Source organism: Aegilops tauschii, chromosome 7, assembly GCF_002575655.3.
Source record: "Aegilops tauschii subsp. strangulata cultivar AL8/78 chromosome 7, Aet v6.0, whole genome shotgun sequence".
Taxonomy (NCBI): Eukaryota; Viridiplantae; Streptophyta; class Magnoliopsida; order Poales; family Poaceae; genus Aegilops; species Aegilops tauschii.
This window is the reverse complement of record NC_053041.3, coordinates 620,079,720-620,151,808: the sequence shown is the minus strand read 5'-3', so window position 1 is coordinate 620,151,808 and position 72,089 is coordinate 620,079,720. Positions and strand designations below refer to the sequence as shown.

The following is a 72,089-nucleotide window of genomic DNA, read 5'->3' as shown; positions in this document are numbered from 1 at the left end:
CTCTCTATTAGCTACCTATACCAACCTAAATTACCCCCCAAAACCCCCAACCCCCCCTTTAAAAAACAAAAAACAAAAACCCCGGGCCCTGAAATGCTGACGCGTGGATGCCTATTGGTCCCGGTTGGTGCTACCAACCGGGACCAAAGGCCCTCCTGCCGGGGCTTGCCGGAGCGGCCACGTGGAGGCCCATCTGTCCCGGTTTGCATAAGAACCGGGACTAAAGGCCTAGGGCATTAGTAATGACCCTTTAGTCCCGGTTCAACAACCGGGACAGATGGCCCTTACCAACCGGGACAGATGACCCTTTTTCCACTAGTGTCAGTACAAGCACGGTTGTGGAGGTACGGGTATACTAAGAGACGCGTCTGTGCAGCACCAAAGTTGCATTGGCGATCACGCGTGCGGAGCACGTAGAGTTACTATGCGTTTCATGTGAGGCACATTGATCAAGCAAATAGAGGCACGGAAGTGCAGTCAGTACAAGCACGGTTATGTGGAGGCACGGTTTTGAACCCTCTTGCTGCTGTCAAGATTCTAGAGGCACAGATGTACGGCAGTAGAGGCATCGGTCCGAATATCTGGTTAGAGGGGCTCGGTTGTGGATGCATAGGTGTGAAGTCTCTAGGGTCACGGGTGCGTGACACCACAGGCATGGATTGAGTAGACACTTAGTGAGCCACGCTTGTACATAGGTCAGTTGCACACAGTAGTGTAGTTTTGTGGCATCGTGCAGAACTGGTGTACGGAGAGGAACCTGTGTGCAATAGCAAGGATGTTCTGAATGGACGGAGCGGTGTTTGATGTGAAATGGAGGCAAGGATTTTTTTTCAACGTGGTTAAAGTAACAAAGTTCTCGTCGCTTGTGACTGTGTACCAAATGATCTTCTGCAATATTTATGAATTGTTCACGCCAATGTTTAATAAGCATTGTACTGAAAGTTTACAACGATATCATCACATATTCTTGTAAATGCACGATGCATCTTGTAAAGGTTGAGTATGAAAATTATAATACAATATCGTGCGAGATATCTCTCGTTCTATAATCATGGATACAATATATGCTTGCTCAGTACTGGAACATAACTTACTAATTGCATTTAGACATGCAAAACGTAGTATGCATTTGTACATGAGCACACCACTGTGTTCAAAGTTCAAACGTAAAATAGTAATACAATACACACAGCATCTTTGAGCAACAACAAACATATTTACAACATAGGTTCATACAATCCAAATTATGATAATAGTAGTTCCTACTAGTTTAATGTAGACATCCATTTTCTCGCAATTTACCAACCACTGTTTCCCTTCCGGCGCTTCCAGCCGCTGGAAGATCCCTCGTCATTGCTCTTACGTGGGCGGAGTCTTTCTTTCATTGGTTGTTGGTGGAGGTGACGTAGCCCGTTCTTGATGGTTAGGATTCTATGGTACAACTCGTAGCTAACATACCCGTCCTTTGCCGCATACTCAAGGTGTATCGGGGAAAGTGGCTTCCAGTCCCAGAACTGGTGCTTCTCCTTTGGGAATGATTTCTTCATGTTCTTGTATGAGGGGTCGATGATGGCCGCTGAAAGGTCACCCATGGAGTCCCTTTCTCCACCACCCTTGATGCAGAATAGCCTCTGGAGGTCGACGTGGTGCTCGTCTAGAATTTTGATCCATGCGCGGGCAAGCATGGTCTTGTCGTTCCTGGTATCGACGCTAGTGAAAGTTACCGCTTTCCGTTGCAGGAAGTCAACTAACGCCTGGGAGCGCTCGGATCTGCAGTAGTGGTATACAAGGACATGCTCGCGCATGGCAAGTTGGACGATGGCGATCCCTTGTCGTATGTAACTGCTCTTACGTGTGTACTCGAGGTCGAGGCCGACGAACTTGTTCTTCTCCTCCTTTAGCCATTCTTCGTACTTTTTGATGATCCGCTCCACGGTCCTTGGGTCGTTGGTGTACACCACCTCGAGCACGGTTGTACCATGGGCAGTGATGTGTTCGGTGAGTGTTGTTAGTTTCCCGTCGTCCATGGCTGGAGGTGTGCGGTGGTGAACTGCGGCCGGCGAGAAACTTTCGAGGAAGAGGATGAAATGGAGTCGGAAAAGTGAAAGGGTTCTTTTGTTGTGCAAAAAAGGAAACCGCCAAAGAGCAGTTGCTAGTCACGCGGCGGTTCCAGGCGTAGAATTTCGGAAACAGGGGTTTGCTTTATCTGTTTTTTTAAGATTTTCACTTCTCTTGTTCATTATATTTTTTTATTCGTTTCGTGCTGCCTGCGTGATCCATCTTTGGCTGTGAAAGTAGTTGTGTAAACGGTAGAACACTCAGCAGATGCATGGTCGTGCCTTTTTGTGAAAACGGTTTTTTCAATTGATAATCTTCCTTGGTTAGGGAGGCACGGTTTTTATGTTAATCGGTGCACAAGTGTGTGTTTAGGTAAATTTGAAGTAAATATAGTTTGGACTTGAAAACGGAGTCCTGTTTGGTTTTTAATTGAGATATGTTTCACTAGAATAAGTTTGATAACATGGCATTGATAGAGGTTTTGAATCACAAACTGATTCTTGTTTCGATTGATTTTTGAAAATGAATCCTTTTGTTTTTTGATTTTTTGAATTGTGAACTTTTGAAAGGGTAAGAACTACATTTTTTTGAATGAATCATTTCGATAGTTCAAACAGGATTTGTTTCAAAGGATCATTCCGATGGTTGAAACAGCAAGCTGAGTGTCCGTAAGAGCTACATAAGTTGCAAAAGATCATTCTGATAGTTCAAGCAAGCTCATGGTCCATAATAATTACAGTACTCTACCATCCTAACTAGCAAACTTATAGTAATCAGTGTTTTGCTCCTGGAGGCATCATCATGAAACGAGCATTGAACATTCTAGGAGATACACTGTTTGCTTCCATTTTACGTGCTGGTTCCGACGGAATCTACATAATGCGCTGAATGATGATGGACACAGAACGGTCATGGCGCTCTTTGAAAGTGATTAGAACAACGTTCTTTTGAATGAAGGATGCAGCCGATATGAAGTCTCTGAAAGAAGACTTTTCTATTACCATCCTGCCGTCATTTTTGGAGATGTAGTACGATGAAGGAGTGATGACATGTGTAGGTTCATTAGGAGCTTCAAGGGTTACCCTGTCATTGGTTGGCATGTCCACCCATCTCTTCAGTGTTGAGACAACGCTCCTCAGAATTTTCTAGAAGAAAATGGAAATTAAATAGAAATTAAAACCGCTGATTTGTCACTTGGACAATAAATAAAAGAATGTCTGAATATGGTGAGTGCACAAACATTAAGAAATTTCATATTGGAAGTAATATAATTCCTGGCATGTTCAGGTTTGTGTGTAAACAGATAAAACAACATATTAAGAGAACAACAAAAGTTTTGTTGTTTTAGGTTTGAATAAACAGGTTCTTTATAATTTTACATATAAGCAATATTATGTCAGTATTGTTTATATTACATATTAGCAAAATACGTTTGGTATTTTGACAAGGACAGTTGTAACCAACCATGACATAGTCTTTGGTGTTAGTGGGAGTCAAGACATGGACAAATGGACGACAACGGATGAAAGTATCTCCGAAAAGGCGTTGTAGAAAGAATCGTGTCTGGTCGTAGGTAAGCTCAATATCCTTAGAGTAGACACAGCAGTGAACATGGTCGAAATCGTCAGAAGAAAGATCGTCGAGAGCTAGAAAAAGAAAAAAATTTAAAGTTAGATAAAGCTATATCCAACACGGGGTTAATATTATTCAGTTCGATTCCTGCATATAAAATTACAGCGAAAGAAGATAAGTTTGTAATATAAAAATATAACGAAAGATGATAAGTTTGTAATGTTTGTAATATTAAATACCTACCAACGTGGGGTAATGGAAGCAGCTTTTTGTCATCCCGATATGTTTGTATTTCGAGATTGAGACCCTCGTCTGGTTCAAATTCTATGCGGTCTCCAGCACGAAGTTCATAATCAGCCGCAAAGATGTTCCACTCACCACCGCAGAACTTTGTGTAGTTCGCCCTATGTTTAACAAAGCATTGTAAGACCTTCCTTCATGTGTAAGAAGGGCTGGCTCTACCTGCTGTTTACGCAATTTTCTTGCTTCTTTCTTCCTCTCTTCAATGTATTCAGCGAGAAAAGCTCTGACATTACAAGGTACATACTGGAAAAAATAGTGCAAATAACAACCTGTAAGTATAAATTTGAACTCGCGTGCTATTAATGTTAAAAGTTTTCTTAAATTGGATATGAATTTTTGATAAGAATTACAGGTAACAACATAATTGTATTATAAATTAATGGATACAGATTTTTGGCATATGTTGACTAATTTTAATTAGAACTGAAGATGCATTATAGTAATCAACGCATAGGCATGCAAAACTAATGGACTATATTAATCAGGGCATAGGCAGGCAAACTAATGGAAAATGAAAACACAAGGCAGGTGCGAAGAAGTGGCAGCAGGGGAACCTAGTGTAGGTGCAAGGGGGTATGAGTGACAGTGACGATTTCTACTGTGTTGTAAGCAACTAATGTGTTAGTGATGCTTACTAACCATGCGGTTGCAGCAATTTTCATCAAGAATAACCTCAAACTCCTGGAGAACTTCAGGGTGTGGTTCGCAAGGGCCGCCTGGTTGGCGGCAGGTAGGGCAAATCATACCTAAATAATTCAGAAAAACTATGTTAAGAACACAAGAATATCATAACAATTTAAAAACAAGTTTCAACGTTGAAGGTAGACAACGAATAGCTTCAAATATGTTAGCCATATTGAAGGCAGGCAACAACTACAAATTTACCAGAAATCTTCTCATCTACTCCTTCGAGAAAAGTAGTATGACAGAGTTTATAACACTTGTTTAGATTTTCAAATTGTTTTTATATTCCTTTAGAGAATGAAGTCGTTGTACCGGATCTGATGCTTCAATAACTATCAAATGAAAAACCTAAATGTAAAACGTTAATACGGATCGGAGCATGCTGCTTACGCATGTGCTTTTTACCTGGGACAGAAGAAGAACGAGGGTTGACGAACGGAGATTGGGGTAGGGGAAGCTTAGGGCAAGCGCACACGGTTAGCAAATGTGCGAGAGAAGCACGGCTTAGAAGTTAATCAAGAGACCCAATAAAAACTCTACAATAACTGTTTTGAGATTTGGAGATGATGATATTAGAGTAATGATAGTTGAGTAGTTGTGAATTTGAGAAATACTTATGTTAAAGTTTGTGATTCCCGTAGCATGCACGTATGGTGAACCGTTATGTGATGAAGTCGGAGCATGATTTATTTATTGATTGTCTTCCTTATGAGTGGCGGTCGGGGACGAGCGATGGTCTTTTCCTACCAAACTATCCCCCCTAGGAGCATGCGCGTAATACTTTGCTTTGATAACTTGTAGATTTTTGCAATAAGTATATGAGTTCTTTATGACTAATGTTGAGTCCATGGATTATACGCACTTTTCTTCCTTCCATCATTGCTAGCCTCTCTAATACCGCACACTTTTCGCCGTTATCATACACCCACCATATACCTTCCTCAAAACAGCCACCATACCTTCCTATCATGGCATTTCCATAGCCATTCCGAGATATATTGCCATGCAACTTACCACCGTTTCGTTTACTATGACACACTCCATTATTGTCATATTGCTTCTCATGATCATGTAGTTGACATCGTATTTGTGGCAAAGCCACCGTTCATAATTCTTTCATACATGTCACTCTTGATTCATTGCATATCCCGGTACACCGCCGGAGGCATTCACATAGAGTCATATTTTGTTCTAAGTATTGAGTTGTAATTGTTGAGTTGTAAGTAAATAAAAGTGCGATGATCATAATTTTTAGAGCATTGTCCCAAGTGAGGAAAGGATGATGGAGACTATGATTCCCCCACAAGTCGGGATGAGACTCCGGACTAAAAAAAAGAGGCCATAAAAAAAGAGAAAAGGCGCAAATAAAAAAATGATGAGAGAAAAAGAGAGACGGGACAATGTTACTATCCTTTTACCACACTTGTGCTTCAAAGTAGCACCATGATCTTCATGATAGAGAGTCTCCTATGATATCACTTTCATATACTAGTGGGAATTTTCATTATAGAACTTGGCTTGTATATTCCAATGACGGGCTTCCTCAAAATGCCCTAGGTCTTCATGAGCAAGCGAGTTGGATGCACACCCACTTAGTTCCTTTTGTTGAGCTTTCATATACTTATAGCTCTAGTGCATCCGTTGCATGGAAATCCCTACTCACTCACATTGATATCTATTAATGGGCATCTCCATAGCCCGTTGACACGCCTAGTTGATGTGAGACTATCTTCTCCTTTTTTTGTCTTCTCCACAACCACCCTTCTATTCCACATATAGTGCTATATCCATGGCTCACGCTCATGTATTGCGTGAAGATTGAAAAAGTTTGAGAACATCAAAAGTATGAAACAATTGCTTGGCTTGTCATCGGGGTTGTGCATGATTTAAATACTTTGTGTGGTGAAGATAGAGCATAGCTAGACTATATGATTTTGTAGGTATAACTTTCTTTCACCATGTTATTTTGAGAAGACATAATTGCTTAGTTAGTATGCTTGACGTATTATTATTTTTATGTCAATATTAAACTTTTGTCTTGAATCTTTCGGATCTGAATATTCATACCACAATTAAGAGAATTACATTGAAATTATGCCAAGTAGCATTCCAACATATCTATAATTTTTGATTGTTCCATGCTATATTATATTCTGTTTTGGACATTAATGGGCTTTATTATACACTTTTATATTATTTTTGGGACTAACCTATTAACCGGAGGCCCAGCCCAGAATTGCTATTTTTTGCCTATTTCAGAGTTTCGCAGAAAAAGAATATCAAACGGAGTCCAAACGGAATGAAACCTTTGGGAACGTGATTTTTGGAACGAACGTGATCCAGAGGACTTGGACCCTACATCAAGACATCAACCAGGAAGGCACGAGGTAGGGGGCGTGCCTACCCCCTGGGCGCGCCCTCCACCCTCGTGGGCCCCACGTTGCTCCACCGACGTACTTCTTCCTCCTATATATACCTACGTACCCCCAAACTACCACATACGGAGCCAAAAACCTAATTCCACCGCCGCAACCTTCTATACCCGTGAGATCCCATTTTGGGCCTTTTCCGGAGCTCCGCCGGAGGGGGCATCGATCACGGAGGGCTTCTACATCAACACCATAGCCTCTCCGATGATGTGTGAGTAGTTTACCTCAGACCTTCGGGTCCGTAGTTATTAGCTAGATGGCTTCTTCTCTCTTTTTGGATCTCAATACAATGTTCTCCCCTCTCTTGTGGAGATCTATTCGATGTAATCTTCTTTTGCGGTGTGTTTGTTGAGACCGATGAATTGTGGGTTTATGATCAAGTTTATCTATGAACAATATTTGAATCTTCTCTGAATTCTTTTATGTATGATTGGTTATCTTTGCAAGTCTCTTCGAATTATCAGTTTGGTTTGGCCTACTAAATTGATCTTTCTTGCAATGGGAGAAGTGCTTAGCTTTGGGTTCAATCTTGCGGTGTCCTTTCCCAGTGACAATTGGGCAGCAAGGCATGTATTGTATTGTTGCCATCGAGGATAACAAGATGGGGTTTATATCATATTGCATGAGTTTATCCCTCTACATCATGTCATCTTACTTAAAGCGTTACTCTGTTCTTTTGAACTTAATACTCTAGATGCGTGCTGGATAGCGGTTGATGTGTGGAGTAATAGTAGTAGATGCAGGCAGGAGTCGGTGTACTTGTCGCGGACGTGATGCCTATATACATGATCATACCTAGATATTCTCATAACTATGCTCAATTTTGTCAATTGCTCAACAGTAATTTGTTTACCCACCGTAATACTTATGCTCTCGAGAGAAGCCACTAGTGAAACCTATGGCCCCCGGGTCTATTTTCCGTCATATTTAATCTCCCGACAACAAGTTATTTCTCGCGCCGTTTTTATTTTGCTTTCTTTACTTTGCATCTTTATCATAAAAATACCAAAAATATTATCTTATCATATCTATCAGATCTCACTCTTGTAAGTGACCGTGAAGGGATTGACAACCCCTTTATTCCGTTGGTTGCGAGGATTTATTTGTTTGTGTAGGTGCGAGGGACTCGTGCGTGGCCTCCTACTGAATTGATACCTTGGTTCTCAAAAACTGAGGGAAATACTTAAGCTGCTTTACTGCATCACCCTTTCCTCTTCAAGGGAAAACCAACGCAGTGCTCAAGAGGTAGCAGTCCCCAGCCCAGGGGTCCAGCCAAAACAGCGTGGATGACCCAGTTCCGATCGAGATGGAGGTCCCAATGCGGAGGACCGGTAGTAGCTGAATGACAGATTGCCAGAACTGGGACCCTCCGGTCCGGACGCAGAAGGCGAGGGGTTGCCCACGCAGGTATTTCTGGTGCACAATCTGCAACCACAGGCCTCCATCGCCATTCGCAATGAGCTAGAGCCAACGAGTGAGGAGCGCCAGGTCCCGGGGCTTGCAGATTTCGGACCAGCGCACCATATGGTACTTCTGCTTGTCACCCTCGCCCGCCCAATAGAACCGGGCCTGGACCGAACCAATCTCGTGGTGGAGAGTCTCAGGGAAGCTGTAGAAGCTCATGGTGAATAGGAGGAGGCTGGAGAGGGACGAGTTGATGAGGATCGTATGGGCTACCTTAGAGAGCCATCAGCCCTGCCACAGCTCGATGCGGTGTTGAAGCTTGAGCACTGAGGGCCGAAGGTCGGCCATGGACAGGCGAGAGTCACTAAGGGGAACCCCAAGGTAGGTACTAGGGAATGTCCCCAACCGATAGTTAAGTCGGTTAGCGATGCTCTGGCTCTCAGCGGGCGAATAACCCAGAATCATCACCTCGCTTTTATCAAAATTTATTTTGAGGCTCGACAGGTGTTGAAAACAGAGTAGGAGAAATTTGAGGTTTGACATCTCAGGCGCCGAGCCTTGAACCATGATGATGGTGTCATCGGCGTATTGGAGAAGGGAAACGCCTCCTCCCTCCACCAAGTGCGGGGCGATGCCTAGAATGTGGCCGGCGGCCTTGGCCTTATCCAGGATCGAGGCCAGGGCATCAACCACCATATTGAACAAAAACGGGGAAAAGGGGTCACCCTGTCTAACCCCACAGGAGGTGGGGAAGTAGGGCCCGATTTCCCCATTGATGTTCACCGCGGTGCGACCTGACGACACCATCTGCGTGACCCAGGATACCCAGCGATCATCGAACCCTTTTCTAAGCAGCACTTCCCGAAGGAAGGGCCAACTAACCGTGTCGTACGCCTTATGGAAGTCGATCTTCAGGAAAACCGCCTTGAGGTTTTTGGAGCGCACCTCATGTAGGAGTTCGTGGAAGTCTAGGACCCCATCCAAGATATATCGACCCTGAATGAAGGCGGATTGATCCGGGTGGTTTATTCGGTCAGCTAAAGGGGCCACCCTATTGGCGTACCCCTTGGCAAGAATGCGGAAGATCACATTGATCATCGTGATAGGACGGAACTGGTGGATGTTAGAGGTGCCTGGGACCTTGGGAATCAGAGTGATAATCCTGTAGTTAAGGCGCTTGAGATCTATGGAACCGACATAGAACTCCTCGAAGATGGCCATGACCTCCTGTTTGATGGCGGGCCAGAAGGTCTAAAAGAACTCAACCGGCAAGCCGCCAGGTCCCGGGGCGGATGATGGGTTCATCCCTTTAATCGCCAGCCACACTTCCTCCTCAGAGAACGGGCCGTGAGGGCCGCATTGTCTGCGGCCGAGACACACTGCGGTCCGACCCAGAAGTGTGGCGCAAGAGCTAGGGGGGCTGCAAACAGGGCTTGATAGAAGCCGTCAACGTGGGCACGACTGTCAGCAGGCCGCTGGAGATGCGTCTCGCCATCCCACAGCAGGGGGATGGTATTCCGCCGCCGCCGACCATTGGCGATCGCCTGGAAGTAGGCGGTATTCGCGTCACCCTGGAGAACCCACTTTTGGGTACCTCAAAGGTGCCAATACACCTCCTCGTCGGTGTATATGACCATAAGATGGTCTTCAAGGTCATACCGCTGCATACATTCGTCAGGAGAGAGGCCCACCGAGTCGGCCCGAAGGTCCAGGGCCTGAATGGAGTCAAGGAGGGCTTTCTTGCGAAGACGGAGGTCCCTCCCGAGATTCGCGCCCCAGCCCTTCATGAACTGACGGGCGCGCTTGGCACAGAAGTGCCAGTCATCCACCGCCGAGATGGATCGGTGGGAAGCAAGGCGGGCTTCCAGCCAGCGGCTGCGCACGGCCTCAGCGAAACCGTTCTGGTTAAGCCAGAACGTCTCGAAGCGGAATCTAGGGGCAGAGGGGGGGGCGTTCATCCTGAGAGGATAGAAGAAGAGGAACGTGGTCCGATCCAATACGCGTGATGGCGCGGAGGGAGGCAAGGGGGTACCTCAACTCCCACTCAGGAGATACCAAGACCCGATCCAGCACGGAGCGCGTTGGGTCGGCCTGGCGATTGGTCCAGGTGAACCTGGCACCAATCCTATCCAATTCCCGCAAACCGAGATCTGCAATACAGTCGTTGAACAACTTCATGCGTGGGAAGTTAACTAAGCCGCTATTCTTGTCCTCTGCAGATCAGAGAAGGTTGAAGTCGCCACCGATGACGACGGGAAGCGGGCCGCGGATACCTTACTCGAGAGCTCGTCGAGGAAGGACACCGAGCGACTGTGGTCGGCGGGGCCATAGACTATAATGATCTCCCACTTAAAGTTCAGTGCGCGCTCGAAGATTTCCATGCTCACAAAGAACTCACCCCTATCCATGCTCCCAACCTCAAAGGTGGCATCCTTGACACCTAATAGGATGCCACCAGAGTGCCCGGCGATCCCACTAGAAGGGAGCCAATGCCAGGCGAACAAGTGGGTGCTCAGGTGCTCAAGCTCGGCCAGGGTGAAATCGGTTTGCATGGTCTCTTGGATTGCAACTATGTCAATGTGTTCGTCACGCATGTATTCGATGAGTTGGCAGCGTCGGCCATCCTGGCCGAACCCGCAGATGTTCAAGAAGAGAGTCCGCATCAGACCGCCATGGAGGGGCTGCTTGACCCCAGGACACGGGAGGCGCTTTGCGCGCGGAGGGCGGCGGTGCGGGATCGGGTGCGGCCCCGAATCTCCAGGGGGGCGGGGGCCGCCAGACGGGACGACTGGGGGTCCGGGGGAGGGCCGCTAGCCTCCGAGGAGGAGGAGGCCAGGCGGGCACGGGTCTCGGCCAGCCGGCCATCCAGGACTTCCCGGGCGCGGATGGCCTCGATCTGGACTCTGGGGGAGCAACTTCCCCCTAAACACTATATCAGAGTCGGCCGTGACCTTGGCAAGATGTCCAAGTGGGACCGACTCCAACACAGAGGAACATGTAGCAGAAGAAGCGGGGATGACCGGGGTACCTGGCTCGAGGTTACGCGCCGCAGCCCGGAGCTCAGCCCGCTCCGAGATGGGAAGGGCGGGGCTGCCAACCGGGCGAGCAGCGTCAATCCGGGCACTGCCCCGCGAGGATGTCACCGGAGTCGACGTCGACCGGCCGCGTCTGGTGTAGGCCGTGGACCGCGGTGGGTGTGGGGGCGCCGCCAGGGGAGTAGTCAGGGCGGAGGCACCCGCACATCCAGCGGTAGTCGTCGGCGGGGGGGAGGGGGGAGACCGCAGGCAGGCGAGGCGAGGAAGGCGGGGGAGCGGCCGCCAGCGCCACGTCTGGCCCGGCCTGCACCTGCAGCACCAGAGGTAGTGGGGGAGAAGCCATCTGGACTGGCGGTGGAGGGGTCGGCACCCCGTCGAGGGCCACAGCAGGAGACTCAGGCGAGGGCACCAGGGCGGGTGCATCGGGAGTCGCGAGAGATGGGACGGGTCCCGAGGGGCGGGGGGAGGCCGGCGGGGACGAATCTGGCTGGACAGGGAGGGAGCCCAGGGCGGGGGAAGAGGCTGTCGGACCAGACGGAGGAGGCGCAGCCAGCGCATCAGGAGAGCGAGGCGAGGACGCCGGGATGACGACGAGCCCGACGCTGGAGGTGTCGCTGGACTGCTGCTCCGCGAACGGTGTCGAGGGTAGGAGCGAAAGGAGCCCCTCAGGCAGAGTCGCAAAGGGACCGGCCGGCCGGCCGCCCACCCTGGGTCGAGGTAGAGGGCGGGGGCGCCGGCGGAGGGGAGTGGGAGGGGCTATACTCCGAACCATCCTCGTCGTCAGAGCGGTGGGAGCGGGGGTGGTGGCGACCGTGATAGTCATCGTGAGGGTCCGAGCGACCACCGGGAGGAACGTCGTCAGTGAAGCGAGGGCGCCCCACATGGTTGGGCGGCTTGGGAGCAATGCGGAGGTCGAATCCTTGGTCGTTGAAGAAGACCCGAATGGTGGCCCGCAGCTTGTCGGAGTCGAGGCACTTGACCTTGACTCGCACCTCCTCCTCCTTGCGGAGGGAAAGCTCATCGACGACGACCACCTTGCCCAGAATCCGTGACATTTGACGGATGACACGCTCAGAGCGCGCGATGTCGGGGAGACTAGCAATAAGGATCCAGGCCGTGTCGAGAACGGCCACCGCCTTCGGGTCGAGAATCGGCTCGGAAATGTCGACGATGAGTTTGTTGAGGGCAAGTGTGATCTGGTCGCTGCGGGTGGCGTATCCGTGGCTGACGGAGTCGGGGAAGACCACAGAGAACTCGGTGCCAGAGATGGGAGTGACCGCCCAATCCAACTGACGGCGGTACAGGTGGTTGAGCTCCGCCTCGATCATCTCGGGGGAGGCCACACCGTCTATCACTATGACCACCGCCTGGAGGGATGGGGTGGGTGGCGAGATGTCGGGGACCTCAATGTGGAAGAACCCCAACCCCTCGATCCCATGTCCATACATCCTTAGCTTGTCCGGGATCGGCCGATCCGGGCATAAGAGGGCAGGGTGTCCGAGGTCCTTGCAGATGTAGCAGCAGGCGGGGTTGGCGCAGTTGACTTGAGTGTGGCCCTCAATACCACAGTTGAAGCAGGGCGGACCGGGGGGGCCGGACACCGGACACGGGAGCGGAGTTGAGCCGGGGATGCAGCTGGCCGGGTTTTGCACAGCCCGGCCCTGGCCACGCCTCTTCTTCTTCTTGGAATGCCCTTGGAGGCCACGGGGCTGCCCCCCACCCATGACACCCGAAGCGAGGGGTGTGGCCGAGGAGGAGGCATGGGGCGGGACATATTTCCGGGTGGGGGCAGCCGGAGCCGGTGCGGGAGGGCGCGGGGATGGAGGGCGCTGTTGCCGGGGCAGGGAGGGTGAACGGTCGTGACGGTGCACCGGGGAGGGGGAGCGGCGGCGAGCCGGCCGGCCACCCGCGACAGGGGGGAGCGCGACCGGCCACGCCATGCGGAGCGGTCGGGTGACCAGCGCGCGTCCTGGCGATCCTCCCGGGCAGACGGGCGAGAGGAGTCGCGATCGCGGCCGCGGAGCTCCCGGCGCAAGTCTTCCTCGCGGCGGAGAGAGTCCGGAGAGGGGCGAGGCGGGTCCCGGAGATCCTCGTACCGGCGCTTGCGCCGCGCCTCACCGTCATCCCAAGCGCGGGACATGGCCGGAGGAGGGGGCCGGGGGAGGGGGCCGAGGGAAGGGGCGGCAGGCGCGGTCGAGGTAGGGAGAGGCAGACCGACAGGATGGGGGGGAGGCGGCTGAGTGCCGGGGGGGAGGGGCGGAGGGGGAACCCGTAAGGGAGCCAAATGGCAGGCACGGCGGAGGTGGGCCTAGGGCAAGCAACCGGCCCAGAGGCAGTAGGCCGGCCCAACGGGCCCACCCCCTCGGGCGCATGGACCAGGGAACGGCACACCGGACCAGTCCGCACCACCTGGCGGCCCACTAGGCCACGGCCCAAGACCCTAGGGCCCAGGGAGCAGGGGGAGGGGTACCAGCGCGGAGGGTTTCCCCTCGATGCACCAGCGCCGCTGCCGCCGTCCCGGAGGCCGAGGAGGGGAGCGGCAGGGCCACCTGGAGCTGACGAAGCAGGCCGGTCGCCTGGACTTGGAGGTGAACCTTCGCCAATACTCCAGTAAGAAAAGATATCTGATCAAGGGGTGCCGCTGGAAGGGGTATCAGGCAACGATTGGCTTTATGGAGCGCGCTCCTGCGATTCCGCCTTCGGGCGACTCGCCGGCGCCCTTGCCCTCGGTCGTCCCCGCTGCCTGCTCCTCGCCGGCGCCCCCGCCTCCGCCGCCTCCCGCGCCCTGCCCGTCCCCCCCTGCCGCTCCGCTTGGCGCTGCACCGGTAAGGATCCGGTGGGCCGACCTCGCAGATGACGACCCCGTCTCCGCCGGTGCTAGAGCCCCCATCCCCGCTTATCCCTCCCCCCCCGACGCCTGGCTCTCGCCGCGCCATCTAGCGTGGCCCCCATCTCAACCTCCCAGGAGCGAGGTTCGGGCACGGGCTCGCGGAGGCTGCCGCCGACGCAGGTGACGACCGGTGCAAAGGGCGGTGCTTTGCCGCGGGATGGGTCGCGCCTGCGTCGCCGCCGTTCATGGGGCGTTGCAGGCCGCTCTGAGCTGGGGTCCGCCCGAACTGCGTGGCACCCGTCCGCCTCAGCTTCGTCCTCCCGTCCGGCGACCCTTGGCCCGCTCCTCCTGCCCCTCGGCCCCGCGGCTGCTCGCATTTCTTGACCCTCGCTGTTCCGCCCGTTTATCGCCTGCCAGTTATTTCAATAACGACACATACTCGTGTGGTAGGTCGTCGATTTAGGTCCATATCTTCAGAGAATCGAGCTTGGTCGACGAGGGTTTTGTAAACCCTTCATATGGCGCCAACACCACGACATTACCACGGAAATTCTAGGGCCCTTCTTCCAACCTGTTTCGAATCGTCAAGGCAATAGAACTGCAAGGTGTAAAGGTTGTCGTTCAGGGGCGAAGGTTCACCTCCTTGGCCAAATTCCACCCCGCTCTCATGTTCTTCTAAAACCAATATTGGTTGTTGGGCTTGTCCATATGGACTCGGGCAATGGCTATCCATCATGTCAAATTAGTCGTCAGTGCTTCATCCTGTTGCACAGGAACATCATGGAGGTCGTCCTCTCTAAGCCCAAGTCGCCATCGCCTCTGAGGAAAAAGCTAACCCTAGCATGAGGGGGAAAAGAGGTCTTGGTGATGTCCAATAGGTTTTTTAGACAATGGTGGTGTCCAATACGTGATCCGCATTGGAGTTATCCTAAGGCTTGGTTTCGTGCGTGTGATGTTATTTCATGTAAATGAAGCAGTACGGGTACGCCTCAACCAACACACATATTCGATCCCCGAGCTCCTCTCATCCTTGTCTCATGGCCTCCTCAGCTTCCTCCTCCCTCTCCCTAGCAGCCCTCCCAGCTACCACTCCACCTCCACCCCTCGCTCCCTCCGCCCTCCTAATCCAGATCCAGATCCCTCGCTTGCTGCCGCCGTTGGAGGGCTGGAGGCTCCCGTCCCTTGCTCCCTAGGGTGCTCTGAGCTCCTGCTGCCACCTCCTCCACCTCGCCTTCCCGCGAACTCTACCCCAAAGCTAGTCGCCGAGGCACCTGTGCAGCCTTGGGTGGAGGGTGGGGGACAGCGTCGTTCGCGGATGGAGAAGGCGCCTGCTCCATCTCCCGGGAAAGGGGTCGGTCTCTCCCTCGCCTTCAAGAGGAGAATGTATGGCCGCTGCTTCCGTTGCCTCGCGTCGGAGCACTTCGTGGCTAACTGCCGCGACCCTATAAGGTGCCTGGGTTGTGGCATCTCTGGCCACCGCGAGCGGGAGTGCCTGACGCGCCTTCCGTCCAGACAAGCTTCAACCCGCCACTCCCCTCGCCTGCGGCCTCTCCACGTCGGCCACCGGATGCGCTACCCTGCCACGCGCCTCCGCCATATCCGCGACATTGCTCGTGGGCCTCCGTTGCTGCCTCTCCGGCTGTGCTCGTTCAGGAGGCGCCTTGTAGCAACTCCGGCTCCCCCTGCTCAGGTCTTGCCGACCTCGTCAAGTCTTCCATTGATGCTGAATTGGGGCTGCTGCAACCCCACTTTGCAGCTCAGATCGAGGCGCTGCGCATCGAGGTGCAAGCCCTGGCTGCCGCTCGTACAGAGGAGGTCATTCAGCCTCTCCGCGACATGGCGTTCACTCTGCAGGGTTGGGCAGTTCAGGTTTCGATCCTCTTAGAGCGGCTGGAGGTTATCAGTGGAAGTGTTGTTTCTTCGCCGGCCATCAATGGGTCTCCTGAGGTGCGAGAGGGAGGGACTACGAGGATCGGTGGGGGACCTTTCTCTTCCTCGGCGCCGATGGGTCTGCCTCCCCCCTGGTGTGAGCATGAGGAACCGGCGCCTCTCGTTGTTGCTTGTGCTAAGGGTGTTAGTGAGACTAGTGTGGCTGCTTGCTCGTCTGAGGTACTGGCTACTATGGTGCAGATGTTCTTCCTACTTTGGATGTAGTTTTGCACTAGATGGTGATTCAACATGAGGAGGAGCAAGGAACGTTTGAGGAGATAGTCAAAGTGAGCAAGGACATGGAGCAGATTGAGGTGGTTTTGCTCGCTGGCTTGGCTGTAGAGGTACCTCCCTTGGTCTCCTCTCCAGTGATGCTTTCTTCAGGGGGCACGACCACTATGATGTCTTCGGGGTCCGGGAAGCTACTTGATGACATTGGCATGCCTCAAGGTCCGGCTTGAACCACCTTGCTGGATGAGTTCCTAAGTAGTTTCAGTTGCACAGCGCCACGGTCCTTGCTCGAAGCACCAATTCATGTGCAGATTGAAGGGGCATCTACTTGTTCCGAGAGGCCTAGTGGACGTTTGGATAATAAGAACAAAAGTTCCAACATCCCGGCTGCCAAGCATGCTGAATATAGGTTGGCGGAGGCTTTTGGGGAGCTACCGAAGGGAACGACATCTAAAAAAGTCACCGAGGAGGATGTGCAAGAGAAGATGAAGTCTTATTTGCGGATGTACAAGAAACCGCTACGTCGACGGCGATCCAGGCAATTCGTGCCTTGGTGGAGGTTAATGTGTGATAGCATTTTTCTGAAGGTTAGGCGTGAGTGCACATCTGGTTGCAGGCGTGTTCTTGAGGTTGCAGAGGTTGATTTGGTTGGGTATGTTGTGTTGTCGATGGTCTTGGGCCTAGGCACTCTTGTATCCGGCTCGGACGATGTTCCTTGAGTGCTAGTCGGGTGTGTGTGGTCTTCGCCGGTTTTCCTTGATTAACCGTGCCATGTACGGTTTTTAGGTCCGGTTTCCCTTATTAACTGGACCAATTCTCTTCTTCTTAATGCAATGCGGGAGCTCCCCGCCCTTTGACGAGGTTCCGTCAAAAAAAGAAATTTCAGTGGTGTTGCCGATGAATTGACCCAAATAAGTGTGTGTGCGTGCGCGCGTGCGCACAAGGTCCCGCTGTTATTGGGAGTATAATGTTCTAACCTATGTTGATAGCCAGATTCAAAAAAATGTTGATAGCCTTATAATCGTATATTTGCCAACTATTATTCCGTAATAAAGCTTATGATTTTCCTTAAAAGAAATCGTCATTTCTTAATTTCCGGATGACCAAAAGGTCGAGTTCTATTAAAATCTCAGCAAATGAAGTAACATAGGAATAGCAGAGGCTGAAAAATGAAGGCTCTCAGTGAGCCGTTCTGACAACGATATAGTGATCGTTTGGTGGCCCAATGACATTCATATAATTTTTAATATGTTTGAAATAGCTTGTACTTCAAACTTTTATAATAGATGTTGGTATAAGAAAAGCGAAGGCTCAGAAGAAAAGAGAAGATTGACGTGAATCCGTACTTTTAGCCCCCCTCATGCTGAGTTAAAGGCAACTTCAGGTGACAGGCCCGTGGCCTGGCCCGGCCAGAAGTACGTCATGACTGCTTTTTGCTTCGGCAGACCCTGGACCAGCAAGCTGGTGTATATGCTTGCGTCGTCGGCAATAGGTTGGTCACTACCAGGCTATTTAGACCGTGACGTAGGATTCGTGGCGAGCGGTGTGGTACTAATGTTTCTTTCGGCACGGTGTGGTTTGTACACGCCCGACCGAGCGGTGTACTCGTTCACGGCCCAGCGAGCCACCTCGATCGTCTTCCGTCCAGCTAAGCTGTGCCTTTCCCAGGGAAGAAAAAAAAAAGCTAAACTGTGCCTTGTCCTCGGGGGTCATCAGCACCATGCAAATCGTCACCCATGCTTCATCTCGCTGACGACTCAGCACGATGCCGACCTCATGCATCTCTGATTAGTTTCAAAGCTACCTACTATTGTATAATACACATGCAAAATTTTATACTAGCCTGTTGTAACAAGATGCAATCAATCGTCTAAAAAATGTTTCATGATGCAATTAACAATCGCAATCCTGACGCATCTGGTTGGCTACAAAACTGAGCTAGCCAAGTCTGCATTTGCCATTGGATCCATTAAGTAATCTCGTTTCCATGGACTGTTCGATCAACGCTCGCCGGTTCTCCTCACCTGCTCCGGCCCCAACGATCACGACAGCACGTGCTTAGCTAAGCTTCAACTTCAGCAAAATCACCACACACGCATGTCATTATATACGCAACATGTACACGCATGTCCAGTCCAGTCCAGGTCACTACGGCTTTACATCCACACAATATCAAGAGGAGCGCTAGGTCCGGCCATGGCACCGGCGGTGGTGGAGAGGTGGGCGGGGCTCGGATCGGCGGTGGCGACCGTCATCTTCCTCTGGTCCGTGGTGCAGAACTACGTGCCCCCCACCTTCCGCCTCTACCTCACCACGTGGGCCGCCAAGCTCGCTGCCTTCTTCAATCCCTACCTCCAGATCACCATTTCCGAGTACGGCGCCGAGCGCTTCCAGCGCAGCGACTTCTTCCTTGCCGTCGAGGCCTACCTCAGCGATGCCTGCGCCCGCCGCGCGCGCAAGCTCAAGGCTGAGCTCGGCAAGGACAGCAAGAACCTCCGGGTCTCCGTGGACGACCACGAGGAGGTCACTGACGACTTCTCCGGGATCACCATCTGGTGGTACGCCTCCAAGAGGCAGTCCAAGGCCAACGTCATCAGCTTATACCCCGGCGGGGACGAGAGGCGCTTCTACCGAGTCGTCTTCCATCAGCGGCACCGCGACCTTGTCGTTGATTCCTACCTTCCTTTCGTACTCGGCGAGGGCCGCGCTGTCACTGTGAAGAACCGCCAACGCCGCCTCTTCACCAACAATGCTAGTGGTAGTTGGAACCCCTACAAGGGCAAAAGCGTCTGGAGCCATGTCCCCTTCGAGCACCCCGCCACCTTTGACACGCTCGCCATGCACCCCGATGAGAAGGAAGCTGTCATCGACGACCTCATGGCCTTCCAGGAGAGCAAGGAATACTATGCCAAGGTCGGCAAGGCATGGAAGCGTGGGTACCTTCTTTACGGACCGCCTGGCACCGGCAAGTCTACCATGATCGCCGCCATGGCCAACTTCCTCGACTATGACGTCTACGACCTCGAGCTCACGGCGGTCAAGAACAACACCGAGTTACGGAAGCTCTTCATCGAGACAACGGGCAAGTCCATCATCGTCATAGAGGACATCGACTGCTCCGTCGACTTCACAGGAAAACGCCGCAAGGACAAGAAGGCCTCAAGCAACAAGGACTCCGACAACGATGACAAGCCCAAGCTACCGATAGAGCCAGAGAAGGACGATGCCACCAAGGTGACGCTCTCGGGCCTGCTTAACTTCATCGACGGGCTGTGGTCTGCTTGCGGAGGTGAGCGGATCATCATCTTCACCACCAACCACAAGGAGAAGCTGGACCCGGCGCTGATCCGGCGGGGCAGGATGGACAAGCACATCGAGATGTCCTACTGCCGCTTTGAGGGCTTCAAGGTGCTCGCCAAGAACTACCTAGATGTCATTGAGCACGAGCTGTTTGGGGAAGTCCAGCGCCTGCTCGAGGAGACCGACATGTCGCCCGCTGACGTTGCAGAGAACCTGATGCCCATGTCGAAGAAGAAAAAGAGGGACCCGGATGTGTGCTTGATAGGCCTAATCGAGGCGCTCAAGCAGGCCAAGGAGGAAGCGGCGGCGGCCAAGGTGAAGGAGGCAGAGGAGGCTCAAGCGAAGAAAGCCAAGGAGAAAGAGGAGACAGAGGTGAAGAAAGGCAAAGACAAAGACAAAGCACCCGAGGCAGCCAATGGGGATATTAAGCAAGGTGACAAGTGAAGTGACATCACAACAGGAAGCCAAGGAAAAAGAATGAGCTTGTTCACTAGTGCTCCCTTACAAAACAAAAATGCAGTGTTTGGTGAGAGAAAAATAATGCACCTCTCAACTGAAACAATATTTCTTTCTTCTCTCACTTGTAATGCTGCTGCATATAAAGCGTGCAACAATACAAAATGCTACAGTAACAAGAACCACACGCTTTTCATACACCAAAAGGCTAACAAGTTTTTTTCAGGGAATTAAAAAATAAACATGGTATCATGCAGGCTTCATTACCATTTCACCAACACAATGTCGCCACTACGCATGACAGTGACAATACGCAATTAGCAATCGAATTTCTCCTGCTCCTAGAGTTAATTAAGCAACCCAAATCTGAATTGGCCCGTTCATTAATTAATTAACTAATTAAGCAACCCAATTCTGCATTCCTTCAGCCCTGACCAAATGTAACATGATATTGTTGTAAGAACAGAACAAAAACAGAGCGTCGTTTACAAAACAAAAAGACAGCAGTCTAGCGTATATAACTCGCCTATAAAACTTCCTTGCTCTGATAAAGTATACAAATGCTACAGCAGACCCGAAGACACAGACACATGCCAATGATCAGGAAAGAGAATGCGAAGCATTGCTTACCAGCGCACGCAAGCTCACCTTGTGGTCACCATGTTGAAGGTGGTGAAAAATGGTTCAGCCCGAACACCTCTGACGTTATGATGAGCATGTTTTGATGGATACTAGACCATGAAGGCGCGCGTTGCCGCGCCCGTCTATTTTAGAAATAATAAATTTCAATCATGTATATATTTTGAACAGTTCAAATTTACAATGCTTACGCCACATGACTGCTTGAATACTTAACATTGGTTATGTTCTAACACAAATATATTACCAGCAAAAAGACAATACACAGTTCCAAAGTAGACATTCATTAATGCATTTGTCTGCGTTAGCACTTGAACAGGGAGGAGTATGCACAAACACATGCCCTCGCCGAGATAGGACATGTGTATGAGCTTCAGGTCTAGTTAGGCTGACCGTTCACTGAACAAACACTAACCATGTAATACCTATATAATAAAACGAAAGATGAGCTATAGAATATCAGAAGAGCTTCTATAACCTACAGTTTCAGGGCAAAAAATGGCATGTACTAATCTGAAAAGGTACATTATTCATAAGCTACGCTATGACACACTTGTTCGAACTTAGGCTACATTTCATCAGTATGCAAATGCTATGTTTGGAGATGGTATTATTATTAGCAAGCATGTAATATAGTCACAATATATATTATTATTATCAGTTGTACTACGACCTTACATAAATAACAAAAGTCAATATACATTTCATTTTCTTAAGTACGTAGATGATTGTCTACCAAATAGCAAACCTACAATAGGAGAATGCTAAACATAAAGAATGCTGAAAAGGCGACGATCAAATTTTGTAGTTCATTTCAGCAATCCTTCACATAAATATATGGGACTAACCAAAGTGTGACCTTAAAACACATTACGCTAGAAGTAAAGAAAATAAAGGTCCAACGCTAGCACACAAATATCCATACGCAAGAACAAACAATGGAAATCACATGATAGTATCATAACACGAAGCTTGAGCATTACATCAATCACTTTCCCATGTCATACAAATAATGTCACAGAAAAAGCGTACCTAGAACATGCCATAGGGAAGCGTCATGGAAATAACCATATTGCCATGCTATGCGATTTGTCGGTATCCTTCCACTGCAAGTTTATGACCACCACATGGTGGTACATCAAACTCTACCTTATCATGGCCCATGACCTCTGAAACATTATATTGCCCAATGTAACGGCAAACAAAATACTCATACAATCAAAGACAACACTATGAATTGCATAAGCTATCTTCCGTGCACTCACAACACTCGCAACAATGAGAATGAGAACTAAAGAGCATCTTCATTTGGATGGCTATCTGAGTACATTTCTTTGAAACATGGTTTATATCTGATGTGATTTAAATCTTCATGGAGTCCATAGAATATGCAGGGAAGCAAGTTCTAAAAACAACTTGGGTCCATTTATTCTGAAAAAGTTATTTGTTTGATCAAGTGTCTAACACACCACCAACCATATTGCAAGATATTCATATCATTATTAAATAACTTGGTCCGGCAAGAAAACAAATGTAACTATAATAATTGTGTACTCCGCTCCATCTAAAATGACCATTTCTAAGTCGGGATTTGGAATACATATCAGCTAGGAAATGTTTTTTTAGATCCTTTCATAAATGATTGAAGAATGGTGACTGCTACTGAACCTCAGTAAGAAAAACGTCACACTCTCATATGCCAAATCCATTATTGGGATAAAAAAAATTAGGGTCATCCTACTTACATTCTATTTCTTTGATGCCCACAGGAGAATAATGATCAACACTGGGAGCAGGAACCATAGGAAGATGATGGGAGATGATCACACTGTACACATTTCATAGTTTTAAATAGCGCGCTAAGCATCTTAGCGGCGGACCTCTTCCAAATGCTATAGCGGAGCTATAGCGCGCTATTTAAAATATTTGTTCATTTGTTTGGACCAAAGTCTCTTAGCGCAAGACCTTTTGTAAACGCTATAGCGGAGCTATATCGGGCTATTTAAAACAGTGACACATTTGCGCCAATATAATAGCAATAGTTTATTAACATTAGCAGGTGCTTTACTAATGAATGGGAAGATGGGGAGTGTGTGAACATGGCTCTGCAAAGAATCAAAATAGCGACATGAAGTCAGCATTAAGAAAAAGGGTTCAATCTTGACAACAACCCCCCCCCCCCCCCCCTTGCGACATAAAAGGTCGAACAAGTTACCTATAAAACAAACTCGAGCTGATCAATGAAACTCAGTAAACAAGTTACCTTCACAAAACCAAAGAGAGACTGTAATCTAGTAACCACCACTTAGGAAAAACACGCACATCCCCATGATTAACCGAGAGGAAGCAGAAGGAAAAGAGACTTCTGCACGTGTCTGTGTCCCGTAGTCAGCACGGTGAGGAGAATGGAAGCTGGGCAGAAAGCTAAACGGCTGCGGCAACGTCGGCACACTGTCTCTCCTTCACGGCCGCTTCCCCTGCAGCTAGCAACCCGGCTGGTGCCCGCAGAAGGGGTGGGTCGATATTATGCGGGCGCAGGATGGAAGATGCATGGGAGGACAAGACGATGGAGCGGACTTGGTCATCGTATCTATGCTTTTGGTAGGGTGTGCGGTGGTGAGAGAAGGCTGCCGCCATCACCGCTAGGGTTCGCCCAAATCGGCGGCGAGCAACAACCCCACCCCACGCGCGCTCCCATAGCCATGTGCTGATCGCAACCGTCTGTTCACGATCAGGCATTACGATGCATCAGTGAATGAGCGGGCGCCCAGATCGCTGTCCGGAGCAGCAGCCCATTAACGTTGGGCCGACCGGGAAGCCCGAGTTGGAGCGGTACAAAAGGCCATGGGGTGAGGTGGGATGACAGGACGATCAGGAGCGTTGAGTGACGCGATCGAACGGTTTTTAGCGTTAAATTGATGTGGAGAGCCGTAGCTCACCCCATTATACTGTTTTCTCAATATAGATGCGCAAGAGATATTAATAATTTGTAAGATGAGCATGTGCAGAAGAGCCATGATTTTGCACCAAATTTAAGCATAACTACATTATGATCAATGATGAGACGGATTGAGGAAACTAAAATAAGGTTAGATGTAAGCCATCAATACTAATGCTTAATTAATCATCACTGGACAATTTCTAAACTCTTTAGTTTTAGATATACACTAATGACCAAATAAGAAGGAATAAAGACAAACAAGTCAAACTGTGCAAATTTTGACCGAATTTCTAGAAAAAATTATCCAGAAATTGAACGCCAAATTAGTATCAGTAAATACATAATACTATATTTTTAATATCACTATTTCAGGGTAAATATTTTTCAAATTTTTAAATAGCCCGCTATAGCACGCTATAGCGTTTAGATGAGGTCCCGCGCTAAGAGTCTTCCGTTCAAACACTTGAGCAAACATTTTAAATAGCTCGCTATATCACCGCTATAGCACGCTATAGCATTTAGAAGAGGTCCGCCGCTAAGAGACTTAGCGCGCTATTTAAAACTTTGATATTTTTTAAGTATTATAGTTATTGATAGTTTTTCCTACAAAGGTGGTCCACTTTATGGGCCTTCTTCTTTTGGAGTCGGAGGGAGTACAATAATTTCGCCACCAGGTATGTTAGCTATATTTAATTATTTTATTTTGATGGTATAGAACATGGGCTATAAAAAATTAATCAGATAAAACTTAGTGCGCAGGAGAATAATTGGCTTAGGTCAAGGAACACTAAAAAATCATTCTAGGTCGCTAAATAGTTTCTTTTGCTATAAACTTTTCTGTAACCTATGTGAATATAATGGTATCTGAACATATTAACTTTTTTAACAGTAAAACTAATCTAGCCGCACAAATGCGCGAGTTACCCTTAGGGATGTAAATGGTGCAGATAATTCCTGTTCCGGATCAGTATTCGCATCCGTTACTAAGGATATGGTCTGCACTTGCACGAATCCGTCAGATGTCGGATATGGATACATATACGGATTTTGGTCAACTGGGTATCCAGCGGCTATGGTATCGACAATATCGGCCAGATGTGGATTATCTGGTACATTTCATGGATTATCTGAAGTTGTGAAATATGATTAACTGATAAGTTCAGCCCTATCGGCAAGCCTGATATACAATTAACCCACCAATTAGAATCACTGGATATAAAATTGTTGATGTATTAACATGAGTTTTTTTTCGAAAATATCATATCTATTATAAAGATTTATCAAAAATACAAAACACCCCAAACATAATAAAAATTACATCAAAAGTACAAGTCCTAACCTACTCTGGCCCCAACGATGACCAGAACAAGTGCTTAGATAAGCTTCAACCTCAGCAAAATCACCACAGGAACCATTGGCATTATATACGCAACACATACACGCATGTCATTAAGGCTGGCATATGGAAGCATCGTCAATTTGCTCAAGCTAACGTGATTAGGAACTTGAAGTTCAACCATTTGAAAAGGAAGGAAAGGCTTACATAAGAGAGGGGTAGTTGGCGTTTCAGTGGGTCGTTCTCGCGATGTTTGGTGATGTTTGGTGATTCGGTGGTCCAAATACCTTGATGTAATACTTATTACATTTGAGATACATTGTACTTTCGATGAATTTTTATAGGAAAACATTTGTATACGGCCCATCGGCCCAACTTTGCGCCGGCCGCTCGATCCAAACTAATCATGCGTCTGACAACTACTATCTTATCTCCATAACTGATTAACTTTATCTCTCTCACCCACATCTCTATCTTTCCCGCGCCGACGACCGCCTCCTACTCCCCTGCGTCGAGCGTCGGCGACCGCCCACCTCCTGCTCCCCTGCGTCGAATCCACGGAGCCACCACCGCGCATTGGATTTGCTGCGACCAACCCCGCGCTCGCCGCATGCTCCCCCGGACTTGCCGCAAGCACAACAAGCACCAACGAGCTCGAGGACACAGGTTACGAGCTACACCCCCCGACGCGGTGCTGCGTGCTACAACCCCGGCAGCCGCCGTTATTGGAGATGGTGGTCTCATGAGCTGCAACCGGCAGCAGCCGACGCTAGAGCGAGGCGTGCTTCTGGTGGCGTGGAGTCGACATGCTACAACTAACATGATTTTGAGCCACAACCGGATTTTCCTTTTGTTGGAACCGACGAGTTTCTTTTGTTGTGGCCGGTGACGGCGAGGCAATTTTGCTGGAATTGGCATCATTTTTTTGCCAAACCGACGGAACCTTTTGCTTCAACCCGGCAACGCCGGCGGAATTTTTTGCTTCAACCCGGCGATGGCAAGACAATTTTTGTTGGAATTGGCTTTTTTTGTTGCAGCCGGCTACTATTTTTGTTACTACCTCGACCAGCAGGCACAACCGAGTGGAACAAGTGACCGTGGCGAGCTGCGTCAGGCCACCGCGGAGAGCTGGAACCGTGGCAATGAGGTGCTGCAATCGTGAATCGACTTTGATGGAACCGTTGCGGCGACGACAATGTCACCATAGCGAGCTGGCGAGCTTCGAGGCCTGCAGTGAGATGTTGCAACCATGCACGCCATTGCTGGAACCCGTGCAAATGTAGCCTGCGAGTCTCGGTGCGGCAGGATCCATGAATGCTGCAATTGAGTGTGGTGGCGCCCGCGAGGCCCAGTGCTTTGGACCGGTGTGGCGCGGTTCCGCGACCGACGGTGGTGGGAGCCATGGTACTGGGCGAGATGCGGGATGGGAAAGGGTGCTAGGGACCTGAGAGAAACCATTTAGGCAAATCAAACAACCGAAATTTGGGTTGGCCGACCGACGCTTAGCATCGGCCATTTTTATAATAGATCTTGGTATTTTGAAAAATGAAAAGTGAACACTTAGGAAAAAAAAGACTAACGCCAATTCATACTTCTGCCCCCCCTCATGCATGACTTAACAACAACTTAAGGTGAAAGGCCCCCGACCTTGCCGCAAGCACAACAAGCACCAACGAGCTCGAGGACACAGGTTACGAGCTACACCCCCTGACGCGGTGCTGCATGCTACAACCCCGGCAGCTGCCGTTATTGGAGATGCTGGTATCATGAGCTGCAACCGGCAGCAGCCGACGCTAGAGCGAGGTGTGCTTCTGGTGGCGTGGAGTCGACATGCTACAACTAACATGATTTTGAGCCACAACCGGATTTTCCTTTTGTTGGAACCGACGAGTTTTTTTGTTGTGGCCGGTGACGGCGAGGCAATTTTGCTGGAATTGGCATCTTTTTTTTGCTCAAACCGACCAAACCTTTTGCTTCAACCCGGCAACGCCCGCGGAATTTTTTGCTTCAACCCGGTGACGGCAAGACAATTTTTGTTGGAATTGGCTTTTTTTGTTGCAACCGGCTACTATTTTTTTTTTACTACCTCGACCAGCAGGCACAACCGAGTAGAACAAGTGACCGTGGCGAGCTGCGTCAGGCCACCGCGGAGAGCTGGAACCGTACCAATGAGGTGCTGCAACCGTGAATCAACTTTGATGGAACCGTTGCGGCGATGACAATGTCACCATAGCGAGCTGGCGAGCTTCGAGGCCTACAGTGAGATGTTGCAACCATGCACGCCATTGCTGGAACCCGTGCAAATGTAGCCTACGAGTCTCGGTGCGGCAGGATCCATGAATGCTGCAACTGAGCATGGTGGCGCCCGCGAGGCCCAGTGCTTTGGACCGGCATGGCGCAGTTCCGCGACCGAGGGTGTTGGGAGAGATGGTACTGGGCGAGATGCGGGATGGGAAATGGTGTTGTGGAGCTGAGCGAAACCATTTAGGCAAATCAAACAACCGAAATTTGGGTTGGCCGACCGACGCTTAGCATCGGCCATTTTTATAATAGATCTTGGTATTTTGAAAAATGAAAAGTGAACACTTAGGAAAAGAAAAGACTAGCGGCAATTCATACTTCTGGCCCCCCTCATGCATGACTTAACAGCAACTTAAGGTGACAGGCCCCCGGCCTTGCCGCAAGCACAACAAGCACCAACGAGCTCGAGGACACAGGTTACGAGCTACACCCCCCGGACGCGGTGCTGCATGCTACAACCCCGGTAGCCGCCGTTATTGGAGATGGTGGTCTCATGAGCTGCAACCGGCAGCAGCCGACGCTAGAGCGAGGTGTGCTTCTGGTGGCGTGGAGTCGACATGCTACAACTAACATGATTTTGAGCCACAACCGGATTTTCCTTTTGTTGGAACCGACGAGTTTTTTTGTTGTGGCCGGCGACGGCGAGGCAATTTTGCTGGAATTTGCATCTTTTTTTTGCTCAAACCGACCAAACCTTTTGCTTCAACCCGGCAACGCCCGCGGAATTTTTTGCTTCAACCCAGCGACGGCAAGACAATTTTTGTTGGAATTGGCTTTTTTTGTTGCAACCGGCTACTATTTTTGTTACTACCTCGACCAGCAGGCACAACCGAGTGGAACAAGTGACCGTGGCGAGCTGCGTCAGGCCACCGCGGAGAGCTGGAACCGTACCAATGAGGTGCTGCAACCGTGAATCGACTTTGATGGAACCGTTGCGGTGACGACAATGTCACCATAGCGAGCTGGCGAGCTTCGAGGCCTGCAGTGAGATGTTGCAACCATGCACGCCATTGCTGGAACCCGTGCAAATGTTGCATGCAAGTCTCGGTGCGGCAGGATCCATGAATGCTGCAATTGAGTGTGGTGGCGCCCGCGAGGCCCAGTGCTTTGGACCGGCATGGCGCGGTTCCGCGACCGAGGGTGGTGGGAGCCATGGTACTGGGCGAGATGCGGGATGGGAAAGGGTGCTGGGGAGCTGAGCGAAACCATTTAGGCAAATCAAACAACCGAAATTTGGGTTGGCCGACCGACGCTTAGCATCGGCCATTTTTATAATAGATCTTGGTATTTTGAAAAATAAAAAGTGAACACTTAGGAAAAAAAGACTAGCGCCAATTCATACTTCTGGCCCCCCTCATGCATGACTTAACAGCAACTTAAGGTGACAGGCCCCCGGCCTTGCCGCAAGCACAACAAGCACCAACGAGCTCGAGGAGACAGGTTACGAGCTACACCCCCCCCCCCCCCCGACGCGGTGCTGCGTGCTACAACCCCGGCAGCCGCCGTTATTGGAGATGGTGGTCTCATGAGCTGCAACCGGCAGCAACCGACGCTAGAGCGAGGCGTGCTTCTGGTGGCGTGGAGTCGACATGCTACAACTAACATGATTTTGAGCCACAACCGGATTTTCCTTTTGTTGGAACCGACGAGTTTCTTTTGTTGTGGCCGGCGACGGCGAGGCAATTTTGCTGGAATTGGCATCATTTTTTTGCCCAAACCGACGGAACCTTTTGCTTCAACCCGGCAACGCCGGCGGAATTTTTTGCTTCAACCCGGCGACGGCAAGACAATTTTTGTTGGAATTGGCTTTTTTTGTTGCAACCGGCTACTATTTTTGTTACTACCTCGACCAGCAGGCACAACCGAGTGGAACAAGTGACCGTGGCGAGCTGCGTCAGGCCACCGCGGAGAGCTGGAACCGTGGCAATGAGGTGCTGCAACCGTGAATCGACTTTGATGGAACCGTTGCGGCGACGACAATGTCACCATAGCGAGCTGGCGAGCTTCGAGGCCTGCAGTGAGATGTTGCAACCATGCACGCCATTGCTGGAACCCGTGCAAATGTAGCCTGCGAGTCTCGGTGCGGCAGGATCCATGAATGCTGCAATTTAGTGTGGTGGCGCCCACGAGGCGCAGTGCTTTGGACCGGCATGGCGCGGTTCCGCGACCGAGGGTGGTGGGAGCCATGGTACTGGGCGAGATGCGGGATGGGAAAGGGTGCTAGGGAGATGAGCGAAACCATTTAGGCAAATCAAACAACCGAAATTTGGGTTGGCCGACCGACGCTTAGCATCGGCCATTTTTATAATAGATCTTGGTATTTTGAAAAATAAAAAGTGAACACTTAGGAAAAAAAGACTAGCGCCAATTCATACTTCTGGCCCCCCTCATGCATGACTTAACAGCAACTTAAGGTGACAGGCCCCCGGCCTTGCCGCAAGCACAACAAGCACCAACGAGCTCGAGGAGACAGGTTACGAGCTACACCCCCCCCCCCCCCCCCGACGCGGTGCTGCGTGCTACAACCCCGGCAGCCGCCGTTATTGGAGATGGTGGTCTCATGAGCTGCAACCGGCAGCAACCGACGCTAGAGCGAGGCGTGCTTCTGGTGGCGTGGAGTCGACATGCTACAACTAACATGATTTTGAGCCACAACCGGATTTTCCTTTTGTTGGAACCGACGAGTTTCTTTTGTTGTGGCCGGCGACGGCGAGGCAATTTTGCTGGAATTGGCATCATTTTTTTGCCCAAACCGACGGAACCTTTTGCTTCAACCCGGCAACGCCGACGGAATTTTTTGCTTCAACCCGGCGACGGCAAGACAATTTTTGTTGGAATTGGCTTTTTTTGTTGCAACCGGCTACTATTTTTGTTACTACCTCGACCAGCAGGCACAACCGAGTGGAACAAGTGACCGTGGCGAGCTGCGTCAGGCCACCGCGGAGAGCTGGAACCGTGGCAATGAGGTGCTGCAACCGTGAATCGACTTTGATGGAACCGTTGCGGCGACGACAATGTCACCATAGCGAGCTGGCGAGCTTCGAGGCCTGCAGTGAGATGTTGCAACCATGCACGCCATTGCTGGAACCCGTGCAAATGTAGCCTGCGAGTCTCGGTGCGGCAGGATCCATGAATGCTGCAATTTAGTGTGGTGGCGCCCACGAGGCGCAGTGCTTTGGACCGGCATGGCGCGGTTCCGCGACCGAGGGTGGTTGGAGCCATGGTACTGGGCGAGATGCGGGATGGGAAAGGGTGCTAGGGAGATGAGCGAAACCATTTAGGCAAATCAAACAACCGAAATTTGGGTTAGCCGACCGACGCTTAGAATTGGCCATTTTTATAATAGATCTTGGTATTTTGAAAAATGAAAAGTGAACACTTAGAAAAAAAAGACTAGCGCCAATTCATACTTCTGGCCCCTCTCATGCAGGACTTAACAGCAAGTTAAGGTGCTTTTTGCCTCGACAGAACCTGGACCAGCAAGCTGGTGTATATGCTTTGCGTCATCGGCGATACGTGTGTCAGTACCAGGTTATTTAGACCGCGAAGTACGCCCCAATGCGAGCGGTGTGGTACTAATTTTTGTTTAGGCACGGTACGGTACTAAAAAGCACACGGCGAACCGAGCGGTTTGCTCGTCCCCGGCCCAGCGGCAGCTAAACGCTCGCTGGGCCACCTCCTCTTCCGCCCTCAACTCCTCCATCGCTCCCCTCAAAAGAAAAAAGAAAAAAAAAATCCTCCATCGCGTCGCCTGACCAAACCACTCCAAGCAAATCCTACGCCCCGCAAACCTGAAACTCCTCCGCCGTCGCCGTCGTCGTGCCATCAAGTCATCTCTGCCTCTGCATGTCGTCTTCTATATATCTAGACAATAAACATACACGAAGAAAAGTATTGCATGCTTCGTCTCGCCGACGACTGAGCACCATGCATGTCACCTGCCGACCACATGTATCGATCCCTGCTCACTTTCAAAGCTAGTACTGTACTATCGTAGTATTATACACATGCAGATTAATTATACTACCTGTTGTGACAAGATGCAGTCAATCGTCTAATAAAGTGACAAGATGCAATTAACAATCCGAATCCTGACGCATCTGGTTGCATACAAACTGAGCTAGCCAACTCTGCATTTGCCATTGCATCCATGCCCGGCGGTTCTCTCCTCACCTGCTCCGGCGCCAACAACGACGACTACACGTGCTTAGCTAAGCTTCAACCTAAGCAAATCACCACACGAATCGCAGTCACTGCCATTATATACGCAACACTTACACACATGTACAGTCCAGTCCAGGTCACTACGGCTTTCCGTCAACACACGATATCAAGAGGAGCTCCACGACCGGCCATGGCGGTGGCGGTGATGGAGAGGTGGGCGGGCTCCGATCGGCGCTGCCGACCGTCATCTTCCTCTGGTCTACGTCCCCCGACCTTCTGCCTCTACCTCTCCACCTGGGCCGCCAAGCTCGCCGCCTGATTCAACCCCTACCTCCGTCGTATCACCATCTCCGAGTATGGCGCAGAGCGCTTTCAGCGCAACGACTTCTTTCTCGCCGTCGAGGCCTACCTCAGTGACGGATGCGGCTGCAACGCGCAAGCTCAAGGCCGAGCTCAGCAAGAAAGCAAGAACCTCCATGTCTCCATCGACGACCATGAGGAGGTCACCAACAGTTCTCAGGGACCACCGTCTGGTGGTATGCCTCCAACAGGCCAACGTCATTAGCTTCTACCACGGCGAGGACGAGAGGCTCTAATCAGGGGCAAATTTCTGATCTAGTTCTTCAGCAGGCCAGCAGCAGTAGTATTCTCCCTGCTCAAGGCCATACTATCAGATCTGATCTTCTTATTTCAGGAGCCAAAGTTTATCTGGATGCTGCTTTCAGTTGTGCAAAGATCCCAGGATTACTTCATGGTGCAACAGCTACAGGAGTTGGGGTGTTCCTTAACTTTTTGCAAGATCAAGTTGAAGTGAATGTTCGAATTCAAGCTTCGGCTAAGAAAACCAGCTCGCCACTTCAAGCGGAAGCTCTTGCTTTGCTTCTCGCAGCTCAAATCATTCATAGGTTACAGATTTCTAAGCCTACTTTTCTTACAGATTGCCTCTCTTTGGCAAAAGCAGCGGCCAACAGAAATGTACTAGCGATTTCTACCACTTGGTTGCTGAAATTTTCTCCTCTACTAAGGAACTCCAACCACAGGTATATCACATTTCAAGAGACATCAATGGTATTGCTCATAATCTGGCTCATCAGGTTCTTAGATCCTCTACAGAGCCTGACATTTGCTGCTTTGCTTCATCTCATAGGAATTTGTCCTGCCCTGTAGTTTCTCTTCTCTCTGGTTTTAATTTTCAGTGTTTTGTTCTCCATGCTGTAAGATGCTACTGAGTTCAAATTGCAGGTTCTTGGATTCCCTCTGGCGCGTTTAAGACTACAGGAAAATCACATTTGCATCATACTAGACTTGAAGCTTTAGGTCATTTGGTGGAAGGCGCATCAACAAGCAGTTTACATACCACAGGACCCTTACCCTATTCTTGATGAAACTGCAGCTCTCCAGCTTGTGGTGGCAAATCATCACGGTGTGATCTTGATGGCTGATCACACATCATCTTGCTCATTACTTCAGCTACTAAGTGCACATTTCTGTAGTTATTTTTGGTGTAGCCTGCTATGGTGCTCATCAGGTTCTTACTTTCAATGTGGAACCTGTCTGTAGATATTTCAGTCAAGCTCATAGGTGCAGTTTAGCTGTTCTTCTTCCAACATTTGTTACTACTTGTTTGCTGAGGAGTTATAATCTTTGTTGTATCATGTACTTGAGCTTGATTTGAAATGAAATTGGCGCCTTCTGCGCCTCTCCTTTTTTCATAAAAAGAAAAAAACCGGGTTGTCTTCCATCGGTGGCACCGCGACCTCGTCGTCGACTCATTCCTGCCCTTTGTCATTCGCAAGGGTCACGCAAAAACGACCAACGCCGTCTCTTCACGAACAATGCCAACGACAGCCAGGGCCCCTACCAGGGGAGTGAATTGCAAAAACCATCAGCAATGAAAGCAATGAAGGTTAGGTTTGCAGGAAACCCAAGTTTACATATTCATGCCAAAAACAAAATTCTGCACCTACTTTTTTTTATTTTGCAGAAAACACTGGTTGGTGGCTTACACCATTGTGATTTTTTCTTTTGCAGAGAACACTGGTTGGTGGCACTAGTAGAAAAAGGGTCATCTGTCCCGGTTGGTAAGGGCCTTTTGTCCCGGTTGTTGAACCGGGACTAAAGGGTCGTTACTAATGCCCTAGCCCTTTAGTCCCGGTTCTTACACGAACCGGGACAGATGGGTCTCCACGTGGCCGCTGCGGCCAGCCCAGGCAGGAGGGCCTTTGGTCGCGGTTGGTGACACCAACCAGGACCAAAAGGCCTCCACGCGTCAGCATTTCAGTGGCTGGGGTTTTTGTTTTTTTGAAAGGGGGAGGGTTTAGGGGGTAATTTAGGGTGTGTAAGCTAGCTAACAGAGAGAACTGTCCTCTCTTATTTCCATGCTTGATTTACCAACGCTACTGCTATGCCTAAACATGGCTTAGATTAAAGTGAAGGCAACATGTGGTGCATGTCGAAAGTAATATTAATCCTAACTTGATCAAGTTTGGATTAGTACTACTTTTGACATGCACCACATGCTTGTTGCCTTGACTTCATTCTAATCCATGTTCATTTCACCCACTGATATACAATAACTCTTCATGCCCGCATCATGCATCATCATAATAACAAGTCCTACTAATCATCATCATACAACTTCTACTCGTTATTAATAACAAGTCATACGATCATCATCCTCATAGTCATCGAACCAACCCTACTTAATTGTTCTTAGCACATGATCATCAGTATTAGGTAGGACCTAAATACCCTCTTTAAGGTAAAATTGCATAAAACAATATAGACCCCGACTCTCCATTATGGAGAATGGAGATCATCCTGTCTCCAATTTTTGTGCTTCGCTTCCTTTTGCTTCCAAGAACCTCCTTGCGACTGTCCATACATTTTTTCCATTCTTTGATTTTCATGTCTCCACTTCTTTTAGAAATCCGGTATGGACAGTTGAGATTCGTAGGATGACCTGGTTGTATGTTCAAAACATCAAGGCTACCATTCTGATACATCAAATGAGGCACACAATCCTCTGGGATTATCTGTTGAAAAACATAGTAATAACTTCATAGTTAGCGATGATGTACTAGTTTTAGAAGTATGCAAAAGATGCACGAATGTCGTAATAGTAAGAAATCTTACCAGGGTATCTCCATAGTAGTTACCATAGTTCAACACGTGCACTAGTGGCACGTATTGACCATAATGTGGAGGAGTTTTACAATAGATATTGTAATTTTCAAGATCAGTACAAAATCCGACCACATGAGTTTTCTCCTTATAAGTTAACTCAGAGCCATCGGTGTAGTAGGTTCTGTCTACCATGTTCCGCACATTGTTTGAACAATCAAAATAAGCTGTCAATGAAAATAAGCTGTCAACTATTTTGAAATGAACAATATAAATTAGCTAATAACTATGTTTGAGAAACTCACATAGCGGTAGAATTGGAGGCGTATCAACAAGGACCCAAATGTCCATATTGTCTTGCTCGATGTCAGGATCACCAAGATCCATGGTGACAAGCATACCCTCATCAAAACCATACATCTTGCAAAATGCTTCCCAATTGTTGCAACCAAAATGGGTTACGCTCTCAGAATTATACAGATTTACTTCAAAATCTATATCATGATGGGTCCTTAGGTGAATTTTCTTTGTTTCCATACTTTCATGGTCTTCAAAACCCATCCTCTACAAGACGTAGCGTCTTGCATGACATGGGATAAGCTAGTTGAAGTGTAAAAGATGAAAAGTACACGTTGAAATAGTTGAAGTCGTGCTTAATTACGAAAAAATAACACTTGTCGTTGTTGCGTACCGTTTCAACATCGAAGGTCTCCTCCAGCTTAATACTGAAGCGCAGATCTTCGTCCAGGTGAGGCCTGTCGCACAGACCTCGGTCGTCGTGGCACCAGTCGCACTCCCACGAGAGACTTTCGTCGTTCGAGTACGACATTTCCTATGTTCATAATTCAAATATTAAACGTCTACAATTAAATATATGTACTAAAAAACCTAAGTTAGATCATTAGTATTCTTCACGGGTTGACTATCGGTTTGTCGAGTCTTTTCTTGAAAACCCTCAGCTCACGTGGTGTATACATTCGACCGTTGGTGATGGTCGCTCTTCCATTTGTCCCCGAGTGCATTACACCAAAATGTCTAGCACACGGGAACGAAGGAGAAGCGACCCCCACGACAACAGTCGGGATTCTTCATCCTCTCATATATATATGGTGGAACTCTCCCTCACTGATTCCTCTCAGACATTTCCGACCGTCGGTGATGGTAGCTCCTTCCTTTCGTTCCCGAGTGCATTACACCAAATTGTCTAGCACACGGGAACGAAGGAGAAGCTAGCCCCACGACAACAGTCGGGATTCTTCGTCCTTTCATATATGGTGGAGACTCAATAGACTTAAAGTCAACCCGAAATATCGTTTAATTATCTTTCTAAAACCGGTTCGTGGCTGGTCTCACCTCGAGGTCGGAGGGGGTCTGTGATGGGGACGACGGCGGGGATGATGGAGGGGGGCTCCTAGATTTCTGCGAAAACAAAAACCCTATAAGCTATCAACTAATCATATGCATACGCCTTGCATAGTGCTCTCCAATTTTAGCATTCAAAGTAGGAGTAGTTTTCCAATTTGAGCATTCAATAAGCAAAATCAAATCACAAAATAAAGTAGTATTCAAATTAGGATGCATTCAATTATAAGCAAAACTACATCATGTCCATGCGTCCGTAGATCGTCGAATATTATCACTAATACACCTCGAATACTATCATACATATCGCCAGTACAGCTAGAACCGTAGCGCCTGACGGGTATCGACGCGGGCGGTGGACACCCAAAGGGAAGGAACCATCACAGGATCATAGCTCCAGTGAGATCCCTGAAGAACCTGCCAGGTATTGTCGAACCTGCCCTCCAACGCAACCATGTAGCGACGGACGTGCTGGTCCTCCTCACTAACACGGTGACGTACCACCTCCGCGGTGTCCGAAAACCTCGGCACCGTCACTGGCCCACGCGACCGCCACCAAACAAGGAACGGGTCAACGACGGGCTGGCTCGTCACCAACCTACGCCCCCCGGAAGGTAGCACCTCCTAAAACCAGCCCGCCGGAGCCCAGTCCCGGACATGGCCCCTCTGATCAAGCCGGCCTCCTCCGCCGAGTCGACGACGTGGATGCGGGATTGGCATCGTCGACGTCGATGCGGGAATAATTGCTTTAACTAATAAAATAAACTAGTTCTATTAATTTTCTTGCTAAAAATAAACTACTTCTATATATAGTAAAATAAAGTAGTTTTATTAAATCAACTGGTTCAACTAGCTACTAAGCACTTACTATAAATAAAATAAAGTAGTACTTACTAAAAACAAACTACTTCAACATATAGTAAAATAAATTAGTTTTATTAAATAAACTAGTTCAACTACTAAGCACTTACTATAAATAAAATAAAGTAGTACTTACTAAAAATAAACTACTTCTATATATAGTAAAATAAAGTAGTTTCATTAAATCAACTAGTTCAACTACTAAGCGCTAACCTAAAATCAAGTAGTACTTACTAATTTTACTTTTTCCTCTACACTAACCTAAAATGCACTAACCTAAATAAAAAATTAACACATATATGAAAAAAACATATATAAACAAAAAAATGCTATGAACATTATATTCATACATACATAGCCACATCCATTCATCATATAGCTACCACATACATATATACATTATATATATATGAAAAAAATGCAATGACCAAAAAAATAATACACATTATATGAAAAAAAGCACTGAACTGAGCCGTGGCGGTGGTGGCTCACATCGGGGGCGGCCGGCGAGGGCGACGGCGGGGGCGGCGAGGGCGTCGGGGACGGCCACGGTGGGGGCGGGTCGTGGCGCAGGGGCGTGGCCGGGCGTGCTCGGGGGTGGCAGAGGGCGACGGCGTGGGTGGCGGACGGCGTCGGCGTGGGCTCGGGGGCGGCGGACGGCTTCGGCGTGGGCTCGGGGGCACGGGCGACGGCGGTGCAGCCTTGCGGCGTCGAGGAGGTCGGCGTCGTCAGGGGCAACTAGCGATGAAATTCTGAATTTTCTCCAAGTGTTTCTTATATAGGAAAGGCTTTGGTCCCGGTTCGTCGCACCAACCGGGACCAACGGCCCCTTTGGTCCCGGTTGGTGGCACCAACCGGGACTAAAGGGGTGGCATTGGTACGGGTTGGCGCCACGAACCGGTACCAATGCACACCTTTAGTCTCGGTTGGTGCCACCAACCGGGACCAAAGGCCTTGTGCTGCTGCGCCCACGTCGAAAGTTTAGTCCTACCTCGCTAGTTGACAGGGGCACGCAGTGGTTTATAAGCCCCACTGCCGCACCACTCTCGAGCTCCTCTCCATTGCAGGCTTACGGGCCTAATTGTCACTGCTATGCCTGATGGGCTTACTGGGCCTTCTGCCGGCCTGAATTCTGGCCCATCGATGGGTTTCTAGTCGTATTCAGGCCGTGGTGGCCCAGTAGGTGGCATATTTTTTTTATTTTTTGCCTGTTTTTTGTTTTCTTTTTTGATTTATTTATTTTGTTTTGTTTCTACTTACAACAAAAAACTTATTTTATTTTATTTTATTTTGTTTTTTAATTACTTATTTATTTTACTTTATGATAATTATTTTTGCTATTAAAGTTTCTATCAAAAAGAGTTCTTTATGAAAATTCTTTTTGCTTTTAATGATTCTGAACAGAAAATACTTCGATAATTTTAGTTGCATCAATTTTATATGATTTTAGTATCAATAATACTAGAGGTTTCTTATAATGTTTTGAACAGAAAATACTTTGTTAATTTTAGTTTCATAAATTTTATTAAAAATTATTTTATTTTGTTTCTACTTATATATTTTAATAAAGTTTATATTATTTTGTTTCTAATTACTTATTTATTTTATTTGTTATTTTTCATGCACCATTTTTCATGCATTTACTAATTATTTTGAGCTATAAGACCCTAAAATTGAAAAGCATTTCAAATGAACTCTGAAAAGGTTGAAAGTTGGCATGGTATCATCATTTCATCCACATAGCATGTGCAAGAAAGTTGAGAGGGTTACGGCAAAAACTGGATGTACTTCGTGTACAAAACGGACAATCTCATTCCAAGTATCAGGATTTCATACGGAAACTCGTCTGTTAGAAAGGGATTTCATTTTTTAAAACTTATTTGAACTCCTGACTTTTTGTGTGTACAAAATGCACCATTCAAAGCCACATCATCATTTTTTAATCCTTTCTGACTTCATTTCTTATTTTTCATGCATTTACTAATTATTTTGAGCTATAAGACCCTAAAATTGAAAAGCATTTCAAATGAACTCTGAAAAGGTTGAAAGTTGGCATGGTATCATCATTTCATCCACATAGCATGTGCAAGAAAGTTGAGAGGGTTACGGCAAAAACTGGATGCACTTCGTGTACAAAACGGACAATCTCTTTCAAAGTATCAGGATTTCATACGGAAACTCGTCTATTACAAAGGGATTTCATTTTTTAAACTTATTTGAACTCCTGACTTTTTGTGTGTTAAAAATGCACCATTCAAAGCCACATCATCATTTTTCAATCCTTTCTGACTTCATTTCTTATTTTTCATGCATTTACTAATTATTTTGAGCTATAAGACCCTAAAATTGAAAAGCATTTCAAATGAACTCTGAAAAGGTTGAAAGTTGGCATGGTATCATGATTTCATCCACATAGCATGTGCAAGAAAGTTGAGAGGGTTACGGCAAAAACTGGATGCACTTCGTGTACAAAACGGACAATCTCTTTCAAAGTATCAGGATTTCATACGGAAACTCGTCTATTACAAAGGGATTTCATTTTTTAAACTTATTTGAACTCCTGACTTTTTGTGTGTTCAAAATGCACCATTGAAAGCCACATCATCATTTTTCAATCCTTTCTGACTTCATTTGTTATTTTTCATGCATTTACTAATTATTTTGAGCTATAAGACCCTAAAATTGAAAAGCATTTCAAATGAACTCTGAAAAGGTTGAAAGTTGGCATGGTATCATCATTTCATCCACATAGCATGTGCAAGAAAGTTGAGAGGGTTATGGCAAAAACTGGATGCACTTCGTGTACAAAATGGACAATCTCTTTCAAAGTATCAGGATTTCATACGGAAACTCGTTTGTTACAAAGGGATTTCATTTTTTTAAACTTATTTGAACTCCTGACTTTTTGTGTGTTCAAAATGCACCATCCAAAGCCACATCATCATTTTTCAATCCTTTCTGACTTCATTTCTTATTTTTCATGCATTTACTAATTATTTTGAGCTATAAGACCCTAAAATTGAAAAGCATTTCAAATGAACTCTGAAAAGGTTGAAAGTTGGCATGGTATCATCATTTCATCCACATAGCATGTGCAAGAAAGTTGAGAGGGTTACGGCAAAAACTGGATGCACTTCGTGTACAAAACGGACAATCTCTTTCAAAGTATCAGGATTTCATACGGAAACTCGTCTGTTACAAAGGGATTTCATTTTTTAAAACTTATTTGAACTCCTGACTTTTTGTGTGTTCAAAATGCACCATCCAAAGCCACATCATCATTTTTCAATCCTTTCTCACTTCTTTTGTTATTATTCATGCATTTACTAATTATTTTGAGCTATAAGACCCTAAAATTGAAAAGCATTTCAAATGAACTCTGAAAAGGTTGAAAGTTGGCATGGTATCATCATTTCATCCACATAGCATGTGCAAGAAAGTTGAGAGGGTTATGGCAAAAACTGGATGCACTTCGTGTACAAAACGGACAATCTCTTTCAAAGTATCAGGATTTCATACGGAAACTCATCTGTTACAAGGGGATTACATTTTCTTGAACTTATTTGAACTCCAGACTTTTTGTGTGTTCAAAATTAACCATTCAAAGCAGAGACTGATTTTGAATGATGCATATTCAACACACAAAAAGTCTGTAAAGATCGCCAACCCCAACATAAAAAAATGAGCATAGATGCGCCTATAGAGAGAATTCAACCTAAATTCATAATAAATTTCTATGAATTTCAAAGAAATTCACTCTGAATTTATGTCAAATTCCCTGTATAAGGGCATCTATTTTCATTTTGAGAGGAGCTCAACAAGGCAGAGAGGGACGGGCTTATAAACCGGTGTGAGCGCCTTTCGGTTGGCGAGGTGGGACTAAACTCTGACCGCAACGAGGACCAACCCTTTAGTCCCGGTTTGTGGCACAAACCGGGACAACTGGTCATGGGCCAGGGGCGAGGCGCATTGGTCCCGGTTCGTGCGTGGAACCGGGACCAGTGGCCGACGTGGCCAGGCCGGCCCCCTGGGCTCACGAACCGGGACAGTTGCCTCCTTTGGTCCCGGTTCGTGAGCGAACCGGGATTAATGGTATTACGAGGGCCGAACCAATCCCCTGTTTTCTACTAGTGGCTTATTTCCATTGACAGCTTATTTTGATTGTTCAAACAATGTGCCGAACATGGTAGACAAAACCCACTACACCGATGGCTCCGAATTAACTTATCAGGAGAAAAATCATCTGGTCGGATTTTGTACTGATATTGAGAATTACAATATCTACAATCAAACTCCTCAACATTATGGTCAATACGTGCCACTAGTGCATGTGTTGAACTACGGTAACTACCATGGAGATACCCTGGTAAGATATTTTACTATTACGACATCCGTGCATCTTTTGCATATTTCTAAAACTAGTACATCATTGCTAACTATGAAGTTATTACTATTTTTTCAACAGAGAATCCCAGAGGATTGTGTGCCTCATTTGATGTATTAGAATGGCAGCCTTCGTGTTTTGAACATATATCCAGGTCATCCTACGAATCTCAACTGTCCATACCGGATTTCTCAAAGAAGTGGAGACATGCTAATCAATAAATGGAAAAAATGTATGGACAGTCGTAAGGAGGTTCTTGGAAGCAAAAGGAAGCGAAGCGCAGGAATTGGAGACAGGATGATCTCCATTCTCCATAATGGATTGTCAGGGTCTATATTGTTTTATGCTATTTTACCTTAAAGAGGGTACTTAGGTCCTACCTAATACTGATGATCTTGTGCTAAGAACAAAGTAGGGTTGGTTCGATGACTATCAGTTTGATGATCGTATGACTTGTTATTAATAACGAGTAGAAGTTGTATGATGATTAGTAGGACTTGTTATTATGATGATGCATGATGCGAGCATGAAGAGTTATTATATATCTGTGGATGAAATGAACATGGATTGGATTGAAGTGAAGGCAACATGCATGTGGTGCATGTCGAAAGTAGTACAATCCAAACTTGATCAAGTTAGGATTAGTAGTACTTTTGACATGCATCGCATGTTGCCTCACTTCAATCTAAGTCATGTTTAGGCATAGCAGTAGCAGTAGCACGGAGATAAGAGAGGACACATCTCTCTATTAGCTACCTATACCAACCTAAATTACCCCCCAAAACCCCCAACCCCCCCTTTAAAAAAAAAAAAAACAAAAACCCCGGCCCCTGAAATGCTGACGCGTGGATGCCTATTGGTCCCGGTTGGTGCTACCAACCGGGACCAAAGGCCCTCCTGCCGGGGCTTGCCGGAGCGGCCACGTGGAGGCCCATCTGTCCCGGTTTGCATAAGAACCGGGACTAAAGGCCTAGGGCATTAGTAATGACCCTTTAGTCCCGGTTCAACAACCGGGACAGATGGCCCTTACCAACCGGGACAGATGACCCTTTTTCCACTAGTGTCAGTACAAGCACGGTTGTGGAGGTACGGGTATACTAAGAGACGCGTCTGTGCAGCACCAAAGTTGCATTGGCGATCACGCGTGCGGAGCACGTAGAGTTACTATGCGTTTCATGTGAGGCACATTGATCAAGCAAATAGAGGCACGGAAGTGCAGTCAGTACAAGCACGGTTATGTGGAGGCACGGTTTTGAACCCTCTTGCTGCTGTCAAGATTCTAGAGGCACAGATGTACGGCAGTAGAGGCATCGGTCCGAATATCTGGTTAGAGGGGCTCGGTTGTGGATGCATAGGTGTGAAGTCTCTAGGGTCACGGGTGCGTGACACCACAGGCATGGATTGAGTAGACACTTAGTGAGCCACGCTTGTACATAGGTCAGTTGCACACAGTAGTGTAGTTTTGTGGCATCGTGCAGAACTGGTGTACGGAGAGGAACCTGTGTGCAATAGCAAGGATGTTCTGAATGGACGGAGCGGTGTTTGATGTGAAATGGAGGCAAGGATTTTTTTTCAACGTGGTTAAAGTAACAAAGTTCTCGTCGCTTGTGACTGTGTACCAAATGATCTTCTGCAATATTTATGAATTGTTCACGCCAATGTTTAATAAGCATTGTACTGAAAGTTTACAACGATATCATCACATATTCTTGTAAATGCACGATGCATCTTGTAAAGGTTGAGTATGAAAATTATAATACAATATCGTGCGAGATATCTCTCGTTCTATAATCATGGATACAATATATGCTTGCTCAGTACTGGAACATAACTTACTAATTGCATTTAGACATGCAAAACGTAGTATGCATTTGTACATGAGCACACCACTGTGTTCAAAGTTCAAACGTAAAATAGTAATACAATACACACAGCATCTTTGAGCAACAACAAACATATTTACAACATAGGTTCATACAATCCAAATTATGATAATAGTAGTTCCTACTAGTTTAATGTAGACATCCATTTTCTCGCAATTTACCAACCACTGTTTCCCTTCCGGCGCTTCCAGCCGCTGGAAGATCCCTCGTCATTGCTCTTACGTGGGCGGAGTCTTTCTTTCATTGGTTGTTGGTGGAGGTGACGTAGCCCGTTCTTGATGGTTAGGATTCTATGGTACAACTCGTAGCTAACATACCCGTCCTTTGCCGCATACTCAAGGTGTATCGGGGAAAGTGGCTTCCAGTCCCAGAACTGGTGCTTCTCCTTTGGGAATGATTTCTTCATGTTCTTGTATGAGGGGTCGATGATGGCCGCTGAAAGGTCACCCATGGAGTCCCTTTCTCCACCACCCTTGATGCAGAATAGCCTCTGGAGGTCGACGTGGTGCTCGTCTAGAATTTTGATCCATGCGCGGGCAAGCATGGTCTTGTCGTTCCTGGTATCGACGCTAGTGAAAGTTACCGCTTTCCGTTGCAGGAAGTCAACTAACGCCTGGGAGCGCTCGGATCTGCAGTAGTGGTATACAAGGACATGCTCGCGCATGGCAAGTTGGACGATGGCGATCCCTTGTCGTATGTAACTGCTCTTACGTGTGTACTCGAGGTCGAGGCCGACGAACTTGTTCTTCTCCTCCTTTAGCCATTCTTCGTACTTTTTGATGATCCGCTCCACGGTCCTTGGGTCGTTGGTGTACACCACCTCGAGCACGGTTGTACCATGGGCAGTGATGTGTTCGGTGAGTGTTGTTAGTTTCCCGTCGTCCATGGCTGGAGGTGTGCGGTGGTGAACTGCGGCCGGCGAGAAACTTTCGAGGAAGAGGATGAAATGGAGTCGGAAAAGTGAAAGGGTTCTTTTGTTGTGCAAAAAAGGAAACCGCCAAAGAGCAGTTGCTAGTCACGCGGCGGTTCCAGGCGTAGAATTTCGGAAACAGGGGTTTGCTTTATCTGTTTTTTTAAGATTTTCACTTCTCTTGTTCATTATATTTTTTTATTCGTTTCGTGCTGCCTGCGTGATCCATCTTTGGCTGTGAAAGTAGTTGTGTAAACGGTAGAACACTCAGCAGATGCATGGTCGTGCCTTTTTGTGAAAACGGTTTTTTCAATTAATAATCTTCCTTGGTTAGGGAGGCACGGTTTTTATGTTAATCGGTGCACAAGTGTGTGTTTAGGTAAATTTGAAGTAAATATAGTTTGGACTTGAAAACGGAGTCCTGTTTGGTTTTTAATTGAGATATGTTTCACTAGAATAAGTTTGATAACATGGCATTGATAGAGGTTTTGAATCACAAACTGATTCTTGTTTCGATTGATTTTTGAAAATGAATCCTTTTGTTTTTTGATTTTTTGAATTGTGAACTTTTGAAAGGGTAAGAACTACATTTTTTTGAATGAATCATTTCGATAGTTCAAACAGGATTTGTTTCAAAGGATCATTCCGATGGTTGAAACAGCAAGCTGAGTGTCCGTAAGAGCTACATAAGTTGCAAAAGATCATTCTGATAGTTCAAGCAAGCTCATGGTCCATAATAATTACAGTACTCTACCATCCTAACTAGCAAACTTATAGTAATCAGTGTTTTGCTCCTGGAGGCATCATCATGAAACGAGCATTGAACATTCTAGGAGATACACTGTTTGCTTCCATTTTACGTGCTGGTTCCGACGGAATCTACATAATGCGCTGAATGATGATGGACACAGAACGGTCATGGCGCTCTTTGAAAGTGATTAGAACAACGTTCTTTTGAATGAAGGATGCAGCCGATATGAAGTCTCTGAAAGAAGACTTTTCTATTACCATCCTGCCGTCATTTTTGGAGATGTAGTACGATGAAGGAGTGATGACATGTGTAGGTTCATTAGGAGCTTCAAGGGTTACCCTGTCATTGGTTGGCATGTCCACCCATCTCTTCAGTGTTGAGACAACGCTCCTCAGAATTTTCTAGAAGAAAATGGAAATTAAATAGAAATTAAAACCGCTGATTTGTCACTTGGACAATAAATAAAAGAATGTCTGAATATGGTGAGTGCACAAACATTAAGAAATTTCATATTGGAAGTAATATAATTCCTGGCATGTTCAGGTTTGTGTGTAAACAGATAAAACAACATATTAAGAGAACAACAAAAGTTTTGTTGTTTTAGGTTTGAATAAACAGGTTCTTTATAATTTTACATATAAGCAATATTATGTCAGTATTGTTTATATTACATATTAGCAAAATACGTTTGGTATTTTGACAAGGACAGTTGTAACCAACCATGACATAGTCTTTGGTGTTAGTGGGAGTCAAGACATGGACAAATGGACGACAACGGATGAAAGTATCTCCGAAAAGGCGTTGTAGAAAGAATCGTGTCTGGTCGTAGGTAAGCTCAATATCCTTAGAGTAGACACAGCAGTGAACATGGTCGAAATCGTCAGAAGAAAGATCGTCGAGAGCTAGAAAAAGAAAAAAATTTAAAGTTAGATAAAGCTATATCCAACACGGGGTTAATATTATTCAGTTCGATTCCTGCATATAAAATTACAGCGAAAGAAGATAAGTTTGTAATATAAAAATATAACGAAAGATGATAAGTTTGTAATGTTTGTAATATTAAATACCTACCAACGTGGGGTAATGGAAGCAGCTTTTTGTCATCCCGATATGTTTGTATTTCGAGATTGAGACCCTCGTCTGGTTCAAATTCTATGCGGTCTCCAGCACGAAGTTCATAATCAGCCGCAAAGATGTTCCACTCACCACCGCAGAACTTTGTGTAGTTCGCCCTATGTTTAACAAAGCATTGTAAGACCTTCCTTCATGTGTAAGAAGGGCTGGCTCTACCTGCTGTTTACGCAATTTTCTTGCTTCTTTCTTCCTCTCTTCAATGTATTCAGCGAGAAAAGCTCTGACATTACAAGGTACATACTGGAAAAAATAGTGCAAATAACAACCTGTAAGTATAAATTTGAACTCGCGTGCTATTAATGTTAAAAGTTTTCTTAAATTGGATATGAATTTTTGATAAGAATTACAGGTAACAACATAATTGTATTATAAATTAATGGATACAGATTTTTGGCATATGTTGACTAATTTTAATTAGAACTGAAGATGCATTATAGTAATCAACGCATAGGCATGCAAAACTAATGGACTATATTAATCAGGGCATAGGCAGGCAAACTAATGGAAAATGAAAACACAAGGCAGGTGCGAAGAAGTGGCAGCAGGGGAACCTAGTGTAGGTGCAAGGGGGTATGAGTGACAGTGACGATTTCTACTGTGTTGTAAGCAACTAATGTGTTAGTGATGCTTACTAACCATGCGGTTGCAGCAATTTTCATCAAGAATAACCTCAAACTCCTGGAGAACTTCAGGGTGTGGTTCGCAAGGGCCGCCTGGTTGGCGGCAGGTAGGGCAAATCATACCTAAATAATTCAGAAAAACTATGTTAAGAACACAAGAATATCATAACAATTTAAAAACAAGTTTCAACGTTGAAGGTAGACAACGAATAGCTTCAAATATGTTAGCCATATTGAAGGCAGGCAACAACTACAAATTTACCAGAAATCTTCTCATCTACTCCTTCGAGAAAAGTAGTATGACAGAGTTTATAACACTTGTTTAGATTTTCAAATTGTTTTTATATTCCTTTAGAGAATGAAGTCGTTGTACCGGATCTGATGCTTCAATAACTATCAAATGAAAAACCTAAATGTAAAACGTTAATACGGATCGGAGCATGCTGCTTACGCATGTGCTTTTTACCTGGGACAGAAGAAGAACGAGGGTTGACGAACGGAGATTGGGGTAGGGGAAGCTTAGGGCAAGCGCACACGGTTAGCAAATGTGCGAGAGAAGCACGGCTTAGAAGTTAATCAAGAGACCCAATAAAAACTCTACAATAACTGTTTTGAGATTTGGAGATGATGATATTAGAGTAATGATAGTTGAGTAGTTGTGAATTTGAGAAATACTTATGTTAAAGTTTGTGATTCCCGTAGCATGCACGTATGGTGAACCGTTATGTGATGAAGTCGGAGCATGATTTATTTATTGATTGTCTTCCTTATGAGTGGCGGTCGGGGACGAGCGATGGTCTTTTCCTACCAAACTATCCCCCCTAGGAGCATGCGCGTAATACTTTGCTTTGATAACTTGTAGATTTTTGCAATAAGTATATGAGTTCTTTATGACTAATGTTGAGTCCATGGATTATACGCACTTTTCTTCCTTCCATCATTGCTAGCCTCTCTAATACCGCACACTTTTCGCCGTTATCATACACCCACCATATACCTTCCTCAAAACAGCCACCATACCTTCCTATCATGGCATTTCCATAGCCATTCCGAGATATATTGCCATGCAACTTACCACCGTTTCGTTTACTATGACACACTCCATTATTGTCATATTGCTTCTCATGATCATGTAGTTGACATCGTATTTGTGGCAAAGCCACCGTTCATAATTCTTTCATACATGTCACTCTTGATTCATTGCATATCCCGGTACACCGCCGGAGGCATTCACATAGAGTCATATTTTGTTCTAAGTATTGAGTTGTAATTGTTGAGTTGTAAGTAAATAAAAGTGCGATGATCATAATTTTTAGAGCATTGTCCCAAGTGAGGAAAGGATGATGGAGACTATGATTCCCCCACAAGTCGGGATGAGACTCCGGACTAAAAAAAAGAGGCCATAAAAAAAGAGAAAAGGCGCAAATAAAAAAATGATGAGAGAAAAAGAGAGACGGGACAATGTTACTATCCTTTTACCACACTTGTGCTTCAAAGTAGCACCATGATCTTCATGATAGAGAGTCTCCTATGATATCACTTTCATATACTAGTGGGAATTTTCATTATAGAACTTGGCTTGTATATTCCAATGACGGGCTTCCTCAAAATGCCCTAGGTCTTCATGAGCAAGCGAGTTGGATGCACACCCACTTAGTTCCTTTTGTTGAGCTTTCATATACTTATAGCTCTAGTGCATCCGTTGCATGGAAATCCCTACTCACTCACATTGATATCTATTAATGGGCATCTCCATAGCCCGTTGACACGCCTAGTTGATGTGAGACTATCTTCTCCTTTTTTTGTCTTCTCCACAACCACCCTTCTATTCCACATATAGTGCTATATCCATGGCTCACGCTCATGTATTGCGTGAAGATTGAAAAAGTTTGAGAACATCAAAAGTATGAAACAATTGCTTGGCTTGTCATCGGGGTTGTGCATGATTTAAATACTTTGTGTGGTGAAGATAGAGCATAGCTAGACTATATGATTTTGTAGGTATAACTTTCTTTCACCATGTTATTTTGAGAAGACATAATTGCTTAGTTAGTATGCTTGACGTATTATTATTTTTATGTCAATATTAAACTTTTGTCTTGAATCTTTCGGATCTGAATATTCATACCACAATTAAGAGAATTACATTGAAATTATGCCAAGTAGCATTCCAACATATCTATAATTTTTGATTGTTCCATGCTATATTATATTCTGTTTTGGACATTAATGGGCTTTATTATACACTTTTATATTATTTTTGGGACTAACCTATTAACCGGAGGCCCAGCCCAGAATTGCTATTTTTTGCCTATTTCAGAGTTTCGCAGAAAAAGAATATCAAACGGAGTCCAAACGGAATGAAACCTTTGGGAACGTGATTTTTGGAACGAACGTGATCCAGAGGACTTGGACCCTACATCAAGACATCAACCAGGAAGGCACGAGGTAGGGGGCGTGCCTACCCCCTGGGCGCGCCCTCCACCCTCGTGGGCCCCACGTTGCTCCACCGACGTACTTCTTCCTCCTATATATACCTACGTACCCCCAAACTACCACATACGGAGCCAAAAACCTAATTCCACCGCCGCAACCTTCTATACCCGTGAGATCCCATTTTGGGCCTTTTCCGGAGCTCCGCCGGAGGGGGCATCGGTCACGGAGGGCTTCTACATCAACACCATAGCCTCTCCGATGATGTGTGAGTAGTTTACCTCAGACCTTCGGGTCCGTAGTTATTAGCTAGATGGCTTCTTCTCTCTTTTTGGATCTCAATACAATGTTCTCCCCTCTCTTGTGGAGATCTATTCGATGTAATCTTCTTTTGCGGTGTGTTTGTTGAGACCGATGAATTGTGGGTTTATGATCAAGTTTATCTATGAACAATATTTGAATCTTCTCTGAATTCTTTTATGTATGATTGGTTATCTTTGCAAGTCTCTTCGAATTATCAGTTTGGTTTGGCCTACTAGATTGATCTTTCTTGCAATGGGAGAAGTGCTTAGCTTTGGGTTCAATCTTGCGGTGTCCTTTCCCAGTGACAATTGGGCAGCAAGGCATGTATTGTATTGTTGCCATCGAGGATAACAAGATGGGGTTTATATCATATTGCATGAGTTTATCCCTCTACATCATGTCATCTTACTTAAAGCGTTACTCTGTTCTTTTGAACTTAATACTCTAGATGCGTGCTGGATAGCGGTTGATGTGTGGAGTAATAGTAGTAGATGCAGGCAGGAGTCGGTGTACTTGTCGCGGACGTGATGCCTATATACATGATCATACCTAGATATTCTCATAACTATGCTCAATTTTGTCAATTGCTCAACAGTAATTTGTTTACCCACCGTAATACTTATGCTCTCGAGAGAAGCCACTAGTGAAACCTATGGCCCCCGGGTCTATTTTCCGTCATATTTAATCTCCCGACAACAAGTTATTTCTCGCGCCGTTTTTATTTTGCTTTCTTTACTTTGCATCTTTATCATAAAAATACCAAAAATATTATCTTATCATATCTATCAGATCTCACTCTTGTAAGTGACCGTGAAGGGATTGACAACCCCTTTATTCCGTTGGTTGCGAGGATTTATTTGTTTGTGTAGGTGCGAGGGACTCGTGCGTGGCCTCCTACTGAATTGATACCTTGGTTCTCAAAAACTGAGGGAAATACTTAAGCTGCTTTACTGCATCACCCTTTCCTCTTCAAGGGAAAACCAACGCAGTGCTCAAGAGGTAGCAGTCCCCAGCCCAGGGGTCCAGCCAAAACAGCGTGGATGACCCAGTTCCGATCGAGATGGAGGTCCCAATGCGGAGGACCGGTAGTAGCTGAATGACAGATTGCCAGAACTGGGACCCTCCGGTCCGGACGCAGAAGGCGAGGGGTTGCCCACGCAGGTATTTCTGGTGCACAATCTGCAACCACAGGCCTCCATCGCCATTCGCAATGAGCTAGAGCCAACGAGTGAGGAGCGCCAGGTCCCGGGGCTTGCAGATTTCGGACCAGCGCACCATATGGTACTTCTGCTTGTCACCCTCGCCCGCCCAATAGAACCGGGCCTGGACCGAACCAATCTCGTGGTGGAGAGTCTCAGGGAAGCTGTAGAAGCTCATGGTGAATAGGAGGAGGCTGGAGAGGGACGAGTTGATGAGGATCGTATGGGCTACCTTAGAGAGCCATCAGCCCTGCCACAGCTCGATGCGGTGTTGAAGCTTGAGCACTGAGGGCCGAAGGTCGGCCATGGACAGGCGAGAGTCACTAAGGGGAACCCCAAGGTAGGTACTAGGGAATGTCCCCAACCGATAGTTAAGTCGGTTAGCGATGCTCTGGCTCTCAGCGGGCGAATAACCCAGAATCATCACCTCGCTTTTATCAAAATTTATTTTGAGGCTCGACAGGTGTTGAAAACAGAGTAGGAGAAATTTGAGGTTTGACATCTCAGGCGCCGAGCCTTGAACCATGATGATGGTGTCATCGGCGTATTGGAGAAGGGAAACGCCTCCTCCCTCCACCAAGTGCGGGGCGATGCCTAGAATGTGGCCGGCGGCCTTGGCCTTATCCAGGATCGAGGCCAGGGCATCAACCACCATATTGAACAAAAAGGGGAAAAGGGGTCACCCTGTCTAACCCCACAGGAGGTGGGGAAGTAGGGCCCGATTTCCCCATTGATGTTCACCGCGGTGCGACCTGACGACACCATCTGCGTGACCCAGGATACCCAGCGATCATCGAACCCTTTTCTAAGCAGCACTTCCCGAAGGAAGGGCCAACTAACCGTGTCGTACGCCTTATGGAAGTCGATCTTCAGGAAAACCGCCTTGAGGTTTTTGGAGCGCACCTCATGTAGGAGTTCGTGGAAGTCTAGGACCCCATCCAAGATATATCGACCCTGAATGAAGGCGGATTGATCCGGGTGGTTTATTCGGTCAGCTAAAGGGGCCACCCTATTGGCGTACCCCTTGGCAAGAATGCGGAAGATCACATTGATCATCGTGATAGGACGGAACTGGTGGATGTTAGAGGTGCCTGGGACCTTGGGAATCAGAGTGATAATCCTGTAGTTAAGGCGCTTGAGATCTATGGAACCGACATAGAACTCCTCGAAGATGGCCATGACCTCCTGTTTGATGGCGGGCCAGAAGGTCTAAAAGAACTCAACCGGCAAGCCGTCAGGTCCCGGGGCGGATGATGGGTTCATCCCTTTAATCGCCAGCCACACTTCCTCCTCAGAGAACGGGCCGTGAGGGCCGCATTGTCTGCGGCCGAGACACACTGCGGTCCGACCCAGAAGTGTGGCGCAAGAGCTAGGGGGGCTGCAAACAGGGCTTGATAGAAGCCGTCAACGTGGGCACGACTGTCAGCAGGCCGCTGGAGATGCGTCTCGCCATCCCACAGCAGGGGGATGGTATTCCGCCGCCGCCGACCATTGGCGATCGCCTGGAAGTAGGCGGTATTCGCGTCACCCTGGAGAACCCACTTTTGGGTACCTCAAAGGTGCCAATACACCTCCTCGTCGGTGTATATGACCATAAGATGGTCTTCAAGGTCATACCGCTGCATACATTCGTCAGGAGAGTGGCCCACCGAGTCGGCCCGAAGGTCCAGGGCCTGAATGGAGTCAAGGAGGGCTTTCTTGCGAAGACGGAGGTCCCTCCCGAGATTCGCGCCCCAGCCCTTCATGAACTGACGGGCGCGCTTGGCACAGAAGTGCCAGTCATCCACCGCCGAGATGGATCGGTGGGAAGCAAGGCGGGCTTCCAGCCAGCGGCTGCGCACGGCCTCAGCGAAACCGTTCTGGTTAAGCCAGAACGTCTCGAAGCGGAATCTAGGGGCAGAGGGGGGGGCGTTCATCCTGAGAGGATAGAAGAAGAGGAACGTGGTCCGATCCAATACGCGTGATGGCGCGGAGGGAGGCAAGGGGGTACCTCAACTCCCACTCAGGAGATACCAAGACCCGATCCAGCACGGAGCGCGTTGGGTCGGCCTGGCGATTGGTCCAGGTGAACCTGGCACCAATCCTATCCAATTCCCGCAAACCGAGATCTGCAATACAGTCGTTGAACAACTTCATGCGTGGGAAGTTAACTAAGCCGCTATTCTTGTCCTCTGCAGATCAGAGAAGGTTGAAGTCGCCACCGATGACGACGGGAAGCGGGCCGCGGATACCTTACTCGAGAGCTCGTCGAGGAAGGACACCGAGCGACTGTGGTCGGCGGGGCCATAGACTATAATGATCTCCCACTTAAAGTTCAGTGCGCGCTCGAAGATTTCCATGCTCACAAAGAACTCACCCCTATCCATGCTCCCAACCTCAAAGGTGGCATCCTTGACACCTAATAGGATGCCACCAGAGTGCCCGGCGATCCCACTAGAAGGGAGCCAATGCCAGGCGAACAAGTGGGTGCTCAGGTGCTCAAGCTCGGCCAGGGTGAAATCGGTTTGCATGGTCTCTTGGATTGCAACTATGTCAATGTGTTCGTCACGCATGTATTCGATGAGTTGGCAGCGTCGGCCATCCTGGCCGAACCCGCAGATGTTCAAGAAGAGAGTCCGCATCAGACCGCCATGGAGGGGCTGCTTGACCCCAGGACACGGGAGGCGCTTTGCGCGCGGAGGGCGGCGGTGCGGGATCGGGTGCGGCCCCGAATCTCCAGGGGGGCGGGGGCCGCCAGACGGGACGACTGGGGGTCCGGGGGAGGGCCGCTAGCCTCCGAGGAGGAGGAGGCCAGGCGGGCACGGGTCTCGGCCAGCCGGCCATCCAGGACTTCCCGGGCGCGGATGGCCTCGATCTGGACTCTGGGGGAGCAACTTCCCCCTAAACACTATATCAGAGTCGGCCGTGACCTTGGCAAGATGTCCAAGTGGGACCGACTCCAACACAGAGGAACATGTAGCAGAAGAAGCGGGGATGACCGGGGTACCTGGCTCGAGGTTACGCGCCGCAGCCCGGAGCTCAGCCCGCTCCGAGATGGGAAGGGCGGGGCTGCCAACCGGGCGAGCAGCGTCAATCCGGGCACTGCCCCGCGAGGATGTCACCGGAGTCGACGTCGACCGGCCGCGTCTGGTGTAGGCCGTGGACCGCGGTGGGTGTGGGGGCGCCGCCAGGGGAGTAGTCAGGGCGGAGGCACCCGCACATCCAGCGGTAGTCGTCGGCGGGGGGGAGGGGGGAGACCGCAGGCAGGCGAGGTGAGGAAGGCGGGGGAGCGGCCGCCAGCGCCACGTCTGGCCCGGCCTGCACCTGCAGCACCAGAGGTAGTGGGGGAGAAGCCATCTGGACTGGCGGTGGAGGGGTCGGCACCCCGTCGAGGGCCACAGCAGGAGACTCAGGCGAGGGCACCAGGGCGGGTGCATCGGGAGTCGCGAGAGATGGGACGGGTCCCGAGGGGCGGGGGGAGGCCGGCGGGGACGAATCTGGCTGGACAGGGAGGGAGCCCAGGGCGGGGGAAGAGGCTGTCGGACCAGACGGAGGAGGCGCAGCCAGCGCATCAGGAGAGCGAGGCGAGGACGCCGGGATGACGACGAGCCCGACGCTGGAGGTGTCGCTGGACTGCTGCTCCGCGAACGGTGTCGAGGGTAGGAGCGAAAGGAGCCCCTCAGGCAGAGTCGCAAAGGGACCGGCCGGCCGGCCGCCCACCCTGGGTCGAGGTAGAGGGCGGGGGCGCCGGCGGAGGGGAGTGGGAGGGGCTATACTCCGAACCATCCTCGTCGTCAGAGCGGTGGGAGCGGGGGTGGTGGCGACCGTGATAGTCATCGTGAGGGTCCGAGCGACCACCGGGAGGAACGTCGTCAGTGAAGCGAGGGCGCCCCACATGGTTGGGCGGCTTGGGAGCAATGCGGAGGTCGAATCCTTGGTCGTTGAAGAAGACCCGAATGGTGGCCCGCAGCTTGTCGGAGTCGAGGCACTTGACCTTGACTCGCACCTCCTCCTCCTTGCGGAGGGAAAGCCCATCGACGACGACCACCTTGCCCAGAATCCGTGACATTTGACGGATGACACGCTCAGAGCGCGCGATGTCGGGGAGACTAGCAATAAGGATCCAGGCCGTGTCGAGAACGGCCACCGCCTTCGGGTCGAGAATCGGCTCGGAAATGTCGACGATGAGTTTGTTGAGGGCAAGTGTGATCTGGTCGCTGCGGGTGGCGTATCCGTGGCTGACGGAGTCGGGGAAGACCACAGAGAACTCGGTGCCAGAGATGGGAGTGACCGCCCAATCCAACTGACGGCGGTACAGGTGGTTGAGCTCCGCCTCGATCATCTCGGGGGAGGCCACACCGTCTATCACTATGACCACCGCCTGGAGGGATGGGGTGGGTGGCGAGATGTCGGGGACCTCAATGTGGAAGAACCCCAACCCCTCGATCCCATGTCCATACATCCTTAGCTTGTCCGGGATCGGCCGATCCGGGCATAAGAGGGCAGGGTGTCCGAGGTCCTTGCAGATGTAGCAGCAGGCGGGGTTGGCGCAGTTGACTTGAGTGTGGCCCTCAATACCACAGTTGAAGCAGGGCGGACCGGGGGGGCCGGACACCGGACACGGGAGCGGAGTTGAGCCGGGGATGCAGCTGGCCGGGTTTTGCACAGCCCGGCCCTGGCCACGCCTCTTCTTCTTCTTGAAATGCCCTTGGAGGCCACGGGGCTGCCCCCCACCCATGACACCCGAAGCGAGGGGTGTGGCCGAGGAGGAGGCATGGGGCGGGACATATTTCCGGGTGGGGGCAGCCGGAGCCGGTGCGGGAGGGCGCGGGGATGGAGGGCGCTGTTGCCGGGGCAGGGAGGGTGAACGGTCGTGACGGTGCACCGGGGAGGGGGAGCGGCGGCGAGCCGGCCGGCCACCCGCGACAGGGGGGAGCGCGACCGGCCACGCCATGCGGAGCGGTCGGGTGACCAGCGCGCGTCCTGGCGATCCTCCCGGGCAGACGGGCGAGAGGAGTCGCGATCGCGGCCGCGGAGCTCCCGGCGCAAGTCTTCCTCGCGGCGGAGAGAGTCCGGAGAGGGGCGAGGCGGGTCCCGGAGATCCTCGTACCGGCGCTTGCGCCGCGCCTCACCGTCATCCCAAGCGCGGGACATGGCCGGAGGAGGGGGCCGGGGGAGGGGGCCGAGGGAAGGGGCGGCAGGCGCGGTCGAGGTAGGGAGAGGCAGACCGACAGGATGGGGGGGAGGCGGCTGAGTGCCGGGGGGGAGGGGCGGAGGGGGAACCCGTAAGGGAGCCAAATGGCAGGCACGGCGGAGGTGGGCCTAGGGCAAGCAACCGGCCCAGAGGCAGTAGGCCGGCCCAACGGGCCCACCCCCTCGGGCGCATGGACCAGGGAACGGCACACCGGACCAGTCCGCACCACCTGGCGGCCCACTAGGCCACGGCCCAAGACCCTAGGGCCCAGGGAGCAGGGGGAGGGGTACCAGCGCGGAGGGTTTCCCCTCGATGCACCAGCGCCGCTGCCGCCGTCCCGGAGGCCGAGGAGGGGAGCGGCAGGGCCACCTGGAGCTGACGAAGCAGGCCGGTCGCCTGGACTTGGAGGTGAACCTTCGCCAATACTCCAGTAAGAAAAGATATCTGATCAAGGGGTGCCGCTGGAAGGGGTATCAGGCAACGATTGGCTTTATGGAGCGCGCTCCTGCGATTCCGCCTTCGGGCGACTCGCCGGCGCCCTTGCCCTCGGTCGTCCCCGCTGCCTGCTCCTCGCCGGCGCCCCCGCCTCCGCCGCCTCCCGCGCCCTGCCCGTCCCCCCCTGCCGCTCCGCTTGGCGCTGCACCGGTAAGGATCCGGTGGGCCGACCTCGCAGATGACGACCCCGTCTCCGCCGGTGCTAGAGCCCCCATCCCCGCTTCTCCCTCCCCCCCCGACGCCTGGCTCTCGCCGCGCCATCTAGCGTGGCCCCCATCTCAACCTCCCAGGAGCGAGGTTCGGGCACGGGCTCGCGGAGGCTGCCGCCGACGCAGGTGACGACCGGTGCAAAGGGCGGTGCTTTTCCGCGGGATGGGTCGTGCCTGCGTCGCCGCCGTTCATGGGGCGTTGCAGGCCGCTCTGAGCTGGGGTCCGCCCGAACTGCGTGGCACCCGTCCGCCTCAGCTTCGTCCTCCCGTCCGGCGACCCTTGGCCCGCTCCTCCTGCCCCTCGGCCCCGCGGCTGCTCGCATTTCTTGACCCTCGCTGTTCCGCCCGTTTATCGCCTGCCAGTTATTTCAATAACGACACATACTCGTGTGGTAGGTCGTCGATTTAGGTCCATATCTTCAGAGAATCGAGCTTGGTCGACGAGGGTTTTGTAAACCCTTCATATGGCGCCAACACCACGACATTACCACGGAAATTCTAGGGCCCTTCTTCCAACCTGTTTCGAATCGTCAAGGCAATAGAACTGCAAGGTGTAAAGGTTGTCGTTCAGGGGCGAAGGTTCACCTCCTTGGCCAAATTCCACCCCGCTCTCATGTTCTTCTAAAACCAATATTGGTTGTTGGGCTTGTCCATATGGACTCGGGCAATGGCTATCCATCATGTCAAATTAGTCGTCAGTGCTTCATCCTGTTGCACAGGAACATCATGGAGGTCGTCCTCTCTAAGCCCAAGTCGCCATCGCCTCTGAGGAAAAAGCTAACCCTAGCATGAGGGGGAAAAGAGGTCTTGGTGATGTCCAATAGGTTTTTTAGACAATGGTGGTGTCCAATACGTGATCCGCATTGGAGTTATCCTAAGGCTTGGTTTCGTGCGTGTGATGTTATTTCATGTAAATGAAGCAGTACGGGTACGCCTCAACCAACACACATATTCGATCCCCGAGCTCCTCTCATCCTTGTCTCATGGCCTCCTCAGCTTCCTCCTCCCTCTCCCTAGCAGCCCTCCCAGCTACCACTCCACCTCCACCCCTCGCTCCCTCCGCCCTCCTAATCCAGATCCAGATCCCTCGCTTGCTGCCGCCGTTGGAGGGCTGGAGGCTCCCGTCCCTTGCTCCCTAGGGTGCTCTGAGCTCCTGCTGCCACCTCCTCCACCTCGCCTTCCCGCGAACTCTACCCCAAAGCTAGTCGCCGAGGCACCTGTGCAGCCTTGGGTGGAGGGTGGGGGACAGCGTCGTTCGCGGATGGAGAAGGCGCCTGCTCCATCTCCCGGGAAAGGGGTCGGTCTCTCCCTCGCCTTCAAGAGGAGAATGTATGGCCGCTGCTTCCGTTGCCTCGCGTCGGAGCACTTCGTGGCTAACTGCCGCGACCCTATAAGGTGCCTGGGTTGTGGCATCTCTGGCCACCGCGAGCGGGAGTGCCTGACGCGCCTTCCGTCCAGACAAGCTTCAACCCGCCACTCCCCTCGCCTGCGGCCTCTCCACGTCGGCCACCGGATGCGCTACCCTGCCACGCGCCTCCGCCATATCCGCGACATTGCTCGTGGGCCTCCGTTGCTGCCTCTCCGGCTGTGCTCGTTCAGGAGGCGCCTTGTAGCAACTCCGGCTCCCCCTGCTCAGGTCTTGCCGACCTCGTCAAGTCTTCCATTGATGCTGAATTGGGGCTGCTGCAACCCCACTTTGCAGCTCAGATCGAGGCGCTGCGCATCGAGGTGCAAGCCCTGGCTGCCGCTCGTACAGAGGAGGTCATTCAGCCTCTCCGCGACATGGCGTTCACTCTGCAGGGTTGGGCAGTTCAGGTTTCGATCCTCTTAGAGCGGCTGGAGGTTATCAGTGGAAGTGTTGTTTCTTCGCCGGCCATCAATGGGTCTCCTGAGGTGCGAGAGGGAGGGACTACGAGGATCGGTGGGGGACCTTTCTCTTCCTCGGCGCCGATGGGTCTGCCTCCCCCCTGGTGTGAGCATGAGGAACCGACGCCTCTCGTTGTTGCTTGTGCTAAGGGTGTTAGTGAGACTAGTGTGGCTGCTTGCTCGTCTGAGGTACTGGCTACTATGGTGCAGATGTTCTTCCTACTTTGGATGTAGTTTTGCACTAGATGGTGATTCAACATGAGGAGGAGCAAGGAACGTTTGAGGAGATAGTCAAAGTGAGCAAGGACATGGAGCAGATTGAGGTGGTTTTGCTCGCTGGCTTGGCTGTAGAGGTACCTCCCTTGGTCTCCTCTCCAGTGATGCTTTCTTCAGGGGGCACGACCACTATGATGTCTTCGGGGTCCGGGAAGCTACTTGATGACATTGGCATGCCTCAAGGTCCGGCTTGAACCACCTTGCTGGATGAGTTCCTAAGTAGTTTCAGTTGCACAGCGCCACGGTCCTTGCTCGAAGCACCAATTCATGTGCAGATTGAAGGGGCATCTACTTGTTCCGAGAGGCCTAGTGGACGTTTGGATAATAAGAACAAAAGTTCCAACATCCCGGCTGCCAAGCATGCTGAATATAGGTTGGCGGAGGCTTTTGGGGAGCTACCGAAGGGAACGACATCTAAAAAAGTCACCGAGGAGGATGTGCAAGAGAAGATGAAGTCTTATTTGCGGATGTACAAGAAACCGCTACGTCGACGGCGATCCAGGCAATTCGTGCCTTGGTGGAGGTTAATGTGTGATAGCATTTTTCTGAAGGTTAGGCGTGAGTGCACATCTGGTTGCAGGCGTGTTCTTGAGGTTGCAGAGGTTGATTTGGTTGGGTATGTTGTGTTGTCGATGGTCTTGGGCCTAGGCACTCTTGTATCCGGCTCGGACGATGTTCCTTGAGTGCTAGTCGGGTGTGTGTGGTCTTCGCCGGTTTTCCTTGATTAACCGTGCCATGTACGGTTTTTAGGTCCGGTTTCCCTTATTAACTGGACCAATTCTCTTCTTCTTAATGCAATGCGGGAGCTCCCCGCCCTTTGACGAGGTTCCGTCAAAAAAAGAAATTTCAGTGGTGTTGCCGATGAATTGACCCAAATAAGTGTGTGTGCGTGCGCGCGTGCGCACAAGGTCCCGCTGTTATTGGGAGTATAATGTTCTAACCTATGTTGATAGCCAGATTCAAAAAAATGTTGATAGCCTTATAATCGTATATTTGCCAACTATTATTCCGTAATAAAGCTTATGATTTTCCTTAAAAGAAATCGTCATTTCTTAATTTCCGGATGACCAAAAGGTCGAGTTCTATTAAAATCTCAGCAAATGAAGTAACATAGGAATAGCAGAGGCTGAAAAATGAAGGCTCTCAGTGAGCCGTTCTGACAACGATATAGTGATCGTTTGGTGGCCCAATGACATTCATATAATTTTTAATATGTTTGAAATAGCTTGTACTTCAAACTTTTATAATAGATGTTGGTATAAGAAAAGCGAAGGCTCAGAAGAAAAGAGAAGATTGACGTGAATCCGTACTTTTAGCCCCCCTCATGCTGAGTTAAAGGCAACTTCAGGTGACAGGCCCGTGGCCTGGCCCGGCCAGAAGTACGTCATGACTGCTTTTTGCCTCGGCAGACCCTGGACCAGCAAGCTGGTGTATATGCTTGCGTCGTCGGCAATAGGTTGGTCACTACCAGGCTATTTAGACCGTGACGTAGGATTCGTGGCGAGCGGTGTGGTACTAATGTTTCTTTCGGCACGGTGTGGTTTGTACACGCCCGACCGAGCGGTGTACTCGTTCACGGCCCAGCGAGCCACCTCGATCGTCTTCCGTCCAGCTAAGCTGTGCCTTTCCCAGGGAAGAAAAAAAAAAGCTAAACTGTGCCTTGTCCTCGGGGGTCATCAGCACCATGCAAATCGTCACCCATGCTTCATCTCGCTGACGACTCAGCACGATGCCGACCTCATGCATCTCTGATTAGTTTCAAAGCTACCTACTATTGTATAATACACATGCAAAATTTTATACTAGCCTGTTGTAACAAGATGCAATCAATCGTCTAAAAAATGTTTCATGATGCAATTAACAATCGCAATCCTGACGCATCTGGTTGGCTACAAAACTGAGCTAGCCAAGTCTGCATTTGCCATTGGATCCATTAAGTAATCTCGTTTCCATGGACTGTTCGATCAACGCTCGCCGGTTCTCCTCACCTGCTCCGGCCCCAACGATCACGACAGCACGTGCTTAGCTAAGCTTCAACTTCAGCAAAATCACCACACACGCATGTCATTATATACGCAACATGTACACGCATGTCCAGTCCAGTCCAGGTCACTACGGCTTTACATCCACACAATATCAAGAGGAGCGCTAGGTCCGGCCATGGCACCGGCGGTGGTGGAGAGGTGGGCGGGGCTCGGATCGGCGGTGGCGACCGTCATCTTCCTCTGGTCCGTGGTGCAGAACTACGTGCCCCCCACCTTCCGCCTCTACCTCACCACGTGGGCCGCCAAGCTCGCTGCCTTCTTCAATCCCTACCTCCAGATCACCATTTCCGAGTACGGCGCCGAGCGCTTCCAGCGCAGCGACTTCTTCCTTGCCGTCGAGGCCTACCTCAGCGATGCCTGCGCCCGCCGCGCGCGCAAGCTCAAGGCTGAGCTCGGCAAGGACAGCAAGAACCTCCGGGTCTCCGTGGACGACCACGAGGAGGTCACTGACGACTTCTCCGGGATCACCATCTGGTGGTACGCCTCCAAGAGGCAGTCCAAGGCCAACGTCATCAGCTTATACCCCGGCGGGGACGAGAGGCGCTTCTACCGAGTCGTCTTCCATCAGCGGCACCGCGACCTTGTCGTTGACTCCTACCTTCCTTTCGTACTCGGCGAGGGCCGCGCTGTCACTGTGAAGAACCGCCAACGCCGCCTCTTCACCAACAATGCTAGTGGTAGTTGGAACCCCTACAAGGGCAAAAGCGTCTGGAGCCATGTCCCCTTCGAGCACCCCGCCACCTTTGACACGCTCGCCATGCACCCCGATGAGAAGGAAGCTGTCATCGACGACCTCATGGCCTTCCAGGAGAGCAAGGAATACTATGCCAAGGTCGGCAAGGCATGGAAGCGTGGGTACCTTCTTTACGGACCGCCTGGCACCGGCAAGTCTACCATGATCGCCGCCATGGCCAACTTCCTCGACTATGACGTCTACGACCTCGAGCTCACGGCGGTCAAGAACAACACCGAGTTACGGAAGCTCTTCATCGAGACAACGGGCAAGTCCATCATCGTCATAGAGGACATCGACTGCTCCGTCGACTTCACAGGAAAACGCCGCAAGGACAAGAAGGCCTCAAGCAACAAGGACTCCGACAACGATGACAAGCCCAAGCTACCGATAGAGCCAGAGAAGGACGATGCCACCAAGGTGACGCTCTCGGGCCTGCTTAACTTCATCGACGGGCTGTGGTCTGCTTGCGGAGGTGAGCGGATCATCATCTTCACCACCAACCACAAGGAGAAGCTGGACCCAGCGCTGATCCGGCGGGGCAGGATGGACAAGCACATCGAGATGTCCTACTGCCGCTTTGAGGGCTTCAAGGTGCTCGCCAAGAACTACCTAGATGTCATTGAGCACGAGCTGTTTGGGGAAGTCCAGCGCCTGCTCGAGGAGACCGACATGTCGCCCGCTGACGTTGCAGAGAACCTGATGCCCATGTCGAAGAAGAAAAAGAGGGACCCGGATGTGTGCTTGATAGGCCTAATCGAGGCGCTCAAGCAGGCCAAGGAGGAAGCGGCGGCGGCCAAGGTGAAGGAGGCAGAGGAGGCTCAAGCGAAGAAAGCCAAGGAGAAAGAGGAGACAGAGGTGAAGAAAGGCAAAGACAAAGACAAAGCACCCGAGGCAGCCAATGGGGATATTAAGCAAGGTGACAAGTGAAGTGACATCACAACAGGAAGCCAAGGAAAAAGAATGAGCTTGTTCACTAGTGCTCCCTTACAAAACAAAAATGCAGTGTTTGGTGAGAGAAAAATAATGCACCTCTCAACTGAAACAATATTTCTTTCTTCTCTCACTTGTAATGCTGCTGCATATAAAGCGTGCAACAATACAAAATGCTACAGTAACAAGAACCACACGCTTTTCATACACCAAAAGGCTAACAAGTTTTTTTCAGGGAATTAAAAAATAAACATGGTATCATGCAGGCTTCATTACCATTTCACCAACACAATGTCGCCACTACGCATGACAGTGACAATACGCAATTAGCAATCGAATTTCTCCTGCTCCTAGAGTTAATTAAGCAACCCAAATCTGAATTGGCCCGTTCATTAATTAATTAACTAATTAAGCAACCCAATTCTGCATTCCTTCAGCCCTGACCAAATGTAACATGATATTGTTGTAAGAACAGAACAAAAACAGAGCGTCGTTTACAAAACAAAAAGACAGCAGTCTAGCGTATATAACTCGCCTATAAAACTTCCTTGCTCTGATAAAGTATACAAATGCTACAGCAGACCCGAAGACACAGACACATGCCAATGATCAGGAAAGAGAATGCGAAGCATTGCTTACCAGCGCACGCAAGCTCACCTTGTGGTCACCATGTTGAAGGTGGTGAAAAATGGTTCAGCCCGAACACCTCTGACGTTATGATGAGCATGTTTTGATGGATACTAGACCATGAAGGCGCGCGTTGCCGCGCCCGTCTATTTTAGAAATAATAAATTTCAATCATGTATATATTTTGAACAGTTCAAATTTACAATGCTTACGCCACATGACTGCTTGAATACTTAACATTGGTTATGTTCTAACACAAATATATTACCAGCAAAAAGACAATACACAGTTCCAAAGTAGACATTCATTAATGCATTTGTCTGCGTTAGCACTTGAACAGGGAGGAGTATGCACAAACACATGCCCTCGCCGAGATAGGACATGTGTATGAGCTTCAGGTCTAGTTAGGCTGACCGTTCACTGAACAAACACTAACCATGTAATACCTATATAATAAAACGAAAGATGAGCTATAGAATATCAGAAGAGCTTCTATAACCTACAGTTTCAGGGCAAAAAATGGCATGTACTAATCTGAAAAGGTACATTATTCATAAGCTACGCTATGACACACTTGTTCGAACTTAGGCTACATTTCATCAGTATGCAAATGCTATGTTTGGAGATGGTATTATTATTAGCAAGCATGTAATATAGTCACAATATATATTATTATTATCAGTTGTACTACGACCTTACATAAATAACAAAAGTCAATATACATTTCATTTTCTTAAGTACGTAGATGATTGTCTACCAAATAGCAAACCTACAATAGGAGAATGCTAAACATAAAGAATGCTGAAAAGGCGACGATCAAATTTTGTAGTTCATTTCAGCAATCCTTCACATAAATATATGGGACTAACCAAAGTGTGACCTTAAAACACATTACGCTAGAAGTAAAGAAAATAAAGGTCCAACGCTAGCACACAAATATCCATACGCAAGAACAAACAATGGAAATCACATGATAGTATCATAACACGAAGCTTGAGCATTACATCAATCACTTTCCCATGTCATACAAATAATGTCACAGAAAAAGCGTACCTAGAACATGCCATAGGGAAGCGTCATGGAAATAACCATATTGCCATGCTATGCGATTTGTCGGTATCCTTCCACTGCAAGTTTATGACCACCACATGGTGGTACATCAAACTCTACCTTATCATGGCCCATGACCTCTGAAACATTATATTGCCCAATGTAACGGCAAACAAAATACTCATACAATCAAAGACAACACTATGAATTGCATAAGCTATCTTCCGTGCACTCACAACACTCGCAACAATGAGAATGAGAACTAAAGAGCATCTTCATTTGGATGGCTATCTGAGTACATTTCTTTGAAACATGGTTTATATCTGATGTGATTTAAATCTTCATGGAGTCCATAGAATATGCAGGGAAGCAAGTTCTAAAAACAACTTGGGTCCATTTATTCTGAAAAAGTTATTTGTTTGATCAAGTGTCTAACACACCACCAACCATATTGCAAGATATTCATATCATTATTAAATAACTTGGTCCGGCAAGAAAACAAATGTAACTATAATAATTGTGTACTCCGCTCCATCTAAAATGACCATTTCTAAGTCGGGATTTGGAATACATATCAGCTAGGAAATGTTTTTTTAGATCCTTTCATAAATGATTGAAGAATGGTGACTGCTACTGAACCTCAGTAAGAAAAACGTCACACTCTCATATGCCAAATCCATTATTGGGATAAAAAAAATTAGGGTCATCCTACTTACATTCTATTTCTTTGATGCCCACAGGAGAATAATGATCAACACTGGGAGCAGGAACCATAGGAAGATGATGGGAGATGATCACACTGTACACATTTCATAGTTTTAAATAGCGCGCTAAGCATCTTAGCGGCGGACCTCTTCCAAATGCTATAGCGGAGCTATAGCGCGCTATTTAAAATATTTGTTCATTTGTTTGGACCAAAGTCTCTTAGCGCAAGACCTTTTGTAAACGCTATAGCGGAGCTATATCGGGCTATTTAAAACAGTGACACATTTGCGCCAATATAATAGCAATAGTTTATTAACATTAGCAGGTGCTTTACTAATGAATGGGAAGATGGGGAGTGTGTGAACATGGCTCTGCAAAGAATCAAAATAGCGACATGAAGTCAGCATTAAGAAAAAGGGTTCAATCTTGACAACAACCCCCCCCCCTTGCGACATAAAAGGTCGAACAAGTTACCTATAAAACAAACTCGAGCTGATCAATGAAACTCAGTAAACAAGTTACCTTCACAAAACCAAAGAGAGACTGTAATCTAGTAACCACCACTTAGGAAAAACACGCACATCCCCATGATTAACCGAGAGGAAGCAGAAGGAAAAGAGACTTCTGCACGTGTCTGTGTCCCGTAGTCAGCACGGTGAGGAGAATGGAAGCTGGGCAGAAAGCTAAACGGCTGCGGCAACGTCGGCACACTGTCTCTCCTTCACGGCCGCTTCCCCTGCAGCTAGCAACCCGGCTGGTGCCCGCAGAAGGGGTGGGTCGATATTATGCGGGCGCAGGATGGAAGATGCATGGGAGGACAAGACGATGGAGCGGACTTGGTCATCGTATCTATGCTTTTGGTAGGGTGTGCGGTGGTGAGAGAAGGCTGCCGCCATCACCGCTAGGGTTCGCCCAAATCGGCGGCGAGCAACAACCCCACCCCACGCGCGCTCCCATAGCCATGTGCTGATCGCAACCGTCTGTTCACGATCAGGCATTACGATGCATCAGTGAATGAGCGGGCGCCCAGATCGCTGTCCGGAGCAGCAGCCCATTAACGTTGGGCCGACCGGGAAGCCCGAGTTGGAGCGGTACAAAAGGCCATGGGGTGAGGTGGGATGACAGGACGATCAGGAGCGTTGAGTGACGCGATCGAACGGTTTTTAGCGTTAAATTGATGTGGAGAGCCGTAGCTCACCCCATTATACTGTTTTCTCAATATAGATGCGCAAGAGATATTAATAATTTGTAAGATGAGCATGTGCAGAAGAGCCATGATTTTGCACCAAATTTAAGCATAACTACATTATGATCAATGATGAGACGGATTGAGGAAACTAAAATAAGGTTAGATGTAAGCCATCAATACTAATGCTTAATTAATCATCACTGGACAATTTCTAAACTCTTTAGTTTTAGATATACACTAATGACCAAATAAGAAGGAATAAAGACAAACAAGTCAAACTGTGCAAATTTTGACCGAATTTCTAGAAAAAATTATCCAGAAATTGAACGCCAAATTAGTATCAGTAAATACATAATACTATATTTTTAATATCACTATTTCAGGGTAAATATTTTTCAAATTTTTAAATAGCCCGCTATAGCACGCTATAGCGTTTAGATGAGGTCCCGCGCTAAGAGTCTTCCGTTCAAACACTTGAGCAAACATTTTAAATAGCTCGCTATATCACCGCTATAGCACGCTATAGCATTTAGAAGAGGTCCGCCGCTAAGAGACTTAGCGCGCTATTTAAAACTTTGATATTTTTTAAGTATTATAGTTATTGATAGTTTTTCCTACAAAGGTGGTCCACTTTATGGGCCTTCTTCTTTTGGAGTCGGAGGGAGTACAATAATTTCGCCACCAGGTATGTTAGCTATATTTAATTATTTTATTTTGATGGTATAGAACATGGGCTATAAAAAATTAATCAGATAAAACTTAGTGCGCAGGAGAATAATTGGCTTAGGTCAAGGAACACTAAAAAATCATTCTAGGTCGCTAAATAGTTTCTTTTGCTATAAACTTTTCTGTAACCTATGTGAATATAATGGTATCTGAACATATTAACTTTTTTAACAGTAAAACTAATCTAGCCGCACAAATGCGCGAGTTACCCTTAGGGATGTAAATGGTGCAGATAATTCCTGTTCCGGATCAGTATTCGCATCCGTTACTAAGGATATGGTCTGCACTTGCACGAATCCGTCAGATGTCGGATATGGATACATATACGGATTTTGGTCAACTGGGTATCCAGCGGCTATGGTATCGACAATATCGGCCAGATGTGGATTATCTGGTACATTTCATGGATTATCTGAAGTTGTGAAATATGATTAACTGATAAGTTCAGCCCTATCGGCAAGCCTGATATACAATTAACCCACCAATTAGAATCACTGGATATAAAATTGTTGATGTATTAACATGAGTTTTTTTTCGAAAATATCATATCTATTATAAAGATTTATCAAAAATATAAAACACCCCAAACATAATAAAAATTACATCAAAAGTACAAGTCCTAACCTACTCTGGCCCCAACGATGACCAGAACAAGTGCTTAGATAAGCTTCAACCTCAGCAAAATCACCACAGGAACCATTGGCATTATATACGCAACACATACACGCATGTCATTAAGGCTGGCATATGGAAGCATCGTCAATTTGCTCAAGCTAACGTGATTAGGAACTTGAAGTTCAACCATTTGAAAAGGAAGGAAAGGCTTACATAAGAGAGGGGTAGTTGGCGTTTCAGTGGGTCGTTCTCGCGATGTTTGGTGATGTTTGGTGATTCGGTGGTCCAAATACCTTGATGTAATACTTATTACATTTGAGATACATTGTACTTTCGATGAATTTTTATAGGAAAACATTTGTATACGGCCCATCGGCCCAACTTTGCGCCGGCCGCTCGATCCAAACTAATCATGCGTCTGACAACTACTATCTTATCTCCATAACTGATTAACTTTATCTCTCTCACCCACATCTCTATCTTTCCCGCGCCGACGACCGCCTCCTACTCCCCTGCGTCGAGCGTCGGCGACCGCCCACCTCCTGCTCCCCTGCGTCGAATCCACGGAGCCACCACCGCGCATTGGATTTGCTGCGACCAACCCCGCGCTCGCCGCATGCTCCCCCGGACTTGCCGCAAGCACAACAAGCACCAACGAGCTCGAGGACACAGGTTACGAGCTACACCCCCCGACGCGGTGCTGCGTGCTACAACCCCGGCAGCCGCCGTTATTGGAGATGGTGGTCTCATGAGCTGCAACCGGCAGCAGCCGACGCTAGAGCGAGGCGTGCTTCTGGTGGCGTGGAGTCGACATGCTACAACTAACATGATTTTGAGCCACAACCGGATTTTCCTTTTGTTGGAACCGACGAGTTTCTTTTGTTGTGGCCGGCGACGGCGAGGCAATTTTGCTGGAATTGGCATCATTTTTTTGCCAAACCGACGGAACCTTTTGCTTCAACCCGGCAACGCCGGCGGAATTTTTTGCTTCAACCCGGCGATGGCAAGACAATTTTTGTTGGAATTGGCTTTTTTTGTTGCAGCCGGCTACTATTTTTGTTACTACCTCGACCAGCAGGCACAACCGAGTGGAACAAGTGACCGTGGCGAGCTGCGTCAGGCCACCGCGGAGAGCTGGAACCGTGGCAATGAGGTGCTGCAATCGTGAATCGACTTTGATGGAACCGTTGCGGCGACGACAATGTCACCATAGCGAGCTGGCGAGCTTCGAGGCCTGCAGTGAGATGTTGCAACCATGCACGCCATTGCTGGAACCCGTGCAAATGTAGCCTGCGAGTCTCGGTGCGGCAGGATCCATGAATGCTGCAATTGAGTGTGGTGGCGCCCGCGAGGCCCAGTGCTTTGGACCGGTGTGGCGCGGTTCCGCGACCGACGGTGGTGGGAGCCATGGTACTGGGCGAGATGCGGGATGGGAAAGGGTGCTAGGGACCTGAGAGAAACCATTTAGGCAAATCAAACAACCGAAATTTGGGTTGGCCGACCGACGCTTAGCATCGGCCATTTTTATAATAGATCTTGGTATTTTGAAAAATGAAAAGTGAACACTTAGGAAAAAAAAGACTAACGCCAATTCATACTTCTGCCCCCCCTCATGCATGACTTAACAACAACTTAAGGTGAAAGGCCCCCGACCTTGCCGCAAGCACAACAAGCACCAACGAGCTCGAGGACACAGGTTACGAGCTACACCCCCTGACGCGGTGCTGCATGCTACAACCCCGGCAGCTGCCGTTATTGGAGATGCTGGTATCATGAGCTGCAACCGGCAGCAGCCGACGCTAGAGCGAGGTGTGCTTCTGGTGGCGTGGAGTCGACATGCTACAACTAACATGATTTTGAGCCACAACCGGATTTTCCTTTTGTTGGAACCGACGAGTTTTTTTGTTGTGGCCGGTGACGGCGAGGCAATTTTGCTGGAATTGGCATCTTTTTTTTGCTCAAACCGACCAAACCTTTTGCTTCAACCCGGCAACGCCCGCGGAATTTTTTGCTTCAACCCGGTGACGGCAAGACAATTTTTGTTGGAATTGGCTTTTTTTGTTGCAACCGGCTACTATTTTTTTTTTACTACCTCGACCAGCAGGCACAACCGAGTAGAACAAGTGACCGTGGCGAGCTGCGTCAGGCCACCGCGGAGAGCTGGAACCGTACCAATGAGGTGCTGCAACCGTGAATCAACTTTGATGGAACCGTTGCGGCGATGACAATGTCACCATAGCGAGCTGGCGAGCTTCGAGGCCTACAGTGAGATGTTGCAACCATGCACGCCATTGCTGGAACCCGTGCAAATGTAGCCTACGAGTCTCGGTGCGGCAGGATCCATGAATGCTGCAACTGAGCATGGTGGCGCCCGCGAGGCCCAGTGCTTTGGACCGGCATGGCGCAGTTCCGCGACCGAGGGTGTTGGGAGAGATGGTACTGGGCGAGATGCGGGATGGGAAATGGTGTTGTGGAGCTGAGCGAAACCATTTAGGCAAATCAAACAACCGAAATTTGGGTTGGCCGACCGACGCTTAGCATCGGCCATTTTTATAATAGATCTTGGTATTTTGAAAAATGAAAAGTGAACACTTAGGAAAAGAAAAGACTAGCGGCAATTCATACTTCTGGCCCCCCTCATGCATGACTTAACAGCAACTTAAGGTGACAGGCCCCCGGCCTTGCCGCAAGCACAACAAGCACCAACGAGCTCGAGGACACAGGTTACGAGCTACACCCCCCGGACGCGGTGCTGCATGCTACAACCCCGGTAGCCGCCGTTATTGGAGATGGTGGTCTCATGAGCTGCAACCGGCAGCAGCCGACGCTAGAGCGAGGTGTGCTTCTGGTGGCGTGGAGTCGACATGCTACAACTAACATGATTTTGAGCCACAACCGGATTTTCCTTTTGTTGGAACCGACGAGTTTTTTTGTTGTGGCCGGCGACGGCGAGGCAATTTTGCTGGAATTTGCATCTTTTTTTTGCTCAAACCGACCAAACCTTTTGCTTCAACCCGGCAACGCCCGCGGAATTTTTTGCTTCAACCCAGCGACGGCAAGACAATTTTTGTTGGAATTGGCTTTTTTTGTTGCAACCGGCTACTATTTTTGTTACTACCTCGACCAGCAGGCACAACCGAGTGGAACAAGTGACCGTGGCGAGCTGCGTCAGGCCACCGCGGAGAGCTGGAACCGTACCAATGAGGTGCTGCAACCGTGAATCGACTTTGATGGAACCGTTGCGGTGACGACAATGTCACCATAGCGAGCTGGCGAGCTTCGAGGCCTGCAGTGAGATGTTGCAACCATGCACGCCATTGCTGGAACCCGTGCAAATGTTGCATGCAAGTCTCGGTGCGGCAGGATCCATGAATGCTGCAATTGAGTGTGGTGGCGCCCGCGAGGCCCAGTGCTTTGGACCGGCATGGCGCGGTTCCGCGACCGAGGGTGGTGGGAGCCATGGTACTGGGCGAGATGCGGGATGGGAAAGGGTGCTGGGGAGCTGAGCGAAACCATTTAGGCAAATCAAACAACCGAAATTTGGGTTGGCCGACCGACGCTTAGCATCGGCCATTTTTATAATAGATCTTGGTATTTTGAAAAATAAAAAGTGAACACTTAGGAAAAAAAGACTAGCGCCAATTCATACTTCTGGCCCCCCTCATGCATGACTTAACAGCAACTTAAGGTGACAGGCCCCCGGCCTTGCCGCAAGCACAACAAGCACCAACGAGCTCGAGGAGACAGGTTACGAGCTACACCCCCCCCCCCCCCGACGCGGTGCTGCGTGCTACAACCCCGGCAGCCGCCGTTATTGGAGATGGTGGTCTCATGAGCTGCAACCGGCAGCAACCGACGCTAGAGCGAGGCGTGCTTCTGGTGGCGTGGAGTCGACATGCTACAACTAACATGATTTTGAGCCACAACCGGATTTTCCTTTTGTTGGAACCGACGAGTTTCTTTTGTTGTGGCCGGCGACGGCGAGGCAATTTTGCTGGAATTGGCATCATTTTTTTGCCCAAACCGACGGAACCTTTTGCTTCAACCCGGCAACGCCGGCGGAATTTTTTGCTTCAACCCGGCGACGGCAAGACAATTTTTGTTGGAATTGGCTTTTTTTGTTGCAACCGGCTACTATTTTTGTTACTACCTCGACCAGCAGGCACAACCGAGTGGAACAAGTGACCGTGGCGAGCTGCGTCAGGCCACCGCGGAGAGCTGGAACCGTGGCAATGAGGTGCTGCAACCGTGAATCGACTTTGATGGAACCGTTGCGGCGACGACAATGTCACCATAGCGAGCTGGCGAGCTTCGAGGCCTGCAGTGAGATGTTGCAACCATGCACGCCATTGCTGGAACCCGTGCAAATGTAGCCTGCGAGTCTCGGTGCGGCAGGATCCATGAATGCTGCAATTTAGTGTGGTGGCGCCCACGAGGCGCAGTGCTTTGGACCGGCATGGCGCGGTTCCGCGACCGAGGGTGGTGGGAGCCATGGTACTGGGCGAGATGCGGGATGGGAAAGGGTGCTAGGGAGATGAGCGAAACCATTTAGGCAAATCAAACAACCGAAATTTGGGTTGGCCGACCGACGCTTAGCATCGGCCATTTTTATAATAGATCTTGGTATTTTGAAAAATAAAAAGTGAACACTTAGGAAAAAAAGACTAGCGCCAATTCATACTTCTGGCCCCCCTCATGCATGACTTAACAGCAACTTAAGGTGACAGGCCCCCGGCCTTGCCGCAAGCACAACAAGCACCAACGAGCTCGAGGAGACAGGTTACGAGCTACACCCCCCCCCCCCCCGACGCGGTGCTGCGTGCTACAACCCCGGCAGCCGCCGTTATTGGAGATGGTGGTCTCATGAGCTGC

General features: G+C 48.9%; 4 protein-coding genes across 4 annotated transcripts; 2 read left to right on the top strand and 2 right to left on the bottom strand.

Annotated features, from left to right (window-relative positions):
• Positions 1 to 1,298: 1,298 nt before the first annotated feature.
• LOC141027527 (uncharacterized) lies at positions 1,299 to 2,027 on the bottom strand. Its single transcript, XM_073504592.1, has one exon. The coding sequence runs from the start codon at positions 2,025 to 2,027 to the stop codon at positions 1,299 to 1,301; it is 729 nt and encodes a 242-aa protein (XP_073360693.1).
• A 15,913-nt stretch (positions 2,028 to 17,940) lies between these two features.
• Positions 17,941 to 21,530, top strand: LOC141027874 (AAA-ATPase ASD, mitochondrial-like). Its single transcript, XM_073505420.1, has one exon. It carries the CDS (start codon positions 18,573 to 18,575, stop codon positions 20,217 to 20,219), a length of 1,647 nt encoding a protein of 548 aa, XP_073361521.1. The 5' UTR covers positions 17,941 to 18,572; the 3' UTR covers positions 20,220 to 21,530.
• Positions 21,531 to 43,382: 21,852 nt separating this feature from the next.
• LOC141027526 (uncharacterized) lies at positions 43,383 to 44,111 on the bottom strand. Its single transcript, XM_073504591.1, has one exon. It carries the CDS (start codon positions 44,109 to 44,111, stop codon positions 43,383 to 43,385), a length of 729 nt encoding a protein of 242 aa, XP_073360692.1.
• Positions 44,112 to 59,762: 15,651 nt separating this feature from the next.
• Positions 59,763 to 63,612, top strand: LOC141027873 (AAA-ATPase ASD, mitochondrial-like). Its single transcript, XM_073505419.1, has one exon. The coding sequence runs from the start codon at positions 60,656 to 60,658 to the stop codon at positions 62,300 to 62,302; it is 1,647 nt and encodes a 548-aa protein (XP_073361520.1). The 5' UTR covers positions 59,763 to 60,655; the 3' UTR covers positions 62,303 to 63,612.
• The last annotated feature ends 8,477 nt before the right edge of the window (positions 63,613 to 72,089 follow it).

Bases quoted from the DNA above. Each gene is read 5' to 3' on its own strand.
- LOC141027527 (XM_073504592.1), bottom strand. From the start codon at position 2,027: ATGGACGACGGGAAACTAACAACACTCACCGAACACATCACTGCCCAT.
- LOC141027874 (XM_073505420.1), top strand. From the start codon at position 18,573: ATGTCATTATATACGCAACATGTACACGCATGTCCAGTCCAGTCCAGG.
- LOC141027526 (XM_073504591.1), bottom strand. From the start codon at position 44,111: ATGGACGACGGGAAACTAACAACACTCACCGAACACATCACTGCCCAT.
- LOC141027873 (XM_073505419.1), top strand. From the start codon at position 60,656: ATGTCATTATATACGCAACATGTACACGCATGTCCAGTCCAGTCCAGG.